At 45.1% G+C, this 65353-nt stretch overlaps 2 protein-coding genes across 3 annotated transcripts; both read left to right on the top strand.

Annotated features, from left to right (window-relative positions):
* The first annotated feature begins 23748 nt into the window (after window positions 1-23748).
* On the top strand, window positions 23749-27695 carry LOC101549605 (serum amyloid A-3 protein-like). Its single transcript, XM_055142354.1, has 4 exons — window positions 23749-23774; window positions 24608-24702; window positions 26988-27126; window positions 27484-27695. Exons 2-4 carry the CDS (start codon window positions 24612-24614, stop codon window positions 27644-27646), a joined length of 393 nt encoding a protein of 130 aa, XP_054998329.1. The 5' UTR covers window positions 23749-23774; window positions 24608-24611; the 3' UTR covers window positions 27647-27695.
* A 3530-nt stretch (window positions 27696-31225) lies between these two features.
* On the top strand, window positions 31226-57988 carry SAAL1 (serum amyloid A like 1). 2 transcript variants are annotated; one of them, XM_055143943.1, is made up of 12 exons: window positions 31226-31365; window positions 33279-33392; window positions 36450-36533; window positions 39233-39312; window positions 41560-41619; window positions 41937-42052; window positions 45544-45724; window positions 47895-47977; window positions 48065-48253; window positions 51627-51820; window positions 53714-53806; window positions 56242-57988. In XM_055143943.1, the coding sequence occupies exons 1-12, from the start codon at window positions 31243-31245 to the stop codon at window positions 56332-56334; spliced, it is 1410 nt and encodes a 469-aa protein (XP_054999918.1). In that variant the 5' UTR covers window positions 31226-31242; the 3' UTR covers window positions 56335-57988. The 2 variants fall into 2 exon arrangements, with proteins under 2 accessions (XP_054999918.1, XP_004621717.2); XM_004621660.2 differs by having other exon boundaries at window positions 51624-51820.
* The last annotated feature ends 7365 nt before the right edge of the window (window positions 57989-65353 follow it).

Below are 65353 nucleotides of genomic sequence, written 5' to 3'. Positions count from 1 at the left end.
ACCTGTAAAGACTAGTAATAACTGGAAAAGAGAGAGAGATCATATTCTGGCTTATACTTCCTTTTCAAGGCTAAGTTAGAACAGTGGCAGTTGACCCCCAAAAAATTTTTAAAAGAGAACAGAGTTCCTTCATTAATGGGGTTAACACTCACAACAGAGCAGTTGGGATTTTCAAGGTTGGAGGGGCTTCCTTAATCTACCTACCTACTTCGTATTCCCCTAGAGATTCCACCACCTTTAATCCTTAAAGGGAAAATGGTCGAAGTTCTGTCCTCTGGAGCTGCTTCATGCTGACAGAGGGGCGCTGGCCCTGCCTGCACAAGGGGTGAAACCTCAGGCTACCTTAGTTTAGTGGGCCCCAGGCAATGAATTTGTTGGGTTCCTCAAGTTATCTGAAAGAAAAGTTCAGATCAATTAGACTGAGGGATGGCACTTAGACCCTGGAGATGTGGAAGTTCCTTTCTGACCTAGTAACAACAAAATAGTTTGCTATCTTAGAAAACATAAGAGTTAAAGTAACAGAAACCAAAGCAACGTAATGCCATACCCATTTCTATCCTAAAAGCAATGGAAAGGAATAACTGCTTTACCCATGGTTGATAGAAAATGACTTCTTATGTCCAGATTTTTCTAGTAACATAGAAACACCAAGCTACTTGTCAGATAGGAAAAGCTATCCATCCACTGAAACTATCAGTTGGAGCCAGTAGATATTTATACCTTGAATATAAGCGTTTGATCATTTGCATGTCAAGCTGCCAATCCTCTCCTTGATAAGTTCCTTGAAGTTACAAGTGTTAGGAAAGGAGGCCCAGAATTCATTAACGAAACAGAAAGCACAGTTCTGAGTTCCTTTCCATGAAAGATGGCTTTCAATAGTGTTGGAAGCTTAGTGTAACCCTTTATCTATCAATTTCCTTTTGAAAACATTGTTCCAATGCCTATTGTCCCTCTTTTGCAGAGTATTTTAGATGAGTATTCTCTGGATGGGGTATTAATCCCATGATGGAACGAGAATTAAGAGCTGTTAAAATTCTAGTTCTCTCCAAATGACTGTGTTCATAGAACTAAAAGTGAATACTTAGACATCCACTCTTGGCACTGTAGCCAATTGACAGGTTGGGGGAAAGTAATTAATTCTGCACTTTGAGCTGAGGTTCCCCCACTAAAGCTCTGGCTTCCAATACCCTGGTCTGACTAGTGACAGCATCTTCAACATTGAGTCCCAAAGACTAGGCTGCTTACTTTACAGTCAGCAAAACACATTGTACTGAATGACTCAAAAGGGATACCTTTTAGATCAAGATTAGAATACATTTACTAGATCACTCTGTAGAATTTGAATCTGATTCTTTAAAAAGCAAGTTACAAAAACATGGTTTCTCTCCACCTTCATTTTAAAATTTGCCTGATGGCTTAACAAATCTGACTTGTTCTTTTGCATAAACACAGCAAGATTGGAGAACTCTCCATTTGGGGTACCCCATTACTTACTGAGAAGTCCTGGGGGACTTTAGCCATTGGTATGGCTAAAGACAGGAGGCATACCAATAGCGGCATTAATCTTATGTGGCACGTCAGAGTTACCCAGGCCTGGCCATAAATGTCCCACGATAAACTGGATGGCTTCAGGTCTTCAGGTTGAACTGGAGGTGACCTTGAGCCTCATTTGCTATAGAGGCATCCTGGCAGAAAGGAGTCCCTCCCCTCCCTTCTTCAGGGCTGGGAGAGATCCTAGTTTCCAGGGTTTTTCTTGATGCTGAGAGTAAGCCAGGCCGTGTCAGTCACATAGATTTCTGGATTCCTCATTCTCCATAGCAGTGATGATTTCCATTCTTTCCTTGAGCCGGCCTGCCTCTAGGGTCTCCCTGAGGTTTGTAGGGTACTTGAAACAGTACCTGTTAAAGACATGCTCCTGTCATTTAGACCAATCCCTTGCTGTTTCCCTGGAAGAGGGTTTTGGGGTCCCATAACTGATTTTCCTGTCTGCATGAGGGGTAGACCCTATTACAGAGAGGAAAGACTTTTATCTGAATTTATGCAAACCAACACAGTGCCATGAAACATCAAAAACATACTGAAGGTACAAAAGAAGAGAAAAGCAAACATTTCATTTTACTCACAGTAAGATGCAACACACCCATTTGTTGTGGGTCCTAGTCAAAGGAGCTAAAATCTGTAGAGGAAAAGTGTACAATTTAACATCGTATTTAACCCATTCAATCCTATGTTGAAAACCTTGACTTCCCATTAATAAAAGCACTGTACTGGGAGTACTAGAACAAGTCTGCATGTGATTTAAAGAGTTTCTTAAAGCAGTGATCAATTTCTTTCCTTCAAACACAACTTCAAACCTTCTACACATTCCTTTATATTCATTCTGTCCTGTAACTTTCCTTCAACCCATTTCAAAATCAACTTCACTGTAACAGGATTCCTTGCCTTTTTCCAACTGATGATATCTGCATCCATTATCTTTCTGACTTAAGACATACATCTATATTCCTTATAGTCATCCCACAAGTTTAAACTCTTATTTTACTGAACTTAGTACAACATAACCTCCCAAATTTGGACACTAGTTACCAATCATCTCATTTAACATGACAAAATTACTTGCAGTGCTATTTCAAAAGCATTAGGTCAATTCTATGGATATTCAGAAAACTTTAAAGAGGCTCACAACTAAAGTTCTTACAACATATTCATTGGGCAAGGGTTCACTTCACATTAGAAATTAACAGGGAGACATCTTAGAATTCCGATTTCTAGGAAAACACAAATATAAAGATTAAAACACTCATAGATTACCATAAAACATTAAGGGTCTCACACTTGGCATACAAAGTTCTCTGAGGTTCAGGATAAAGTTGGTACCGTGAATGCCAGACTAAGTCCTCAGGCCAATTTGGCCTGTCCTTTCTTCCTCAGATTTCCCTGTGATTTCCAGCTGAGATCTGTTTGAGGTGGTTTGGGGTCTTTATCAGGAAAATGAAGTTTACTCCAGATGAAGGCAAGCCATAGCAGGAGCCAGAACATTAGTAGGTGTTATCTGTTAAAATATAAGCATAGACTTTTCCTCCTACAAGGGGGTTTCACACTATTTCTTTTTTGTGTGTTCTTAAGGCGTCAAACTAGGGACAAGAGTTGGTCCTGTCTGCACGTGTCTCCTGCCTGAAGGACACTGCTAGTTCTTCATCCTCCACTCCCTCTGGTGCTTCCCAACTACGGTTCTATTTCTATTGGGTCCAATATGCATACCCCTCTCCTCAACCTTCTCTCACTATTATGCTCCATTCTCATTGCCTTTTTATTCTTATTTTTTCTTTTGTTCACACCCTGTGGTTCTCAGGGCTCACCCTGACTCTGCACTCAGGAATTACTCCTGGTGATGCACAGGAGACTATAGGGGTTGCCGGGGATTGAGCTGGTTTGGCCTCAGGAAAGTCAAGTGTCCCACCTGCTGTCCCATCTCTCCAGCCAGCTGTCTCCCTTTAAAATCATCTCTGATCTTGCTTCTCCAACAAAAGAGCATCGATATTGCCAATAATCAGTAGAGTCAGAGGTATCAACCTGACCTTACAAATAGGAGCTCTTTTCCATACAAGTCCTTTACCTCCTTAGTTAAGGTGACTCCGAGGTACTTGATATTTTGAGGTCCAATTGTGAATGGGATTGGTTTTATCATGTCACTTCTTCTCTCTCATAATTTGCGTATAGGAAAGCTATGGACTTTTGGGTATTGATTTTATTTATTTATTTATTTATTTATTTATTTATTTTTGCTTTTTGGGTCACACCCAGCAATACACAGGGGTCACTTCTGGCTCATGCACTCAGGAATCACCCCTGGCGGTGCTCAGGGGACCATATGGGATGCTGGGATTTGAACCCGGGTCAGCCGCTTGCAAGGCAAATGCCCTACCCGCTGTGCTATCACTCCAGCCCCAGGGTATTGATTTTATAGCCTGCAACTTTGCTATCCGAGTCTATCGAGAAGAAGCAACCGGGTATAGTAGAAATGACATCTGCATTTGTATGTTCATTGCAGCACTGTTTACAATAGCCAAAATCTAGAAAAAACCAGAGTGCCCAAAAGAGATGACTGGTTAAAAAACTTTGGTATATCTACACAATGGAATACTATGCTGCTGTTAGAAAAGATGAAGTCATGGAATTTGCATATAAGTGGACAACATGGATATTATCATTTAAGTGAAATGAGTCAAAAAGAGAGAGACAGACATATAAAGTTCGCACACATATGTGGAATATAAAGTAGTAGAATGGGACTCTAACACCCGAGAGTAGTAGAGTAAGAACCAGAAGATTTGCCCCACAGCTTGGTAACTGGCCTCCCATGCTGGGGAAAAAGGCAGCTGAGATACAGAAAGGAACACTTAGTAGAGAATGTTGGGAGGATTCGCTCAGGTTGAAAGCTGTGTGCCAAAAGTAGGCTATAGACTGAATATGATGGCCATTCCATACCTCTATTGCAAACTACAATATCCAACAGGAGAGAGAACAAAAGGGAATGCCCTGCCGCAGAGACTGGGTGTACTGGTGGGGTTGGGGTGGGGGTGGTAGAAGGGATACCGGGAACATTGGTGGAGGAGATTGGGCACTGGTGGAGGGATGTAAGCAAAATGCAAACAGGAAAGTTCTTAAGTTTGTAACTGTTCCTCATGGTGATTCACCAGTAAGAATTGTAAAAATAAAAAAAAAATAAAATAAAATCGGACCCCTGTTCATTGCTCGCCTAATTTGAACTTGAGGTCCATGACAAATGCCAATGTAGCACCAGAAACAAAATGGTGGTGATGATGATGATGTTGATGATGATGATGATGATGGTGTTGGTGGTGGTGATGGTGATGTTAATAGGCATTTATCTGGCCCTGGGTGGTCCTCAGCTATTTTGAACTGTTCAAACTGCCCAAGGAGGGACTGGAGTGATAGCACAGCGGGTAGGGCATTTGCCTTGCATGTAGGCATAAAAAGCTGGGTTCATTTCCCAGCATCCCATATGGTCCTCCCCGTACACCGCCAAGTGTAATTCCTCAGTGCATGAGCAGGATTAAGTAACCCCTTTGCATTATCGGGTGTGACCGGGTAAAAAAAACTGTCCGAGGAGATTTGAAAACAAGAATTCTCTTTCTGTTCGGTTCAGTAATATCAGAGGAAGAATAAAACAAGTTTAAAATAGTTTGATTAAAAAAAAAACAAAAAGGTGAATCTGGAGATTTTCAGTCCTGCTGCCTGCCAGGGCACAGGCAGCCCATGCGGCTCATGGGCTCTCAGCAGCGGCCAGTGGACGGCCCGAAGCGGAGGGCAGCCAGCACACAGATGACCCCAAAGTGATCCTGCATAAGAAGAGTCGTCACGGAGAACACCCCATGAAGTCTCCTTACACCAAAGGTGCATTTGGTAATTGACGATATCTCGCGGTGGGAGACAGGGAAGCTATATCAGGATTCATAATTGAGGGGGCCCCAGAGGATTATGAGAACATGGAAACGTGAGTACTGGTACCAGGGGTCAACTCACAAAGCCCACTGCTAATGACTGAGTAAGGAGAGAGAGAATCACAAAAATAACTAACCCTCACCTGAAGGAGCACTAGAGCTCATTGGGGCCCTGGTCCAGCAGATTCAGCCCGGACATTTTCCCCTTCCACAACAATCTTGAAGTTCCTATGCAAATGGTTGCATGAGGAGGCCAGGAGAGAAGGGTCCCACACTCTCCACTGACAAAAACAATCAAGGGATAGAGGGAATATGATGGAATCCCCCATAGTGCATGTGTGCGCAGCATCATACAAGCTTTGCAGAGTGACAATGATTGCAAACGCCCTTGTGAAACCATTCACTCCCCTTCAGTGGACTGTTTTCCTCTCAACTGTGAGAGCCTTGGAGGGAACAGGGAGTCACAGTGCCCTGTTTACCTAGAAACAGCTTTTTTTTGGGTGGAGCAGTGGCAGAGGCTACTTGTTTGACAGTGGCCCTTCCTGTCACACTCTACATCCAACGAGGACATCTGGTCACAAAGCTTACCACAGCAGAATCCCTAAAGCTATCCTGGCAAACGAGGCATAGCTGAAAATTGAGAGGAATTTGCATCCCCCTTTCCATACTGGAGATGCAGTGAATACTCTAGAGCTTACATCAAAGGTTCCCAAAACACAGGGTCTGAAAATTCTACAGCCTGGTTCTTAGCTTTCCCCTGCTGTGTAAGATCTGGATCCTGTCCTGGGTAAGTCAAGCTTAAGATAAGGTTACAAAAGCTGCCAGTGTGCAGTCAAGCAAGAAACATCTCCTGCTTGGAAAGCTGAGACTTAATGGGGGTCTCAGACATTTCTTTAGCAGAACAGGACCAGAGTGATAGTACAGCGGCTAAGGCACTTAACCCTGCACACAGCCAACCTGGGTTCAATCCACAGCACCCCACAGGCTAAGTGTGCGGGCTGACTGCATATCCAACATATGGCCCCCAACTCCTCAGCTGTGCATCTCTTACCCTTGTCCTACCAATATGAACTGACATAAAGAATTGTATGTGTGGGGGGCTGGAGTTATAGCACAGCGGGTAGGGCATTTGTCTTGCATCCGGCCTATCTGGGTTCAAATCCCAGCATCCCGTATGGTCCCCTGAGCACCGCCAGGAGTAATTCCTGAGTGCAGAATCAGGAGTAACCTCTGTGCATCGCCGGGTGTGACCCAAAAAGAAAAAAAAAGAATTGTGTGTGTGATACAATTAGGAGTATGGTGCTTGTACTTTAGAAAGGCTGGCATTTTGGCAGCTGCCACCTCTGGGTATCCAGCCTACACACTGTCATCTATACCCGGCACACATCGGACAGTTCTATCAAAATGCCAATCAAGGATTGCTTTGTTTGGGGACTTAAAGACATGTGTGTATGGCTGCACTCCTATGTATTCAATGCCTTGGGCTATTCTGTGCCAAATGTCTCTAATCGTTCTGGTTTATTATGTCAGGAAATGTCTCACTCAGCAAGAAATGACAATGGCATGCCTTGTAGAACAGGTGGGGTAACCTCAGTCCCGTGAAGCTAATACACCGAGATACCATTAAAACTTGCTCTCCTAGGAATTGGAATGTTGATCCTTTTGATATATTGCAGCACCAAGATGCTGTTGAGGATTTGGAGCTGGTGTCACTACCCCTAAACCTGACAGGACCACTCCCAGATACCAGCACCATCTTCTGTGAATGAAAAATGTGCCAGAAGAGGCAAGTTCTGCTCATTCATTTTTTTAAAGCAAGGGCCGAGATGAGGGAGATGACCCACTAATATGGATCCCGAGATCTGGGTGGTCTTCTGGATAAAACAATTTTAGACAAGTTGAGAGGTTGTGGCTGTAAACCAAGGAGGAAGGACATAACCTACTAGGACATAACATGGTGTTCTCAGAACAAAGTTTTTCAATTTGTATAATTGCATTGAAACTCAGAAGTGAGCAGGATTTTGGTGGAAAGGGGTCATCCGTGAGCACATTACATTTACCATGTACAACTACCTCCATTTTTCATTTGACTAATAAAGGTATTTACAGTTCAAAAAAATGTGGGGCTAGAGCGAAAGCACAGCGGGTATTGTGTTGGCCTAGCATGCAGTAACCCCAGGTTTGATTCCCAGCATCTCACACTGTCCCCCAAGCACCACCCAGAGTAATTCCTGAGTGCATCGCCAGGTGTGACCCAAAGAGAAAAAACAAAAAAACAAGGGTCTGGAGAGATAGCACAGTGGGTAGGGCATTTACGTTGCAGGTGGCCCACCTGGGTTCATTTCCAGCATTCCACATGGTCTCCTGAGCACCACCAGGGGTAATTCCTGAGTGCAGAGCCAAGAGCCACCCCTGGGCATCTTCGGGTGTGACCCAAAAAGATAAAAAAATATGAAAAGGTTGGGGATAGTAGAGGAGTTGAGGGTTGTCTTGCATGCAGCTGAGCCTGGTTTGGTCTCTGGCACTATCTCTTCTCTTGAACACCTCCAGGAGCAATCGCTGAGCACAGTGTAGAGAGTAGCCCATTAGTACCACTGAGTGTACACTAAACACCCTCCCCCCCAAGAAATAGGAGAGCAGTCATTCAGCAGAGAGGACATCTACAGTGGCTGACATTTAAAAAGATACAGGTGCAAGAGACTCAAGGACATAAAGGAAGGAGCCAAAGCTCAGATCTGTGACCTCCAGGAGAAGGTAAATAATAGCATCAATATATATGAGTGAAAATAAAAATAGATTTTCAATGGAGAGATGGGCTGTAGAGATTCCAGGGATTAAAACTCGATCCTTGTTTGTGCTGACTCCAGTTAGATCCCCAGCATCTCACAGGGTCCTTTGATAGCCACCAGGAGTGATTCCTGAGCACAGAGCAAGGAGTGAGGCCTGAGCGCCTCCAGGTGTGGCCAAACCCAACTCCCCTTCAAAATGAACAGAGCTTAAGAGATCTACTGGACTACTGGACAGCAATAAGTGGAAGGACATCATCATATTTTCAACCCAGGGATTGAACTTTGGTCAGTGTGTGCAATCCAAGTGCACCACCTGCTATCTAATTGCTCAGGCTCAAAAGAAGAATTCTTCCCGGAATATTTGTAGTCTAGATTTTCACCAATGTGTAAGGAATGACCTTTACAGTGATTGAGGAGGCCCCATGAGTTCCAACAAAACATGAAAAGAACCCATATTTCTCCCCCCTTCGAGAAGATCGCGTTCTCTCTTGAATGCATCTATCTGTCTCTCTCTCCCTCTCTCTGTCTCTCTCACTTCCTCGCTCTCTTTTCCTCCACACCTTCAAGATCCTCCAAATTCTAACTGTTTTACTTCACTGCTTGTCTACTCCTGAAATTCCTTTTTGCAAGTGAGACAAGAGACCAGTAGCCCTGGGTCCTGTGTGGCAGAGGCAGATCAGGAGAAAGAGACCGTCCCACACCTCCCCACTCCAAATGAGCCACTCGTGGCGTCCACCGACTTTAGTACTTGGTGAGGTCTCCCCCGGTGAGAGCAGATCTCCTTTGCACACTAATTCCTTGCTTACAAAGCCCTGTCAAACCATGCTGCCCAACCACCTACCTGCAAAAGCTCCCAGCCATGACCTTCACAAACCTTTCCAGAAAGGCTCGAGCAGATTTACAAGAACTTCAGAAATTGGCAGCAGAACTCCATCTTGCACACATGGGACATCTCCCAATTTGTGCAATCAGGTAATGTGTGCTCTGCACACAAGGGATTTCCCCAAATGCACTGTTTTGCCTCAACCCTCTCTTCCCATGTGCTCTGTGAACAAGTGTCTGTATATATAGCAGAGACACCTTCCCCAGCAGATAGCACAGACTGCTGGGCCGCACCAGGAGACTCAGCAGGAAGAGACAGCAAAGGTGAGGTTCTAGAACATTCCAAGTTTCCTTCTGTATGTGGGGGTGGGGGGCAATCCTCTTCCTCAGCAGCGTTCTTGGGCTGCATCCTTCCTGACTGAACTTTCTGACCATTGGGTCTCCTCATATGGGCTACTCGTTTTGGCATTGTTGTTGCTGGACCTCCCAGCACTATTCAGGCTTCTGGGGACAGCTCCCAGTGCTCTGTGACTCTGCTCAGAAATTGTGTTCGTGTCAGCAGGGTCACTTTGACAGTGTACAGATAACCCCCTCTCCCAGCCCAAGTTCAAAATGCTGGAGCACCTGCGGGAGCAAAGCTGGTGCCCCAGCCCTTTTAGGTAACTCCCCAGCCCCCCCGAATACATTTCAGTCTCGAAAATCATTAGAAATTATGTTGTTTGTGCCTGCGATGGTCAGTCAGTGGTGGCTAGAGGAGACACACCACAAATATTGGTGGAGTTTTAAACTCAGGGGCTATTTCAGAGGTAGGATCCTCCCATGGATCCAGGAAAACCTGCTATGCAGTTAGATCTCAGAGCTGAGGAGGGATGCTAGGAATGGACAACGGTTTACACTGAAAGACCAGTGTAATTGCTGTGAGTATCAAGCCTCTAGTAAATCCTAGAAAAGCATTAGGATTCTGAAGAAACTAGTAGAAACAAAGAATAAATATTCTAAATGTATCTTAGATGATCAGGACATATCTCTCCACATCTATTATCTCTGTACATGCCAATCCATGCATGTAAGTGGAAGTTCTTTGCAGAATGTGAGCCTGGGTCAATCTTACAGAGCAACAGCCTGAATTGCCTCATTGTTGCTTGTGTACCTACAGCAAGATGCAATTGTCCACAGCCGTCATTTTCTGCTCTTTGTTTCTCTGCGTCAGCAGCCAAAGTTGGTTCTCATTCATGAGGGATTTTGGTGAAGGTAAGGCCCCGGGGATATTGGGGGTCAGGGTCTGTAATGAGGCTGTCCCCTGTAGTTTCCATAGCAGAGGACACGGTCCCCCAGTGGATAGACAGGAAGTTCTGATTTTTTTTTTTGCCGGGTTGGGTTGGGAGGGTTTACACCAAAGGCTTATCATGGGTTACTCCTAGCTCTGCACTCAGAAATTAATCCTGGTGATGCGGGGACGGGGCGGGGGAGGGGCCCATATGGGATACTGGAAACCTAACCGGGTTTTGCCACATGCAAGGTGAGTGCCTTCCCCACAGAACTATCACTCAACCCTGAGGAAGGATTTTACCCCAGCATTTTACCAGTTTTTTTTCCTCTTCTGTGGATACCTGTAGACCCCAGGGCACATAAAGTTGGTCGCCCAGGTTTTAACAGGATTGAGGATGAGAGTTGGAATTCAGAGATGCTTGTTCCTTAAATCACTGTCACTACCATTTTGATGCTCATCGATTTGCTCGAGCAGGGACCAGTAACATCTCCATTGTGAGACTTGGTACTACTTTTGGCACATCAAATACGCCAAGGGTAGCTTGCCAAGATCTGCCTTGTGGGGGAAATGCTTTTGGTAGCTTGCCGGGCTCTCTGAGAGGGGTGCAGGAATTGAACCCAGATTGGCCACGTGCAAGGCAAATGCCCTACCCTCTGGGCTCTTGCTGAGAGGTTCCTTAAATAATGCAAAGAAGGACCTACTGCTCCCTAATCGAGGTTCGAGCTAAGCATTTTGATGCTCTCTGAAGTGACTTTGTCAAACCTAGGAATTAGGTTTCCAATTCTTTAGCTCTTAAAGTTTATGGTAATGGGGTGGGGCCACACCTGAGTGTGCTCAGGGCTTCCTCCTGGCTCTATGCTCAGGTGTCAGTCCTAGTGAAACTTGGGGAGAATCTCTGTTGTAGTGCTCATCAAACCAGGTCAGCTGCGTGCAGGGCATGTGCCTCTCCTACTTCTCTGGCTGGAGCCTCAGTAGTACAGTCAAAATAATAGAATTTTTAATAAGGCGAAGCCATTTTAGAGTTTTCAAATGCAAATGAGTCATTTAGTAGTTTTCAAGTGCGAAAAAGCTCATTATTATCTTCATGTCGTAATCCTTGGATCCTTTGAGGTAGGCATCTCTCTCTTCTATTTATTTATTCATTTATTTATTTTTTGCTTTTTGGACCACACTGGGCAATGCACAGGAGTTACTCCTAGCTCTGCACTCAGGAATTACTCCTGGCGGTGCTCAGGGGACCATATGGGATGCTGGGAATAAAACATGTGTCAGCCGAGTAAAAGGCAAAGGCCCTATCCGCTGTGCTATTGCTCCATCCCTGATGCAGGCATCTCTTAACAGAGAAACTGAGGCACAAGGGGGTAACAGAGCATAGTCCAAAGAGAGATGGGAGATAGTACAAGGGTTGGGGTGTATACTCCACACACAGCCATCGTCAAAGCAGCAACAGGGGTCAGAGGGGGACACACAGAATCAGTCTTGTATTGAGTTTCTCAATGGTAACCAGAGGGAGGGGAAAGGGACCTTCATTTCAAAGCCCATCTGCTTCCAGGTGCTTTGTCCCAAGCTCTTGAAATCTGGGCAGGAGCATTTTAAATGTAATTCCCCGCATCGTGATCTTCTGCGTTTCATCACTTTCTTTTAGTTCCAGAGGCCATGGTGGGACCCTACCGAGCCCACAAATTCATGCAAGAGGTCGAGAACGAAAATTTAGGCAGATTGATCCTTGCCCTAATGAACTATGTTGCTGCACCAAGGGGCCCGGGCGGTGTCTCAGCAGACAAAGTGACCAGGTAAGGGTGCAGGGGTGGGTGAGAAGGGTCAGAAAATTCTAACTGTGTTCAGCAGGGTGTCGGTGGAGGGAGTGGTCTTCCCCTCTGCCACTCTCCTCTGTGCCCAAGGTGAGATGGGAGTGTCTGAGAGAGTGAGAATAAGGCCAGGGGGAGGGCGAGTCCCACCCACAGCTCAGGGCTGTTCTCCCAGCACACAGGGGTCAGTGTGGGCAGAGCTGGGCAATGCCCCCGCAGGGCCAATCCTACAGCTTCTCTCTTCTTGGCTCCCTGGAAAGGGAGAGAGATGCGAAGGTGGGAATATTGCTCTTCTACCCCTGGTTTATCTTTTTCTCCTGCACTCTGTTCCAGTGATTCAGAGAGACTTACCCAAGAAGCACAGACTTTAAACCATGGAGACAGTGGCCACAGACAGCAAGATTCCATGGATGACCAATTTGCCAATGAATGGGACTGGATTGATGAAGACGTCAATATCTTCCGGCATTGAGGCCTGTCTAGGAAGTACTGAGTTTCATCCTCACCTGCTCTCAGGAGACCCGGCTGTGAGCCTCAGCGGGGCAGGACAGCTCCTGACCTAAATTCGAGTATTGAACCTACATTGAATACTAATTTTTAGCAGTTGATACTTGATAAAGAGAGCAGCAAGTGTTTAATAAAGGTTTGTGAAATCCAAGTTGTTGTTGGTGTCTGGGTATAAAATAGTAGGGGACATTTCCTGAGTACATGAGCCTATTTGTACTATAGGGATATTCCATGAGCATCCCAGAAAATTCTAATAACCAAATTAAAACAGGAATATGTGGGGATTGGGGCATCTGGTTGTGCTCAGGCCCTACTCCTTGCTTAGTGCTCAGGAATCACTCCTGACTGGTCTCAGGGAACCATAGAGAGTTTTAGGAACCGAACGTGGATTGGCAGTGTGTACCACAAGTGCCTTGCCAGCTGTACTATGACTCCAGTCCCCATGTCAGCAAATGAATCTTGGAATAGAGCAGCAGGTCGCAGAGGTGCCTCCAACCCCAAACTATTTTAGAATTCCACGAGCAACATCTCATACTCTTCATTCTAAGCATTTTCAAAATAAGTAATTTAGCATCTGCTAGGGGGAGGCTTGGGTGGTGGTGTGTGTGGGGGGGGAAATCCAAAATAATGGTGGTGGGAAGGTGTCATGGTCGTGGGATTGGTCTTGAAATACGGAATGGGAACAAGTCTCTGAAAACACGATAAAATACTCATTCAAAAAAATTAATAAAGTGAGAAAATATCCTGAAAAAAAAAAATAGTTCCCCAGACCTGGAACCTAGGGGCGAGTCCCATAGTAGACACAGAGCGCTGCTAAAGCCGCACGACCCGCGGGCGGCAGGGGGCGCTGTGGCGGGAGGCGGACGAGGCCTGGGGAACTGCGTAGGGGACAGGTGCACAGCAAGCACTGGCTCTTCTGCGTGCTCTAGCTACACAGTCCTCCAAGCAATGATCTGACAGTAGCCCAGAGCAGTCCTGGGGCGGACAGAAAATGCAGAAGAGTTTTCTTAGTACCGAATAGCTAGTTATCTCAGTCCCACTTTTTGTATTTTGTGGTTGGTAAAATACTGATACCAAAATCACCGTCTTACCCATTGTTAAGTATTGTAAAGTATATTCACATGATTAAAATTACACAGCCAGTTTCTAATATTTACATCTTGCAGAACTAAACTTTTCTTTCCCTTTTCAGTCACACCCGGCAATGCTCAGGGGCTACTCCTGGCTCTACACTCAGGAATTACTCCTGGTGGTGCTCAAGGACCATATCAGATGCCGTAAATCAAACCAGCCATACCCACTGGACTATCACTCCAGTCTCTGAAACTTTGAATTTCTTTATATCTCTTCAACAAACTGGAGCTTCATACCCATTCAGCAATAATTTTTAGTTATCTCCTCCAAATAGCCCCCTAAGAATCACAGTTCTACTGATATGGGATTCTAGGGATTCAACCCTGGTCAGCCACTTAGAAGGCAAGCTCCCCACCCAATGTGCCATCTGTTTTGACCCTTATTTGTTTTTGGTCAGATGAGTTCGTTATATATCCTGGGTACAGAATATAAGACAGAAGTCCTTTCCTATAGGATACCTTTTCACTATATTGATTATATTTTTTGTCTTTGGTACCAAACCTGTTGATACCTAGGGGTTACTCCTAGATCCTCACTCAGCATTTACTTCTGTCAGTGTTTTAGGACCGTGTGGTATGGGATCAAACTCAGGTTGGCTGCATGCGGGGTGAACGCTTTACTTGATATATTATAATTATAGCCCGTAGCTCTTTCTTTCTTTCTTTCTTTCTTTCTTTCTTTCTTTCTTTCTTTCTTTCTTTCTTTCTTTCTTTCTTTCTTTCTTTCTCTCTCTCTTTCTTTCTTTCTCTCTCTCTTTCTTTCTTTCTCTCTTTCTTTCTCTCTCTTTCTTTCTCTCTCTTTCTTTCTCCCTCTTTCTCTCTTCTTTCTTTCTTTCTTTCTTTCTTTCTTTCTTTCTTTCTTTCTTTCTTTCTTTCTTTCTTTCTTTCTCTCTCTCTCTCTTTCTTTCTCTCTCTCTTTCTTTCTTTCTCTCTCTCTTTCTTTCTTTCTCTCTTTCTTTCTCTCTCTTTCTTTCTCTCTTCTCTCTTTCTTTCTCTCTCTTTCTTTCTCCCTCTTTCTCTCTTCTTTCTTTCTTTCTTTCTTTCTTTCTTTCTTTCTTTCTTTCTTTCTTTCTTTCTTTCTTTCTTTCTTTCTTTCTTACTTTCTTTCTTACTTTCTTTCTTTCTTTCTTAAGTTTTCAGCAACACCTGGCTTTTCTCAGGACTTACTCCTGGCCCTGTGCTCAAAGGTCATTCCTGGCAGCTCAGATAGAGAAGGGAACATCAAGTAGAGGATGTTGAGAGGGCCCATTTGGGTTGCAAGATTCGAGCTGAAAGTAGGCTATACACCGAATATGAAGACCACTCAATACCTCTACTGCAAACTACAACACCCAAAAAAGAGTGAGAACAAAAGGGAATACGCATCTGAAGAGGTTTAGGTTGGGGTGGTGGATGTTTGGGTAGGGATGGTGAGAGGGATACTGAGATCATTGGTGGAGGTGATTGGTCACTAGTGGAGGGATGTGTAAACGATCGCTGTATGAGTGAAATGCAGACACAAAAGTTCATAACCTAGTAACTGTACATCACAGTGATTCACTAAAAAAATTTTAAAAAAGAGTCATTCCTGGCAGGTTTGGGGGAAGTATGTAGGGAGCTTGGAATAGAACCCGGGGTGGTATTGTGCAAGGCCAGGGCCCTGACCTTTGTAATATCTTGCCATTGATTGCATTTTTTAAACGCACAGAATCAGTAGCTTTTTCAATTCCTCATAGGCTTTTAGTTTGTTTGGTTTTCTTTGTGCAGGAGGGCCTGCCAAGCAGTGGTGTGAGGCCACCAGGACTAAGCCCAGCCTTGCCTGGCCTTCTGTGGTACTGGGGGTCAAACTTGATGGACAAGCACTCCTGCCCTTAGAGCTATCTTCCATCTCCGTATGTTAAGGTTTTTGGAAACGTGAAAATGAGAAGTAATGTGCCTGTTTCTTTCCTTTGCGATTTCAGAGCCTTGGTACAAAGCATGCTTGAGAAATGTGATCAGTTTCTCTGGTCTCAGCAGGCCTGGGTGGAAGAAGATTCAGCAATCCACATTGTATGTTGGGAGATCATGAACCCAGCGCCTGAACCTGCTGATTGTGTTTGTTAAAGGGCAGGACCAGCCTACCTCCTTTGGGGAGTACTTTTTTTAGTAACCCTCTGCCATCTGACTCTCTCTGGGACTGCCCATATTTCTCCATCAAAGATGAGTTGTAGCACTGTATCGCTGTCCTCTTGTTGTTCATCGATTTGCTCGAGCGGGCACCAGTAATATCTCCATTCTGAAACTTGTTATTGTTTTGCGCATATCGAATAAACAACAGGTAGCTTTTCAGGCTCTGCCCTGTGGGCGGGATGCTCTCAGTAGCTTGATGGGCTCTTCAAGAGGGACTGAGCAATTAATCTTTCATGTCAGCCGAGTGCAAGGCAAACTCCCTACCTGCTGTGGTTCAGTAATGGTTGAAAATTCACTGCTGAAGAGAGTACTCTGGAATCCAATTCTGAATGGTCACAGTGCCACCACCCATGTCTCAACTACAGTATTACTTGCCCCTTTCCGCTGGAGTGGAACAATTCTCGGCCACCAGGAAGCAGAAGTACCTTGTCCTGGGCACATGAATACAAAGTATAATTTATAGGAGTTGATCTTTACAGGTTACATGAGAATATTGCAAAACTTCTGAGATAGGACCTGGTGTCATGGGATTGACACACAGAATTTATGAAATAATGAAGATACAAAGGAGATGATTTAAGTCAAATTGCTTCTTATGAGCTCATGTTTAGTACTTACCCAGTATTTGTTCTCTTCTACTTTGAACCTCTGTACAGCTAACTTATTCCTAACTATGTTTTATCTCGAATCTTTCCTAAACAAAATCGCCAAAAAGAAAAAAACAGGCTGCTCAGAGCCTGAGTTTCCCAGCTTCTAGTGGGGGAAGAGGCCTGACCTGCCGAGGAATTCTCAAGTTCAAGCAGGTGACTATCTTACTTTCCCATGCCAAGAGCCGGCAAATCCTCAAAGTACTGGGACAGCTCCTGAGATCTGTTTCTATCTCGGGCCAGTGAGTCCAAGTGACATGGCAGTGTGGATTCCTAGAGCATCCTTGGCGTGTGTTAATAGTTCTCACCTGTACTCAGTTACAAGGGCAGGATTCACACTAGACCAACCTGGACAAATTAACCTGAAACTAGACACCATTGTCTGCAAGCAGTGTCAGCAAACCCTATTCAGAAGCTCTCTTTGAATAAACCTATTGGGAAAGAATAAAAAAAAGAGAAAGGAAGGGGGGAGGGGAAAAGAAAGAAGGGTCAGGGCCAGAGATATGTTACAGCGGGTAGGGCATTTGTCTTGCATGCAGCTGACCTTTCGTGCAGTGTTTCATCCCTGGCAACCTTTATGGTCTCCCAATTCCTCCAGGAGTAAGCCCTGAGTCCTGACAGATGTGTCAAAGAATTTTAAAAAGGACTGGACAGCCTTTGGACAGATGATCATGCTTCATGTAATGTCCTGAGGGGAACTGTATGCTGTTCTCGACTCATATTCATGTTCGCTATAGGCAGGAGTTGGATGACCCCAACTGGCCGGAACAAGGATTTCTGGCTTAGAATAAAGGTTGTGCTATCTCAGTTGGGGGTCACTGGAGGCGAATTCATAGTACAATGGGTAGGGCATTTGTTTTGTATGAGATCCAAGCTGGTTTCAGTCCCTGGAATCCCATATGGTCCCCGGACCACCGCCAGGAGTGATTCCTGAGTGCAGAGTAGGAATAAACCCAGAGTGTCACCAGGTGTGATCCTAAAAGGAAAAAAAGAGAGAAAGAAACCTCCGTGAGGGGTAAGAGTAATATAGTACAGAAGGTAGAGCACTTGCTTTGCATGCAACCAACCTGTCTTCCATTCCTGGCATCCCATAGAATCCCCTGAGCACTGCCAGGTATGATCCCTGAGTGCAGAACCAGAGGAAACAAATCTGAGCAACGCTGGTGAAGCCAAAAGAAAAAAAACACTGACCTTAGTGATGTGAATCTTGTGGATTTTCTCTCTGCTATAAAGCTCTTCATACACCTGGCACATCTTACCACACAGTCTAAGGCAGAAGCTCCAGTCCTTGAGAGTACTCAAGGGTCCACGGGTCCTAGGGGTGGTTCGTGATGCCACACTGAGAGGGTCTTGGGGATTGTTCCTGGCAGTGCTCAGGGGAGCAATGTGGTGTTGGTCACGGAACTGCAGTTTGAGTTTGCAAGGCAAGCACCTTAACCCCTGTGCTATCTGTTAGGCACAGAGGAGGAAAATTTTCTTTTGTTTTATTTTAAGGAAACTGCAATCTAATTCAGAAAGAGGGAACTGAGTAAGCTGAGTTATGTCGATCACTTTCGGGAGCAGCCCCTCCCTGATTTCCAGTGGAGCTGCTGGTCCCTCTGGCCCGGGAGATCTACTGCCCCGCCAGTGCTCCTTCCTACAGGCGTCATGGGGAGAGAAGAAAGGGCAGGTGTGGAGCCCCGGAAAGTCCCTGCAAACCATAATTCTGGAAAATTGCACAGGAAAACTACTCAGACATCAGTGGTTTCTTCATCCTCAGGTTATGGTCCTGGTTGTGTAAACCTGAGCACACAGGGCTGTTTGCTGTTTGCCTGTGACCTGGGCCAGGAGTCCAGCTGTGCTGTGAGGGGCAGCCTGGCTGAGAGGGCACCTGAGGTCATGGTGCATATTGGAGCACCTGGATTCGGGCATCTAGGCTGCTGGACTGTGGGGTTTGGGAGGACAGGGACTCCATCTCGAAGGCTTGAAGTCGTTTTTTCAGGATGATCCCTGCTGGTGTATCTGGCAGTTGTCAGAAATGAAATCCAAGGGCCATAGACATAGTCTGGCAGGGAAGGTGTTTGCCTGCAGGTGGCCAACTCAGGTTCGATACCCAGCATTCTATATGGTACCCTGAGCAATGCCAGGAGTAATTCCTGAATGCAGAGTAAAAAGTAATCCCTGTGCACTACTGGGTGGGCCAAAATCGAACAAACAAAGTGAAATCTAAGAGGAAGTGGGGCCAAGATGGCAGGAAAGGGAGTTGAGGGAGAGAACTCTCTGGGTAGCTGAACAATGAAACAGAATTAGAGACAGAATTTTGTGTAGCGCCTTGTCCATAAAATTCAGAAAGATCAACCACCACATCTCATGAAAACAAAAGGGTGTCAGACACAGGGACTATTATTGAGGAACCAGAGAGTACATCGAGTTGGGCATTTGCCATGCACAAAGCTGATCTGGGTTTGAACCCTGTAACCATGTGACTCCTGAACACCCCCTGCCAGCAAAAGGATCCCTGAGGACAGAGGCAGAAATAAACCCTCAATACCTAAAAGTGTGTCCCTCTCACCCTACCCATTATTATTTCTGTATAGCAAAGTCATGGCCTTTTGGGTATTGATTTTATGGCCTGCAACTTTGCTATACGAGTCTATTGCAAAGAGGCAAATGGCTATATTAGAAATGACATCTGCATTTGTATGTTCACTGCAGCACTGTTTACAATAGCCAAAATCTGGAAAAAACCGGAGTGCCCCACAAGAGTTGACTGGTTCAAAAAAACCTTGGTATATCTACACAATGGAATACTATGCAGCTGTTAGAAAAAATGAAATCATAAAATTTGCATAAAAGTGGATCAATATGGAATGATCATGTTCAGTGAAATGAGTCAGAAAGAGAGAGACAGACATAGAAAATTGCACTCATTGGGAGACTAATACCCAAGAACTGTAGAAATAAGTACCAGGAGGTTGACCCCATGGCTTCGAGGCTGGCCTCACGTTCCGGGGAAAGGGCAACTCAGAGAAGCGATCACCAACTACATTGTAGTCGAAGGCCATGTGGGGGAAGGGAGTTGCGGTCTGAATGAAGGCTAGAGACTGAGCACAGCGGCCACTCAACACCTTTATTGCAAACCACAACAGCTAATTAGAGAGAGAGAACAGAAGGGAATGCCCTGCCACAGTGGCAGGGTGGGGTGGGGGGAAGATGGGATTGGGGAGGGTGGGAGGGACGCTGGGTTTACGGGTGGTGGAGAATGGGCACTGGTGAAGGGATGGGTTCCCGAACTTTGTATGAGGGAAGTATAAGCACAAAAGTGTATAAATCTGTAACTGTACCCTCACGGTGATTCTCTAATTAAAAATAAATAAATTATAAAAAAAATATAGACCATTCTTGCTAGTATGAGGTGATACCTCATTGTTGTTTTGATTTTCACTTTTCTGAGAGTGATAATAAATGCTTTTTTAATAAAAAAAAAAAGAAAATTGCACTCATTTGTGGAATATAAAGTAGCAGAATTCGAGACTAATACCCAAGAGTAGTAGAGATAAGAACCATAAGGTTTGCCCTACAGCTTGGAAACTGGCCTCACATGCTGGGAGAAAAGGCAGCTGAGATAGAGAAAGGAACACTTAGTAGAGAATGTTGGGAGGATCCACTCAGATTGAAAGCTGTGTGCTGAAAGTAGACTATAGACCAAACATTATGGCCATTAGATACCTCTATTGCAAACTACATCATCCAACAGGAGTGAGAACAAAAGGGAATGCGCTGCCTCAGAGGTTGGGTGGCTTGGTGGGGCTGGGTTGGGGGTGGTGGGAGGGATAATGGGAACATTGGTGGAGGAGAATGGGCACTGGTCCAGGGATGTAAACGAAATGCAAACATGAAAGCTCATAAGTTTTAAATATCCCTCATGGTGATTCAATAATACAATTCTTAAAAAATCTAAAAAAATTATATATATATATATGTATAAAATAGGAGCCCTTGTTCATTGCTGGGCTAATTTGAAATGAGGTCCATGACAAATCCTAATGTAGCACCAGGAACAAAATGTGGCAGTGATGATGATGGCGTTGGTGGCGGTGATGGTGATGATAATCGGCATTTATCTGGCCCTGGAAATTCCTCAGCTATTTTGAACTGTTAAAATTGCCGAGTAGGGGCCAGAGTGATAGCACAGCGGGTAGAGCATTTGCCTTGCATGTGGGTGGCAGACCTGGGTTTGTTTCCCAGCATCCCATATGGTCCTTCTCGTACACCGCCAAGAGTAATTCCTCAGTTCATAAGCCAGGAGTAAATAACCCCTTTGCATTGCCCTGTGTGACCCAAAAAGAAAAAAAACTGTCTGAAGAAGATTTGAAAACAAGAGTTCTCTTAGTGTTCGGTTCAATAATATCAGAGGAAGAATAAAACAAGTTCAAAAATAGTTTGATTAAAAAAATAAAAAGGTGGGGCTGGAGCTTTTCAGTCCCGCTGCCTGCCAGGGCACAGCCGGCCTGGGCAGCCCACAGCTCTCGGGGCCGGCGGCCAGTGGATGCCCCGGAGCGGAGGGCAGCCAACCACACAGATGACCCCGACGTGATCCTGCATAAGAAAAGTCAACACGGAGAACACCCATGAAATCTCCTTACACCATAGGTGCATTCGATAATTGGCAATGTCTCGCGGAATGAGACAGCGAAGCTATATCAGGGTTCATAATTGAGGGGACCCAGAGGATGATGAGAACATGAAAAAGTGAGTACAAATACCAGGGATCAACTCACAAAGCCCACTGCTAATGACTGAGTAAGGAGAGAGAGAATCACAAAAATAACTAACCCTCCCCTGAAGGAGTATTCGAGCTCACTGGGGCCCTGGTCCGGCAGATTCAGCCTGGACATTTCCTCTCCCACAATAATCTTCATTTGTCAATGTGGTTTGGCACAAGCCTCAGGCAACCACAAGCTGAGGTCGAGTTCAAAAAACTGTGCAGAGATGTGATAAAAGAAGACCTCAAAGAGAGAAGAATAGCAGTGTTGGCCGATGTGGCAGAAGCTGGAAAAAATATTCGCAACGCTCGCCTATTCTTCGCCAACTACATGACCAAAATGACTGCCCTCCAACATCCTGGAGACCTCTATTTTTAATTTAACTAATAAAGGTATTTATTTATTTATTTATTTATTTATTTATTTTGCTTTTGGGGTCACACCCAGCGATGCTCAGGGGTTACTCCTGGCTTTGCATTCAGGAATTACTCCTGGCGGTGCTTGGGGGACCATATGGGATGCTGGGGATCGAACCTGGGTCGGCCGCGTGCAAGGCAAACGCCCTACTCGCTGTGCTATCGATCCGGCCCCTAATAAAGGTATTTAATGTTAAAAAAAAGTGGAGCAGGAGCGAAAGCACAGCGAGTAGGGTGTTGACCATGCGTGCAGCCAACCCTGGTTCGATTCCCAGCATCCCACATGGTCCCCCAAGCACCACCATAACAAATTCTTGAGTACATCAACAATGTAACCGAAAAGGCAAAAAAACCAAAAAAACAAAAACTAGAGTCTGGAAAGATGGCACAGTGGGTAGGGCATTTACTTTGCAGGTGGCCCACCTGGGTTCATTTCCAGCATCCCATATGGTCTCCTGCGCACTGCCAGGGTAAATTCCTGAGTGCAGAGCCAAGAGTGACCCCTGGGCATCATCGGGTGTGACCCTAAAAGATAAAAAAAAAATTAAAAGGTTCGGGATAGTAGAGGAGTTGAGGATTGTCTTCATGCAGCTGAGCATGGTTTGGTCCCTGGCACTACCTGCTTCTCTTGAGCACCTTAGAAGCAAGCGGTGAGCATAGATTTGAGAGTATCCCATGAGCACCATTAAGTGTAGACTAAACACCCTCCCAAGCAAAAGGAGAGCAGTCATTCAGCAGAGAGGAAATCAACAGTGGCTGACCTTTAAAAAGATAAAGGTACAAGGGACTCAAGGACATAAAGGAAGGAGCCAAAGCTCAGTTCTGTGACCTCCAGGAGAAGGAAAACAAGAGCATCAATACATATGAGCGAAAATAAAAATAGACTTTCAATGGAGAGATGGGCTGTAGAGATTCCAGGGATTAAGACTCGATCCTTGTTTGTGCTGACTCCAGTTAGATCCCCAGCATCTCACAGGGACCTCTGATCGCCATCAGGAGTGATTCCTGAGAACAGAGCAAGGAGTGAGGCCTGAGCACCTCCAGGTGTGGCCAAACCCAACTCTCCTTCAAAAGGTACAGAGCTTAAGAGATCTATGGGACAACAATAAGAGGAAAGAACTCATCATTGTTTCAACCCAGGGGTGGAACTCAGGTCAGTTGTGTGCAAACCAAGTGCACCACCCCCTATCTTATTGCTCAGGCTTGAAATAGAATTCTTAGCAGAAAAATTGTAGTCTATATTTTCCCCAATGTGTGAGGGATGATCTTTACACTGAGCCAGGAGGCCCAAGGAGTTCCAACAAAACAAACCCAAACAGAACACATGGCTCTCTGCCCTTGGAGAAGCCTGTGTTCTCTCTTGAATGCATCTCTCTCTCTTTCTCTTTCTCTCTCCCTCTCTCTCTCTCTCACTCTCTCTCAATCTTTCCCTCCACACCTTCAAAAACCTCCAAATATAATCTATTTTACTTCACTGCTTGTCTACCCCGGAAATTCCTTTCTGCCAGTGAGATAAGAACCCAGTAAAGCTGGGTCCCAGGTGGCAGAGGCAGATCAGTAGAAAGTGTCTGTCCTACACCTCCGCACTCCAAATGAGCACCTCGAGGGGTCCAATGACTTCAGTCCTTGGCGAGGTCTCTCCTGGTGAGAGCTGGTCTACTTTGTCCACCAGTTCCTTGCTTACAGAGGCTGTCAAACCATGCTGCCCAGCCACCTACCTGCAAAAGCTCCCAGCCATGACCTTCACAGACCTTTCCAGAAAGGCTCGAGCAGATTTACAAGAATTCCAGAAATTGGCAGCGGAACTCCATCTTGCACACAAGGGACATCTCCCAATTTGTGCAATCAGGGAATGTGTGCTCTGCACACAAGGGATTTCCCCAAACGCACTGTTTTGCCTCAACCCTCTCTTCCCATGTGCTCTGGGAACAAGTGTCTGTATATATAGCAGAGACACCTTCCCCAGCAGATAGCGCAGACTGCTGGGCCGCACCAGGAGACTCAGCAGGAAGAGGCAGCCAAAGGTGAGATTCTAGAACATTCCAAGTTTCCTTCTGTAGGTGGGGGTGGGGGGCAATCCTCTTCCTCAGCAGCGTTCTTGGGCTGCATCCTTCCTGACTGAACTTTCTGACCATTGGGTCTCCTCAGATGTGCTTCTCATTTTGGCATTGTTGTTGCTGGACCTCCCAGCACTATTCAGGCTTCTGGGGACCGCTCCCAGTGCTCTGTGACTCTGCTCAGAAATTGTGTTTGAGTCACCAGGGTCACTCTGACAGTGCCTAGAAGCCGCCCCCGTTCCAGCCAGCCCAAGTTCAAAATGCTGGGGCACCTGTGGAAGCAAAGCAGGTGCTCCAGCCCTTTGAGTTAACTCCCAGCCCCATGAATACTTTTCAGTCTGGCAAATCATTAGAAATTATGTTGTTTGTGCCTGCGATGGGCAGTCAGTGGTGGCTAGAGGAGACACACCACAAATATTGGTGGAGTTTTAAACTCAGGGGCTATTTCAGAGGTAGGATCCTCCCGTGGATCCAGGAAAACCTGCGAGGCAGTAGATCTCAGAGCTGAGGAGGAATGCTAGGAATAGACAACGGTTTACACTGAAAGCCCAGTGTAATTACTGTGAGTATCAAGCCTCTAGTAAATCCTAGAAAAGTGCTAGGATTCTGAAGAAACAATAGAAACGGAAAATAAATATTCTAAATGTGTCTTCGATGATCAGAATGTATCTCTCCACATCTATTATCTATCTACATGCCAATCTATGCATGTAAGTGGAAGTTCTTTGCAGAATGTGAGCCTGGGTCAATCTTACAGAGCAACAGCCTGAATTGCCTCATTGTTGCTTGTGTACCTGCAGCAAGATGAAACTGTCCACGGCTGTCATTTTCTGCTCTTTGTTTCTCTGCGTCAGCAGCCAAAGTTGGTTGTCGTTCATAAAGGAAGCTGGTCAAGGTAAGGCCCCAGGGATATTGGGGGTCAGGGTCTGTAACGAGGCTGTCCCCTGTAGTTACCCTAGCAGAGGACACGGTACCTCCCTGGATAGACAAGGAGTTCTGATTTTTTTTTTTTTGCAGGGGCCGGGGAGTTTACACCCAGTGATTATCAGGGGTTACTCCTGGCTCTGCACTCAGAAATCAATTCTGGTGGTGCAGGGACGGGGGTGAGGGGCCCATATGGGATACTGGAAACCTAACCAGGTTGGCCACATGCAAGGCGAGCACCCTTTCCACAGAACTATCACTCAGCCCTCAGTAAGGATTTTATCCCAGCATTTTACCAGTTTTTTTCCCTCTTTTATGGATACCTGTAGGTCCCAGGGCACATAAAGTTCGGTCCCCAGCTTTTAACAGGTTTGAGAATGAGAGTTGGAATTCAGAGGTGCTTGTTCCTTAAATTACTGTCACTGCCATCCTGTTGCCCGTCGATTTGCTCGAGCGGGCAGCAGTAACATCTCCATTGTGAGACTTGTTACTATTTTTGGCACATTGAATATAAGAAGGGTAGCTTGTCAGGCTCTGCCTTGAGTAAGAGCTAAGGAATTGGAAACCCAACTCCCAGGTTTGACAGTCACCAGAGCAGCATCAACATGCTTAGCTCGAACGTCCATTAGGGGGCAGTAGGTTCCCTACTTGTATTATGTATTTTTTTTTTTTTTTTTTTTTTAGAAAGCAAAGATGTTTATTACAGGAACATTCTGAAGCCACACTGGAAAAGATGTTCATGAGGTGTATCTGTTGGAGACGACCTTGGAGTAGATATTCTTTGCGTACTCCGGGGTCTCTCTTGAGGCACCCCTTGCCTGCCTTATCACCTGAGACCTGGTGCATCCTTCCCATCAGGTCTTCAGGCTACAGAGACTCTCATGAAGGAAGGTCTCCCTTTGGCCACGGCCCCTAGCTTTTACAGCAAGGACAGTCACTACTCTAAACAGATTCCCAACCCTCACCCTTGATGTAATGCACATCTTCTCAGCAGCCAGGTTCCTCAGTCATGAAACGCCCATAGACAGGCACAGGGAGGGGTCCTAGGTGAGGATGTCCTGGGCCTGGTGCTCCACCAGCATCTCCATGCTCTTCACATCGGTGCACCAGAACTCTAGGTGGTCCTTCATCCCCTTGATCTGTTGCAGATCCAACACGCGGGGCTGCACCCAGGTCATGTGAACCATGTGGGCATGGTGCTCTCAGTGGCTTGCTGTGCTCTCTGAGAGGGTTGGAGGAATTGAACCCAGCTCAGTCACGTGTAAGGCAAATATCCTACTAGCTGTGCTACCCCTGAGAGGTTCCTTACATAATACAAGTAGGGACCTACTGCCCCCTAATGGACGTTGGAGCTAAGCATGTTGATGCTGCTCTGGTGACTGTCAAAGCTGGGAGTTGGGTTTCCAATTCCTTAGCTCTTACTCAAAGTTTTTGGTGATGGCGTGGGGCCACACCTGACTGTGCTCAGGGCTTCCTCCTGGCTCTATGCCCAGGGATCAGTCCTGGTGAAATTTGGGGTCTCTCTGTTGTCCTGGCGATCAAACCAGGTCAGCTGCGTGCAGGGCAAGTGCCTCTCCTACCCCCCTGACCCCAGCCTCAGTAGTACAGTCAAACTATTGGAATTTTTAATAAGACAAAGCCTTTTTAAAGTTCTCAAATGCAAATAAGCCATTTAGTAGTTTTCAAATGAGTTTATTTTTATGTTCATGTTCTAATCCTTTGATCCTTTGAGGTAGGTATCTTTATTATTATTATTATTTTGCTTTTTGTGTCACACTGACCAATGCACAGGGGTTACTCCTTCCTCTGCACTGAGGAATTACTCCTGGTGGTGCTCAGGGGACCATATGGGATGCTGGGAAATGAACCTGGGTTGGCCGTGTGCAAGCAAACGCCCTATCCACTGTGCTATTGGTCCAGCCCTGATGCACACATCTCTTAACAGAGAAACTGAGGCACAAAGAGCTAAGAGAGCATAGTCCAAGGGGAGATGGGAGATAGTCCAAGGGTTGGGGTGTATACCCCCCACACAGCCATCGTCAAAGCAGCATCAGGGGTCAGAGGGGAGCACAGAGAATCAGTCTTGTACTGCGTCTCTCAATGGTAACCAGAGGGAGGGGAAAGGGACCTTCATTTCAAAGCCCATCAGCTTTCCAGGAGCTTTGTCCCAAGCTCTTGAAATCTGGGCAGGAGCATTTTAAATGTATTTCCCCGCATCGTTATCGTCTGTATTTCATCACTTTCTTTTCCTTCCAGGGACCAGAGACATGTGGAGAGCCTACAGAGACATGCGAGAGGCCAATTACAAAAATTCAGACAAATACTTCCACGCCCGGGGGAACTATGATGCTGCGCGAAGGGGCCCTGGCGGGGCCTGGGCGGCCAAAGTGATCAGGTGAGGGGCCTTAGGGGTGCAGGGGTGGGTGAGAAGGGCCATAAAATTCTAACTGTGGTGAGCAGGGAGTCAGTGGAGGGAGTGGTCTTCCCCTCTGCCACTCTCCTCTGTGCCCAAGGAGATGGGAGTGCCTGAGAGAGTCAGAATAAGGCCAGTGGGGAGGGCGAGTCCCACCCACAGCTCAGGGCTGTTCTCCCAGCACACAGGGGTCAGTGTGGGCAGAGCAGGGCAATGCCCCTGCAGGGCCAGTCCTACAGCTTCTCTCTTCTTTGCTCCCTGGAAAGGGAGAGAGATGCGAGGGTGGGACTATTGCTCTTCTGCCCGTTGTTTACCTTTTGCTCCTTCACTCTGCTCCAGTGATGCCAGAGAGGCTTATCCGAGAATCACAGACTTTTTTCTGCATGGAGACAGTGGCCACGGACTGGAAGACTCCAGGGCTGACCAATTTGCCAATGAATGGGGCAGGAGTGGCAAAGACCCCAATCACTTCCGGCCTAGAGGCCTGCCTGAGAAGTACTGAGTTTCATCCTCACCTGCACTCTGGAGACCCGACTGTGAGCCTCAGCGGGGCAAGGCAGCTGCAGACCCAATTTCAAATATTGAATCTAACTTAAATACTAAATGTCTAGTACTTGACACTTGATAAAGAGAGCAGCAATCGTTTAATAAACGTTTGTGAAATCCAAGTTGTTGTTGGTGTCTGGGTATAAAATAGTAGGGGACATTTTCCTGAGTACATGAGCCTATTTTGTACTATAGGGATCATCCATAAGTATCCCAGAAAATTCTACTGAGTTAAAAAAGGATTATGTGAGCACTGGGCCATCCGGCTGTGCTCAGGCCTTACTCCTTGATTAGTGCTCAGGAATCATTCCTGACTACTCTCAAGGGACCATTATAGAGTTCCGGGAATAGAATCTGGGTCTGTAGTGTGTAACACAAGTGATTTATTTGCTGTGCTATGACCCCAGTCCCCAAATCACCATGGATAAAGAGAATTAACATTTCTATTTTTGTTATAGAAAATAATCTTCCATTGTCATATAAAGAGAGGACTGAATAGAGCTCAGTAAAGATACATTTTTTAAGAGCTCGTAAATAAGCAGGGTGCAGAGGATGTGACATTGTGCTGATATGTAGACTAAGAAAACATGATGGCCTCTCAGTATCTGTATTGCAAACCATAGTGCCCCGAACTAGCTAGAGACAGAGTAAGAATAAAAGTGTCTACCATAGAAAGGTGAGGGGCTTGGTGGGGGGCGGAGGTCCTGGCAGGTCCTGGGGACATTGGGATGGGAAATGTACACTAGTGAAGGGATGGATATTTTAACATTGCATGACTAAAACTCTGTTATGAAAGCTTTGTAACTGTAGCTTGTAAAAAATATCTGGGAGGAGGCGACCGGGGGAAGAGCCCTGGCAGCTCTCCCCCCGTTGGCCACCCCCCCTGGGTTTGGGCAGACGGAGGAAGAAATGAGGGCCAAGCCGGTTGCTTGATCAGTTGCCGTTTATTCCATTGTCCTGTCTCTCTGCTTCTCTCCCAGCTCTGGATCTCTCTCTCAGATCTTGCCCACTCTCACAGCCTAGTTAAATTCCCCCAGCATGAGGGGGTTGGGGCTTACTCATAGGTATGGTCACCATCAATAGGGGTAAAGTTCTTCCCCTCAGGGGATGCTGCTTCCAGGACAGGGCAGAGTCCCATGAGTGTGTTTCTCCTCTCCTCGTCCAGCAAACATATAAGCATTCATAATATTAATCATTTTGTATGGACACAATAAGAGATGCATTAAGCTTATAGAATTACTCTCCTGGGGCCGTCTCGATCTCAGACTACAGTGCTCAGGCCAGATTAGTCTTCCCTATCCCTAGCAGGGTCCTAGTCTCGTCGTTACTTTTGGATCATGACAGCATTTGTCCATGATCAAGCTCTTAACTTATAGTTAAGAATTAGGCACTTTGGCCAGGCCCATCTCGATGCCAGGGTAGCACATAACTCACCGCTTGCCCTGGATTCGTCCCTTCCCTCGTCAGGACCCTGCTTTTGGGGTGCTAGGAACTGAGGGCAACTGAGGCTTATGTGGAGAAAGCAGATGCCCCGGAATGAATAGTATTCGAAGCCAATTAAATCCCAAGTTACAAAAGCATAATATTGTCTTCTTGTGTCTATACAAAAGGGACATTGCTTTAAAGTAAACTATTCAAAAGACACAAGGAGAGGAAAAAGGCAATATTAACTTAAATTATAAGTTCAGTGTCCTAGAAAGGTCTGACCTTACAAATTAACAGAGTCATATTAGGGGGAAAAGCTGATTAGCCTGTTTAGGGGAAGAGAGCATAAGAGAGGTGGCTACAAATAAACAAAGAAATAGAAGTGACTTGGGAGCACCTTGATGGGTGTGACCGGGATAATCCTAAACTCCTTGTGGAAAGGGGAGGAAAGGACAAAGCAATGTCAACCTATGATAGCTCATGGTGATTCAGTTGAAAAATTAGGAAAGGGGCTGGAGCAATAGCACAGCGGGTAGGGCATTTGCCTTGCACGTGGCCAACCCTCCGGGTTCGATTCCCAGCATCCCATATGGTCCCCTGAGCACCGCCAGGAGTAATTCCTGAGTGCAGAGCCAGGAGTAACCCCTGTGCATCGCCGGGTGTGACCCAAAAAGAAAAAAAAAATAGGAAAAAAAAACCGTGGTGTATGGTGACACCAGCAGGTCAAGCAAGGCGAGTGCATCAGTAGTTGATGGTGCCTTCAGGCTTCCTGACACCCCAAAATTGCTGTTGGGCCTTTGGCCAGACCCCAACAACTTGGCCAAGTTTCACAAGAAATTTAATGGCCAAAAGTTAGGTATGTGGGAGACACACCCATAAACCACCTCTGGCTCAGCTAAACAAGCTAATTTATTGGCCTGGTTTTAGAGAAATGTGTAAATAAATCTCAAAAGAAATTAAAATCAGGGCTATTCAGCACATTAACGACCATGATTCAGAGACTCACAAATGAATCTTGGAATAGAGCAGCAGGCCACAGAGATGCCTCCAGACCCCAAGCAATTTTAGAATTCCAGGAGCGACATATCATATTCTTCATTAAACTGTATCACTGTCACCCCGCTGTCTGTCCATTTACTTGAGTTGGCACAAGTAACATCTCTATTCCTCCCAGCCCTGAAATTTTAGCAGCCTCTTCTCACTTATCTTTCTCAAGGATTGAAGGCTCTTTCAGGTCAGGGGAATGAGACCTATTGTTACAGTTTTTGGCATATTGAATACGCCACAGGTAGCTTGCCAGGCTCTGCCCATGTGGGTAGGGGTGGGATACTCTCGGTAGCTTGACAGACTCTCTGAGATATACATACATACATACATATATATATATATCTCACTGTCACTGTCATTCTGTTGCTCATCGATTTGCTTGAGCGGGCACCAGTAACATCTTCACGTGAGACTTGTTGTTACTGGTTTTTGGCATATCGAATTTGCATGATTTGTTGCCTACTGTCTGAACTCCATCAAATATGGTGTGGTAGTTATGGAAAATGGGTAGGAAGTGTCTTACAATGTTTCACAGCCTGGAAGCAACCATGAGCGGGGCAGTTTTTGGGTAGTGGAGGTCGGCTTCCAGGGTTGGGTCCCTTGGAGAGGGGAGGGTTCTCACTCACCCCCCTCTGGGGCGCCCCGAGTGAAAATAGCCCTGTGTGGAGCAATACAAGCAATACAAAATAAATAATTTAGCATCTGCCTAGAGAGCAGGCTTGGGTGCTGGTGGTGGGAAAATCCAAAATAATGGTGGTGGGATTGGTGTTGAAATATTGAATGGAAACAACTATTGGGAAAAAGTCTCTGAAAACAAAATTTAAAAATTTAACTATAAATAAATAAACAAATAAATAAATAAATAAATAACATATCCTGCAAAAAAAAAAAAATCGTTCCCTGGTCCTGGGACCTAGGGGCAAGTCCCATAGCCTACACACTGCGCTGCCAAAGCCTCACAGCCCTTGGGCGGCAGAGGGCGCTGTGGCGGGAGCTGCGCCCAGCGCGCCGGACTCTCTGCCGCCGCCCGGCCTGTCTCGCCTGCTCCGGCGACTTCCGGCGCGGCCGTGGCGGCAAAGCATGGACCGAAACCCATCCCCGCCGCCGCCCAGTCGCGAGGAGGACGAGGCCTCCGGGGACTGCATAGGGGGCACAGTGTACAGCAAGCACTGGCTCTTCGGCGTGCTCAGCGGACTCATCCAGGTGACCCCGCCCCGCCCAGCCCCCACGCTGCTTTTGCACATTTCCCCAGGCTGGAACGTGCGGGGAGCCGCGCGCGCTTCCCGCTGCCTTTGCCCAGCGCGCGACCGAGTGTGTCCGTTCCCGGGAAAAATGCTGATTAAACTGAGCTAAAGACCTGTTCCATAGGAGTCATCGGTAGCTGGGTTTTAGCCATATACTGTTCTAGCTAGCACCCGTGTCAACTTCTCTCCGCTAGTGTTCCTCTACTCCCTCCCTCCCTCCCTCCCCACACCTTTGCACCTTGCAAAGTTCTCTGGTTGCACCTTAGATCCCATGTTTTCAGTGCCTTTGAGCCTGTGCTTTGGATGTATCGCTAGCTACACACTGCCCCATGTCCTGGGTATAGCCGAGGGTCCCAGCTTGTGTTCCCCCATTCCTTCCCTTTCTCTTCTTCCTTGCCACCTTGATTTCTTTCCTGCTTTGACCGTCTCCTATAACTTCGGGGTGAAGATTGATCTAATCTTCCTTGCCCCCCACCCCCCTTTACTACATTACATTTCCTTGCCTTGGGCTTTTGTGGTAGTGGAAGAAATTATTTTGGAATCATGCAGTATGTGGCTTTTGAGACTTTCGAAGCAGGTCATCCCGCTGTTGCTTGGAGCCTAGATTTCTTTCATAATTTCTGTAAAGTGTGTGTGTGTGTGTGTGTGTGTGTGTGTGTGTGTGTGTGTGTGTGTGTGTGATGGGCGGGTGGGGACACAGGAACTATGACTATGTATAGGGCTATTATGTATGTTAAATAAGATATCCCTGGGGTGCTTACCCCTGGCACACAGGAGACACAATAAGTAGGACTTGCCCATGTTTCTAATTGATTTCCCAGTTTTCAGTCTCTGCCCCAGACAGCCTATCTTCTACATAGCTGCTACAATAGTTCTCTAAGATTAAAAGAAGAAATAAAGGGTGTCCTTGGGAACTTCTTGTAGTTCCCTTTCCCTAGAGGAGAAAATACAATTTCTTAGTTTGGAATTCAGGATCCAGGGCGCTTTGTATGTTCCTTTGCTCTTCATTCCTGAAATGTACTTAACCCATTGGGAGCTCTGATGCCATGTTCTGGAGTCTTTCCTTTACCCGACACACTCCTTAGCTTACATGTCTTCCAAGAGAATTTCCTGAACTTCTCCAAGACTTCAAGATTATTGGTCCCTCACTCTTTGCCCTCAATTCGAATGAATTAGCTTCCTCTGCTGTGGTTAGCAGCTTACCAGTTTTCCTTTATTGATCCCAAACTGCTTGAAAGCAAGGAATTTCATATTACTTTTTTCTGTTTGTTTGTTTGGCTTGGGGACCCGAATAGCAGTGTTCAGGGCTTCTTCCTGGCAGGGTTCAGTCCTGGCAGGTATTGGGACCATACGTGGTGCTAGGAACCAAACCAGGGTTGGCCACATGCAAGGAAAGCATTGTACTATTTCTCCAGCTTCCATCTACCACAGCTCATAGTAACATTACTCCATGTGTGTTGAGTGAATGACTCTACCCAGGGTACTATATTTTTAAACGACTTTTGCAAGAGAAGCTTTGAGGTGACTCTGTTGCTTACTATCTTTGTAGCACTGTCGTCGCGTTGTTCATGGATTTGCTCGAGCAGGCACCAGTAATCGTCTTCATGTTATTGTTTTTGGCATATCGAATACGCCATGGGTAGCTTGCCAGGCTCTGCCGTGTGGGCGGGATATTCTCAGTAGCTTGCTGGGCTCTCCAAGAGGGACGGAGGAATCGAACTCGGGTCGGCCACATGCAGGGCAAATGCCCTACCCGCTGTGCTGTTCTCCAGTCCACTATCTTTGTGATTTCCAAAAATGATCATTTAATTGAGTACTATGGACAGTTTTGTTCCATTTATTCATTTCTTTTCTTCCTTTGTGTTTCCGAAGCTTGTTAGCCCCAAAGACACCAAAACTAGCTCAGATGATGAGGACCAGCAGAAGGAGCTGGATGAAGAAATGGAGAATGAAATTTGCCGAGTATGGGATATGTCGATGGATGAGGTAAGTAAAGGTTTGGATTGAAACTGAAAAAAAAACCTTGTAAGGTAAAAGATGGTGTTTTTTTTTTTTTTTGTCACACCTGCTCAGGGGTTATTGCTGGCTCTGTACTCAGGAGTTCTTCCTCTCAGTGCTCAGGGGACCATGTGGGATATTGGGATTGAATTCGAGTCAACCTCGTGCAAGGCAAATGCCCTACCTGTTGTACTATTGTTCTGGCCCCCAGAGGTGGTGAATTTTTTTTTAACATTGTTACTTTATTTTATTTATTTTTGCTTTTTGGATCACACCTGGCTCTGCACTCAGGAATTACCCCAGGCGGTGCTCAAGGATGCTGGGAATCAAACCCAGGTTGGCCGCGTGCAAGGCAAACACCCTACCTGCTGTGCTATTGCTCCAGCCCCCTGTTATTTTATTTTTATTTATTGTTTTGTGGGGTTGGGGTTTGAGCCATACGCAACAGTGCTTAGGAGCTATTTGAGGCATTGAATAGGGGCTGGTGGCTTGTAAGCAAGACAGCTCCTTAACCCTTCTATCGTCTCTTGGATCCTGTTTTCTATTTTATTGTTTTGTTTGCCACCCCTCGAGGTGCTTGGCAGCCTGGAGCCATTCCCTGAGGTGCTAAGGAGCAACCCTCAGAAATCGCACAGTGAAGCTTGTGCCCTACCATTTGAGCCACCTCTCTGACCCTATTTATATTCTTATCTTAGATTCTTTTATATTCTTGTATGCTATTAGAAATGGTATTTAAAAACTCTTATGAGCTCTCACGGAAACCGTTGTACAACGCACTGTTATCCAGTCTCTGTTCTCAGATTGATTTTAATTCTTTCTTATATATGTGCATATATATATATAATTTTATTTTATTTGCTTTTTGGGTCACACCGGCGATGCACAGGGGTTACTCCTGTCTTTGCATTTAAGAATTACTCCTGGTGGTGCTCAGGGGACGATATGGGATACTGGGAATCGAACACGGATCTGCCGCATGCAAGGCAAATGCCCTCCCTGCTGTACTATCACTCCAGCCCCTTAATCCTTTCTTAATGTCACCCCTTCAGAGTTGCTTCTCTGATAAATCTAAAGGCGCAGCAGTAGTTTGGCATCTAGCTCATGCTTTGTTCTGTTTGGTTTTAATTTGGAGCCCCACCCGCTGGTGCTCACAGCTTACTCCTGGCCCCGCACTCAGGGATCACCCCTGGGAAGGTGCAGGGGACCCTGTGTGGTATATCCCGTGTCTGCGTGTGCGAGGCAGGGCCCTTCCTGCTGTGCTGTCCCTGGCCCCGGTGCATGCCTCTCTTAGCACTCACGCAGCTCACCTTGTCTGAGTGGATTCTGCTTCTCCTCTCTTTGAAGTCCCTTCTTGGGCTCCTTGAGTGCATTACCGTTTTAAGTTTCACGCCAAGCTCTCACAGATACACCTCAAGCAAGCTTGGTGAAAAATCTGAGGCAACAGATAGCCAGAAACTTAATTTTATATAAGCTTATAGAAGTTTATTTAGTTTTATTCAAGATTTGACACAAATCTCCATGGCTGAGTCAGTTTGGGGACCCACGTTCGAATGCATTTGGGCCACCACTCTACTCCAGGGCCACTGGCCTGTGCAGTGTCCCCCTAGGAGCTGTACAGGGCATCTCTAGGAAGGAGCTGGGCAACTGGCACAGTTATGTGTGTTCAGAATTTTTTCCTGTTGAGGAATTTGGAAACACAGACTCTGAGCCTGGAAAGATAGTACAGTGGGGGGTGGGGCACTCGCCTTGTACACTGCAGGCCCGGGTTTGATTCCCCAGCACAGCATACGATCCCCTGAGCACTGCTAGGACTGATCCCTGTGCACACAGTCGGCAGTAAGCCCTGAGCACTGCCAAGAGTGGCCCCCAAACCAAGAAAAGAAGCCACCGGTTCTGACTTGGGGTACGACCCAGTCGGAGTACCCTTATTTCCTGTTCCTGCTTTCATCTGTAGAATAGCGTTGTCCGCCTCTTCGTATCTGCAGACGGGCTGTCTGCATTTCTGGCCATGGGACCCATGTTGATAACCAAGGTGGTAGACATTGGCTTTTGGCCTCTCGACACCTGCAGATTGGGGGCGGGGGTGAAGACACCATCCTAGAAGACAGGAATGCCATGTTTTCGCCTTTTCCTCAGCTATTTTATTCCAGTTTCTGGCATAATACCTGGGAAACAGCAAATGTGTTTGAGTGAATTGATAAGAGTTTTCAGTCGGTGGATCACTAAGGTAGGTAACCAGGCCAGTAAGGGAGGACAAGTCTTTGTAACATGACAAGTTTAGATTGACTTCTGGAACTGTTTCATCGCCTGGGACCATTCCAGAGGCTCTAAGACTGCTTTTGTCTATGACACATTTCCTCGCCCCATTTAATTTTTTTTTTGTTTTTTAAATATTTGGTCTCAAACAAGGAGATAGAGAGGCTGGAGAGAGAGTACAGTGGGTAGGCCACTTGCCTTGCGTGTCGCCAGTCTGGCTTCAATCCCGAGCATTCCCTGGCACTCTGTGTGGCCCCCTGTGCCCTGCTAGAAATGATGCTTGCGGCAGAGCCAGGAGTAGGTCCTGGGTACTATTGGGAGTAGCCCCAAACAGACAAAAAAGGGGAGGTATATATGGAATTAATTTTTCTCCCCTGGGGCCTAGGGGTCTGTGTGGCTAGCTCATTCCACAGTGCTCAGGGGCTACTTTCAGGGGTTGCTCCTGGTGGTATTCTGTAACCGTGCTGTGCTGGGAAGGCCAACCCAGGCCTCCCACATACAAAGTATGTGCCTCAGCCCTTTGAGCTATTTTCCTGGCCCTGGAATTAAAATTTGTGTGGTTGCTGAGCCTGCAGAATTTAAAGGGGACAGAGTAATAATGCAGCGGATAAGGCAAGTGCATGCGACTGACCCAGGTCTGATCCCTAGCACGGCACCTGGTCCCCTGAGCTTGCTGAGAGTGAGCCCTGAGTGCAGAACCAGGAGACAGCCCAGAACACAGCTGGGTGTAGCCCAAAAGGGGAGAGGGGACTATTCAGCATTCATGTGAATTGTGATTTTTATTTTCAGGATGTCGCTCTATTTCTCCAAGAATTTAATGCCCCTGACATATTTATGGGCGTATTGGCCAAATCCAGGTGTCCTCGATTAAGGGTAAGTCGGTCCTTTTCTGTTCTCTTCAGCGGTAACAGTTCAGGCGGGAGGGTCTTTCATTTTTTCTGTCATCGTCTTACTGGCTTTAACCCAGTACCTCTTGCACAGTTCCAGATAAAGGGCTGTCTGACATGCCAGTCATAGAAGTATAGTCTTGGGATGAAACAGGAGACCAACACTCATTGGAAACCAGATCAGCACGGCCAGCTCTGTGGTTAATGTGTGGCAGAACAGGAAAAGGCTCCCCGTTCTGTTGATTATCTGTGACTTAAAAGCTTTCGTTGTAAACACAGCCTGTTGCTAAAGACTTCTCATAATCTGGGGCCAGAGCGATAGTCCAGTGGAAGGGTGTTTATCTTGCATGTGGCTGCTGACCTGGCTTACATCCCAGCATCCCATATGGTCTCCCGAGCACCGCCACGAGTGATTCCTGAGGACAGAGCCAGAGGAAGCCCTGAACATTGCTGGGCAAAGCAAAAAGTAAAAAGACTTCTCATAGTCTGAATCTAAACTGTCTTCCAGCATAAGACCTAACCCTCCAGATGCTCCTTATTTTTAACCAGACCTGTCTGCTTCTCATCTCAGAAATGCACATTTTTATCCCGACCGCTTCCCTACTTCCATTCTATCGCCTTTGTTCCGGTCCAGTATTTGATCCGACTCCTTAACGCATAGCTCCACAGTGGCCACTGCTGATGGTCACCGCGCCCAGCAACTCTCTTTCCTTCCATCCAGTCTTGTTCTGCCCAGTGTCTGTGCTTTAGTGCCGTATCGGTGGCCACGTGCTGTGTGTGATGTCGGCGACCCGTAGATACCTGTTAAGAGATTCTAGTGATGAACTCCTGGTATTGACCACGTATTTGATTTATTGTTTGTCCGAGATAGGCATTTATTTCCACTGTATAAAATCAAAGATCTAAATCTCTGATTAAAAAATTCGTAGGTGGGGCTGGAGCAGTAGCACAGCGGGTAGGGCGTTTGCCTTGCATGCAGCTGATCTGGGTTTGATTCCCAGCATCCCATATGGTCCCCCGAGCACTGCTAGGAGTAATTCCTGAGTGCAGAGCCACAGAGTAACCCCTGTGCATCGCCGGGTGTGACCTGGAAAGCAAAAGGAAAAAAAAAAATTGTAGGTGGGTGTACACCTGGGAAAGAATGGAGCTGGGAGATGAACCCGTCTGACTGCAGTATAATCAGTTGAACTACATGGCTTCTCTTTCTGGGAACTTGAGGGTGAGGGCCCAAGGAGGACTGGTTCGTGGCTGGAGGCGTGCCCCAAGTGGGGTGGCGGGGAGAGCAGTTAGGACAGAGAAGAGGCCATGATGGCAGTGATCGTTGGAAATGATCATGCTGAACGAGAACTGAGTGCTGGAAGGAGGTAGAGGGATGTCCATGATACCCTTTCAGTACTTTATTCCTAGTCATGGTGCCTAAAAAGTATATATTATAGGGGAGGGAGGAAGGGAAGGAGGTGGAGGGGTGTGGGGAGAGGAGAGAGAGAGTCCATTACAGTGAAGTAGGTGGCTCCCACGGGTGGCTTATGTGAGGCAGAGAGGAGAGAGACAGTCACTTTCTCCTGATCTGCCTCTGCCACCCCAAGATCCTGCTCGGAAGACGAGGACTGATGAAGTCTGCAGTAAGTCCCAGTGCATGGGCCAGAACCCCGCCAGGTGGCCATCAAGCTACACCCGAGGTCCCGCTTGGTCTTCTCAGCACAGGAGTTGATCCCCACCACCCAATTTCTCGGGCAGCCACCGACTCGGGCTGGAGCAAGGAATTGCTCTTTGCAGGAAGGGAAAGTCAGTCTCAGGCCTTACCCAGGTCAGGGTCTTGCCTCGCAGAGAATTTCAGGAGGAGACGAGCAGTGAAATAAAACACTATATTTGGAGGGTTTTAGGAAGGGGAAGGAGGGAGAGAAAGTGAGAGAGGGTAATGCACACAGGAGAGAAGGCCGGCTTCTCCAGAGGCGAGGGGAACCCCTGCACACATCCCTGAGTTAGATAGGAGAGTATAAAGTACACCTCTCAAGAGGGGAGATTCGGGTGACACGCATGCTTGGGCGCCACACGTGCTCGGCCACATGGGCATAAGCAACACCTGCGAGCCCTTCCTTTGTTCAAGGTGGCTGTTGTAGGGTTTCTCCAATCTGCCCCCTCTGGTGCTTTATGAAAGTCCGTTGCTAGGCTTGTTGCCAAGGAGGGTAGATTGGAAGTGGGTCTTCTTTAAAACTCCTTTTTTTTGACCTTTGCTCTTACCTAGATCTTTTGGAGAGTGGGTCCAGCTTTCTCTCTCTGGTCTGGGCTAACCTATGGGGCAAATCAGATTAAAGGGGGAAATTGAGGGTTCTCAAGGAGTTTTTCGGGCCCTTTCTGTAGGGAGGGGTCCACTCTCGGGGTCTGCTACTGGGGAAGGTCTTATCAGGTCTTGCTTTCTGTATCCATTAGGTGGATGAGACTTAGGAATGACTAGTGGCTTTATTCCTTCCCAGGAATTTCATTGCCATGATGTGGGGCCCCCCTCCCCTAATCTACATGCTTACATCATTTTCACAGTTAGGGTTCCAAGTAATTTAGTTACTATACTTAGTACCGTTTTTTTCTCACCCAAGTTTAGCTCAGTTAATTTTTTTTTCCCCAAGTTCTTATTTTATATGTCTTTTGCTTAAGCGCCATTGTGACCTGTGAAATTTGCTTTGGCAGGAAATCTGTGTGGGAATTTTAGGTAATATGGCCTGTTTCCCGGAGATATGTGTGTCCATCAGCAATAATAAAAATCTAGGGTAAGTTTTGCTGCATAATAGTTGTGTTTTTAAAAAAATGAATTCACATTTCATATCACTAAGGAAATCCTGATGAAATGTATATCAGGATAAAATATATATCATAGGGTGGGGGATATGGTTCAGTGCCACAGTCCTTACTTTGTATGAGTTTGGTCCCTAGCACTGCAAAAGTGATTATATCCAAAATAATTCTCTGTTATGGACGCAGGTTATGAACATGACTCTGATTTAAGCCTGTTTTCTTCTTTGGTGGCAAAGTGACCTGAATTTTTCAGCAGACGATAAACCAAATAGGAATAAGAATTAGTGGGACAAAGCTAGAATTTACAGGTACCTGCCAGAGTCCAAAACCATTTAGTCTCTGGGATTCTTAGGGGCGGAGAGGCAGAATAGAGAAAAGTAGATTTGTTGGTCAGGTTTATTCTGCAACTCCTGACTTTCAGATCCAAGGGCCTTGAACTTGCCAACAGACAGAAGATTCAGGGTTACCTCTGTGACTCAAAGGCTTTTATACTTCTCTTTGGAGTCTAATGAAAACTTTGATAGAGGGACTTGTTTGTTTTTGTTTTTTGTTTCGGGGGCCATCCCTGCTATGCTCAGAACTTACTCCTGGCTGTGTTCAGAGATCACTCCTGGCAAGGCATGGGAGAACCATATGTGGTGCTGGGGAGTTCGTTGTGTTGTGTTCAGAGGATGGGAGTGCATTTTGCAGCAGTGAATCAAAGAACAGCAAAAGGAACAACATGGCTCGATCTGTGTCCACTGTGTGCTCGGCAAGTCCTGTACTCGCCATACTGTCTCGCTGGCCCCTACTGGGCTTTGTAAAGATGAAAAACCCGGTGGCTATGGTTTGGGCCCTGGGAGTGTGCGCTAAAAATTGAGTGCATACATTTTCTGGGATTTATGGCTGTTTGAAGAAATGTGTTCACAATAGGTTATGAAAACTGTACTTAGAAAAAAATTTCAAAAGCTGTTCTGAGTCTGGATAAAATAGGGGCTTAAGCCCTTGACACACATGCAACTGACTGTGGTTCAATTCCCAGCACCCCATACATTCTCCGAGCACTGCCAGGAGTGCTCCTTGAGCATAGAGCTAGGAATAAGCCCTGAGCACTTCTGGGTGTGGCACAGTTTCCCCAATTTTATCACACCCCAAAAAGGAAAGTCTCTTAGGAAGTTATCATCACAAGATTCAAGACCTGGGTTTCCTATTTAGAAGTGATGGACTCTTCTAGGTAAGATAGTACTACTTTAAGGGCTTTATTTCTTGTTTTTATTTCTTGCCTTTATTTCTAATTTTGCAGTTATTCCTGAAGTAAATAACACAGGATTATTTTGGTTTTTAGTGGTCTCTGTCAAAAATCTGAGAATGAGTCATGTTCGCGTACTTTGCAAATTCAATTAAATCTTTATTTTAAAATAATACAGGACAATTTACATTGCGGTTGGGATAGAAATTTGTTTAACCCCTTTGGAACAAGAGGGTGTTTAGTCAAGTTGGAAAATAGACCTCTGCCGTGTCCCAGAAAAGCCCTTTGCAAGCGTATGGTAAAGAAAAAGCAGGCATGCGTTGGGACAGTCATAGAAAAATTCCTTAGGCCATTGCTTAAAATCATGGAGTCAATCCCAGTGGCCGTCAGTGCCCTGCTGGAGAAGTTTGTTGTGTTGTATTCAGAGGACGAGAGTGTATTTTGCAGCAGTGAATCAAAGAACAGCAAAAGGAACAACATGGCTCGATCTTAATCGGTTGAGCAAAATCAAGACTCGATAGAATATATTCAACGTGAATGAGGCTTGAAACAAAAATGTCGCACCGGGGCGCCAGCTCCGTGGGTTGGGGCACGCGCCCTGTGTGCCGAAGTCCTCGGCTTCCTTTCCAGCACTGGAGCTGGAGTAACGCCCAGCACTGCCGCGTGCGCTCCAGAGCATAATGAAGTGTATAACATGACAAGGGCAAGCCAAGAAAAAGATTGCTGAAAACGTTTAGGGTAGGCAGTAGCCGTTTCTGGGTGGGATGGAGAGTTGTGATATGGACGGGTACCCGTGGGACCACGGAGCCGTAGGCTGTCCTGTTTCTTGGAGACATGTTTGGGTGTTTTTGCTTATTTACAATAGATTTGTGCATTACGGGCTTGCCATGCATAGATGCCAAATTTCACTTCTTAAAATGCTAAAGGAGTGAAACAAATGCTCCTTTGATATTTTGAAAGGAGAGACGTGACATGTTGACTTTTGTGTTTGTAGCCAGGTATTACTGCACTGTTTGTACGACTCGGATCCCCCGACCCTGCTCGAAACAAGCAGGTACGCTTGCCTGCTTTTTATTCTGTTTGCTCATTCGTGAGGGATGCTGGGAGGGAACATTAATTCTTTATTCTTGAATTCCCGTTACTGCTTATGAAATACAACTTTTCTTTTTTTTTGCTTTTGGGTCACACGCAGCGATGCTCAGGGATTACTCCTGGCTCTGCACTCAGGAACTGCTCCTGGCGGTGCTCGGGGGACTGCATGGGATCCTGGGAATTGAACCGGGTTGGCCAAGTGCAAGGCAAATACCTTACCTGCTGTGCTATCGCTCCAGCCCCTGAAATACAACTTTTAAGCTCACTTTTATCGTGCAGGTTGTTGCTTACTTGCCTTTCCCAGACGGAAGTGGCCAACATCTGGGTTGAAAGAATCCGGGAGCATCCAGCTATTTTTGATAGTATTTGCTTCATCTTGTCAAGTTCAACAAATGGTAAGTCACTATGTAATCTCGAAACACAATTTTTATCTAATTTTTAGGGAACCAGATAAGTTTTAGGGGATCACTATTTGTTTTATTATTAGTAGTATTATTTTTTATTGAACCACAGTGAGATATACAGTTACAAAGCTGTTCATGATTGGGTTTCAGTCATAGAATGTTCCAGCAGCTGGGGATCACTTTGTTTTTTTTTATTTTTATTTTTTTTGCTTTTTAAATCTTTATTTCAACATAACTATACTTACAGAAATACACTCATACTGGTTAATGCAATTTATTTATTTATTTTTTTTTAAAGGCTTTTTAAATCTTTATTTCAACCTAACTATGCTTACAGAAATACACTCATACTGGTTAATAGAATGCAATTTAAGTTTAACTTATCCTACACAATTTGGACCAAATCCTTGGTACATGGTTTAAGCTTTTTAAACAAGGATTTCCAATCAGATTTTTATCTATTACAAATGTATATAAAAGATCCTCCATCATATGCTGCCAAAGCCAGCAGCAATAACCTTGAGAAATTAACCTTTGATTTGTTTCTGAAAAGTAACATGTATTGCACTGTAAAAGTTTATAAAATTGGTGCAACAAAACATTGCTGTAATGTTTCAATGCCAGTGTACAAAGTTCATTAGCTAATGGGTGTTGAGAGGGTGGGGAGAGCCGATGTACATTACGGTACTGTAAAAGCTATCTCATTCAGTTAATATTGCATGTAGATCACAAATCTACACAAACCAAGATTCAGGTAATCCTTGAATCTGAATTAATACTGTCAGCTCAGTTCATCTGCTGAGGTCAACAGGGGAACTTCACACTTTTTTCCTAGTTTATACAAAAAAGCAAATTTTCTTCCCTAGCTTTTCAGCCCAGAACTGATATACTACAGGCAAGGTATTTATTCCTTCCATTGTCAACATTCATGGGGTAACATCTGATGAGGTCTACTTGGGTTTAAATTTGTATTAGAATACATATGCAAAGGAGTCCCCAAAGGTAAAGACCACGTGACTTTTCTAAAAAATAAAATGGTCCTTTCTTGGAAGACTAGAGCAAAACATCCAGCCAGTTACAAAGAAGCCCGATCAAAGAGACTTAGCCACTTATAAATTACACCTCAATTTTTAAAACCCCCCAAAAGCAGCTCTGAAAAGAGGAAAAATATAACTTAAAATATCTTGAAAATCAATGTGAGGGGCTGGAGTGATAGCACAGCGGGTAGGGCGTTTGCCTTGCATGCGGCTGACTCAGGTTCGATTCCCAGCATCCCATATGGTCCCCTGAGCACTGCCAGGGGTAATTCCTGAGTGCAGAGCCAGAAGTGACCCCTGTGCGTTGTCAGGTGCGACCCAAAAAGCAAAAAAAAAAAAAAAAGAAAAAGAAAGAAAACCAATGTGAATATAGGTTCAAAAGATAGTTAAGAGAAACATTTCAATAAGACTATCTAAGATTAGGCTTGGGCTGGAGCAATAGCACAGTGGTAGGGCTTTTGCCTTGCATGCGGTTGGCCCAGGTTGATTCCTTCATCCCTCTCGGAGAGCCCGGCAAGCTACCGAGAGTATCCGACCCGCATGGCAGAGCCTGGCAAGCTACCTGCAGCGTATTCGATATGCAAAAAAAAAACAGTAACAAGTCTCAAGATGGAGACGTTACTGGTTCCCGCTCGAACAAATCGGTGAACAACGGAATGACAGTGACAGTGAAGATTAGGCTTATAATGTATTCTACTATTTCAGGTTTATCTCTATTTACTAAACATCAATTTACAAATAGCATGTTTGCTCTTTATTCTTATATCAAAAGGGAAAATGCTAATTTTTATTAGAGGAGAAACCAAGGAAACAAAAATATTCAAAAGGTTCCATGCAAATATCACATTTTTCAAATGGAAGAACTCCCAATTAGACCAGAAGTTCATACTAATATGCTTTTCATTGAAACAATTTTTAATAAGTACAAATACATTGCATTGAGGTTCAGAACCTAATATAGGCCTGACAAGTCCTTGTTTTCTGGAAGAAAGGCCTCAAGTCTCACTCAGTTTCCAGTAACAATCTTTTTTCACAGATCAATTTCATAACAAGGGATTCTTAGTTCCCTTCATATTATTTTAGCATTCTAGTCTTAAAAATTAGATATGCAATCAGCCCAATTTCCTACAACTTATTTTTTCTGTAGTATGAAAGAATCCGCTTTTCTTTCTTTTCCCTAAACTGATTCCCAATATTCAATCTGTATTGACATGAATCTTTTTATATTTAATGTAAAAGGTAACTTACATAAACTGTACCATGAATATTAAGACTAGCTGTTAGAAAGACTTAACTAGCTTTACAACTTAAGTTTTACAACATAAATATTTGCAGCACGATCTTCTGTTGACAGTGATTGTTCGAGCCAAGAATTTACCTAAAATTCAACATCATCTACAAATTCTCATTCATGCAAACAAAACACACACCATCAACACACAACTTACTCCTCACATCTAGAATCTTCTTTACATCTTTGGCCTCCCAGTCAATTCCAAGTTTGTATGTCTTTTAACACAAACTTCACCAGTTACCTAACCACACTTCATCACTGCTTTTCCTAATCTCCCCTGTCTCGATGCCCAAAAAGGAAACCTGCCTCAAAGAGATCACCAAATCAAAGAAAAAAAAAATAAAATACAAAAAGTGGTTTCTTCAAAACAGCTCATGAGACAGAATTGTTCATGATCTCCTACTGGGATCAAACCGTACTTGACTGCAACGCTTAAGTATTATAGCTGGGGATCACTTTAAATGAAAGCTGGGGGGCCTCGAGAGATAGTAAGACTCTTGCCTGGCAGGTGGTTGACCTGGGTCCATCTTCTGTACCCTATATGGTCAGAGCCTGCCAGAAGCGATCCCTGAGTACAGAGCGAGGAGTAAGTCCTGAGCACAGCCGAGTGCGCCCCAAAACTAAAAACAACAAACAAACGCTGGGCCGGGGAGATGGCCCAGCGGACTGGAGCATTTGTTTTGCAGGAGCCCTGACTTTGATCCTAGGCCCACAGGACCTCCACAAACTGCTGGGTATGGCCCCAAGACAAAATAAGCAAAGCTAAGTGTAAGACAAAGGGCTTTTTAGGGGTTTGTTTGTTTTGTTTTTAGAACACAGCTGGCAGCACTCAGGGCTTATTCCTGGCCGTGCCCGGGACCGTATGGGGTACTGGGGATCAAACCCAGGTTGGTGGTGTGCGAGGCAAGTGCCCTACCTGCTGTACTATCTCTCTCGCCCCAATGCAGAATTTCTAAACTATCAGACTACTGATATATCTTCCATTTTTAAAAGAGAAGGGAAAAGCACAGTTAAACAGAGGAGGTAGACATATGGTTCTTGGGGTAAATGCTTGGCAGGAACTGACTTTCTTGCAGTAGCTTTAGGAATATGGATTAACTGCTCTAAAACTTGCCTTTCTTATCTCAACACCCCATTTTTATTTTCTGCAGTTGACTTGCTGGGGAAAGTGGGGGAAGTTGTGGACAAGCTCTTTGATTTGGATGAGAAGCTGATGTTGGAATGGATTAGAAAGGGGGCTGTGCAGCCTCCAGACCCGCCCCGGGAAGATTCTGAAGAGCAGCCAGTGTTTAAAATTGTGCCCTGTGTGCTTGAAGCTGCCAAGCAAGTACGGTAGGTGGACTCCTCACGAGAGAGATGCTAGGGAAGTCCAGTCGCCACAGGTCTTTGAAGGGATAAAATAGTATTCTTGGGGCCGGAGTGATAATATAGTGGGAAAGGCGCTTGCCTTGCATGTGACTGGCCCAGGTGTGATCTCCAGCATCCTGTATGGTCCTCAAGCACTACCAGGAGTGATCCCTGAGTGCAGAGCCAGGAGTAACCTCTGAGCACCGCCGGGTATAACCCCTGAACAAACAAAAACCATTAGATAGTTTTCTTTTGATGGGTGAGTGGCCTACAACCAGTCTTGGTTTGTTTCACCCCAATATTTTATAGTGACATTGCATTTGTTCTTTGCAAGATTTGTAATGATTGAAAAAACTTGTTCTAATATTTTGTAGCTATAGAGTACTCAGCAGTAATTATGGTTACTGACTTAAAATCTTTGGCATTTTTGATGAGATCAGATAAGCAAAAATCTTGTGCTTTATTCTCTCTAGGACATTTGACTCAGTTGATGTCAGACATTTTGTTTCTTTGCTCCTTGTATGTTTGTGCATCTGTGGGAAGTGACTGCTGGATTATATCTCTTGGGGGATTACTAGGTTAACAAAACCATTGGTAGTCACTAGGAAATTAGTTTATGAATTAGTCTGCTTGATGGTCTGTTTTGCATTCTTAGTATTTAAAATTCAAAATTGAAACTCATTGATTTGATGATCTTTATTTCAGAGAAAGCTTTATCTTTATCTTTATCTATGTTAAACTCTTCCTCTTTTCCCCAAACCTACATCTTTACTCTTTTTGCGGGGCAGGGTGTGTGGGGGCACACACCCTTGTGGTGCTCAGTGCTTAACTTCTGGCTCTGTGCTCAGGGATCACTCCTGGTGGGGTTCAGGGCACCATATGGGATGCTGGGGATCGAACTCAGGTCAGCCGTGTGCAAGGCAGGCACTCTACCCACTGCATTATTGCTCTGGCCCCAACGTTATTTCTTTTAAGAGATCTTCCCTGACTCTCCAAATTAAATGGAGCATGCTTTTATGTCATTTCTGGCACCGTGGACTTGGATAGTGTTGCATTCATTGTGTGTGTGTGTGTGTGTGTGTGTGTGTGTGTGTGTGTGTGTGTGCGCGCGCGCGTGTGTGTGCGCATGCGCACACAGTAAGAGCCTTTTATGAACATATATTCTACCACTCTACCACTGAGCCACATACCCAGCTCAGTCATATCACTATATTTTAATTACTTACCCTTTTATTTATCTTTTTTACTTTTAGATGATAAGCTTTACGGATGTAAAGAATGTCCTTTTTTTTTTAAACTTTTTTGTTGAATCACTGTGAGATAGACCTTTACAAAGCTGTTCATGATTGGGTTTCAGTCATATAGTATTCCAGTACCCATCCCTCCACCGATGTACGTTTCCCCGCACCATTGTCCCCGGTCACCCACCAACCCCCTGCCTGCCTCTGTGGCAGACGCTTTTCTTCTCTCCCCACCACAATGCCCTGCCCTCTCTAATTTTCCTTTTTTCCTTTCAGGCAGTGTGGTTTGCAAAACTGTTAGGAAAAGAGTATCATGCATATATATATCACTTTATCTCCTTTCAGCACCCCATTCTGTGCATAGTGATCATTTGCTAAACCACTTTTAAATTGTTCACTATCTTTTCTCTTAACGGTTGGTCGAAGAACTTAGATTGTGAGTCTCTGTGAAACGCTGGTATTGAGTTTTTGTGAAGACTGTTGATCACAAAACTGATGGTTTTAGTACTCTCATCTAGGGAGTTGGGAGGATCCTGTGAGCCTCAGGAACAACATTATCTTCTGTGCTTAACGTCTGTGCCTTGCGTTCACGCTCTAGAAGTTTCAGTCGTTGTTTTGTTCTGATTATTCAGCTGCGTCTGAATGAGCTTCTGGGTTACCTTAGTGAGAAGGATGAAAAAGAATTTTTTTACTTCTTGCCTTGAGATTGTTGATCATAATAGTTGGTTGGCTTTTGATGGATTCCCCCAGTAGAATATAGCTCCGGTGAGCACGGACACTGGGTTGTAGTTTGCTCCCCAGCGTGTAGAGCAGTGAGTAGGGCACAGTGATAGTTTGGCTGAGTGAGGGAGTGGCCACACTGCCCTGGACAGTAAGTTCAGTGTTGTTGTTGATTCATTATTCTTTGCGTTCAGTTCGGAGCATCCCGAAGGACTCGATGTTTACATGCGCATCTTACAGCTGCTTACCACGGTGGACGAAGGGATCCAAGCAATTGGTAAGATGTTATGTGGGGAGCATGGTGTTGACTCACTGACTTGCTTTTCCTTTTAAAGTTACTACTTTCAAAATTATCTTTTTTAAGTACAGTGCCCCGACACCGGGAAAGACACTTGGAGTTTACTTTTTGACCTGGTCTGCCATGAATTCTGCCAGACTGATGATCCCCCCATCGTCCTGCAGGAGCAGAAAACCGTGCTGGCCTCGATTTTCTCAGTGTTGTCTGCCGTCTACGCCTCCCAGGCGGAGCAGGAGTATCTCAAGAGAGAAAAAGGTAGGCACCGGTTCAGCTCAATGAATTAAAATCTGTTCTGTCAGACTGTAAAACCTCGCCTTTTTTTTCTTCTTTGACTTGTTTTGGGGGCACCGTATCTGACTGTGCTTAGGACTTATCCTGGCTTTGTGCTCAGGGATCACTCCTGGTGGGTGCAGATGACCATGTGGTGCTGGGGGTAGTTTCTGGGTCAGCCATGTGCGAGGCAAGCACCCTGCTTGTTGTACTGTTTCTTTGGGCCCTTTTGTTTCTTTCACACACACACACATGCACACGCACGCACACACACGCACACGCACTCGCACACACACGCACACACACGCACTTTTGTGTGTGTGTGTGGAAGCAAGGTTGGTCATGTGTGTGGCAAGCAAGTGCCTTAACTCCCATGCTATTTCTCTGGCCCTCTTTATCTTTTCTTAAAAAGTTTTCTTCTGGGGGGCTGGAGCGATAGCACAGCGGGTAGGGCGTTTGCCTTGCACGCGGCCGACCCGGGTTCGATCCTCGGCATCCCATATGGTCCCCCAAGCACCGCCAGGAGTAATTCCTGAGTGCAGAGCCAGGAGTAACCCCTGAGCATCACTGGGTGTGACCCAAAAAGCAAAAAAAAAAAAAAAAAAAATTTTCTTCTGGGCGTAAACGACAGTACAGTTGGGAGGGCGTTTGCCTTGCATATGGCTGACCTGGGTTTGATACCCGGCATCCCATATAGTACCCCCAGCACCGCCAGGAATAGCTCCTGAGTACAAAGCCAGGAAAAACCCCTGAGCATCACCGAGTGTGACCCCCCCCCCAAAAAAATGAATGAATGAATGAATGAATGAATAAATAAATAAATTAAATAAATAAATAAAAAGGTTTTTTCTTTTTTCTTTCCTTTTCTGGGCCATTCCTGGCCAGGGGCTACTGCTGTCAGTGGTGTTCAGGGATGCTGTGCCTAGGATTGAACATGGGGCTCTCATATGCAAAGCATGCACTGCAGACCTTTTATTTTATTTTTTCAATTTAATCTAAGTTTTATTAAGTTCACAATAATTCATTACATTTAATATTCGAACACCAATCCCACCATCATTGCACCTTCCCACCACCATATTTCGAATATTTCCACCCCAAATCCTAAACCATGCCCCAAAAGCAGAACCAAAATAATTTATTTTGTATTGATTGTAATGAATAATCTGCTAAAAATGATCCAAAAAGTTTTAGTGGAAAGTGTGTGAAGACTGTTGTATTTCACTCTGGAGCCGTTAAGCATTTGTATGAGAGATTACTAACATGTTTATTAAAGGTTGAGCCTTGTGTGCTTTTATACATACACATATGTGCATGTGTGCATGTGTGTGTGTGTACATGCCCCGCTCCTGAGATTGGTTACCTCCTATTTTAAACCCCATCAAATATGGTGTGCTATTCTTGGTACATCAGTGATATAGAGTATGAGATATCCTGTGGCCGCAGAGCTCCAGAAATTCTAAAATTTAAAATACAGCAGGTTCACTCATGGGTGAGGCTCTTCCCAGCCTGTGGAGATTGGCTGTGAGCATGGTGGTTATTCAGTCCTGGAGCTTTTTTGCTGCCAGGGCTCATTGAGACGGGGCAGGGAATTCACCTGCCCCCATCCCACCTCCGGGTTGCCCCAGATGAGACAGCCTGGTGTGAGGTCCACTCCAGGCCGTTTAGCCCCCTCACCGGCCCAGTTGTTTCCATCAGTGTGTTTTATGGAGTTGGGTCTAACATTTAAGTCTTTAATCCATTTGGGGATTAGCTTTTGTATATGGTTTAAGATAGTGATTCAATTTCATCCTTTCTCATATTGCTAACTAATTTTTTCAGCACAATTTGTTGAAGAGACTTTTCTTTCCCCACTTACTGCTTTTGGCTCTTATAAGCTAACTTCATGTATGTAAGGATTGAGTTTGGACTGTCATGTTCCTTTTGCCTGAATATGTGCTTTTACAATTCTAATACCACACTGTTCTGATTACTGTAGTTCTACAGTGTAGTTTAAGGTCAGATAACACAATACCTGTAATCTGTTTTTTTCTCAGCATTGCTTTTACTCCTGGGGGTTTCTTTAGTTTGTTGCAAATTTTAGTAGTACCTCCCTTCTGTCCTTGAACAAAGCCACTAGGGTTTTTGAGAGATTGCATTGAATCTATATAAAGTTTTGCATAAGGTGTCCTTTAAACTATTGTTTCAGGGTGCTTGCCTTGCCTGTGGTTCAATCCTAGTATCCCATATAGTCCCCTAAGCCTTTTCAAGAGTAATTCCTGAGTGCAGAGCCAGGAGTGACCCCTGATCATGCTGGGTGTGGTCTCCCCCGACTACTCCCTACTTCTTCCTCCCCCCAAAAAAAAAGTCCAAAGCTGATAAACTGTTTTTTTAAATCTATGAACAGAGAATATTTTTCCACCTTGTGTCTTCTGGACTGGAGCACAGCGGGTGGGCATTTGCCTTGCACGCGGCTGATCCGGATTCAATTCCTACGTCCCTCTCGGAGAGCCCAGCAAGCTACTGAGAGTATCTGGCCTGCACGGCAGAGCCTGGCCAGCTCCCCGTGACATATTCAATATGCCAGAAACAGTAACAAGTCTCATCGTGGAGACGTTACTGATGCCCTCTCCAGCAAACGATAAACAATGGGACAACAGTGCTACAGTGCAGTGCTTGTGTCTTTTATTTCTCTAACAATAGTAACTTACTGTTTTTTATGTATATCTTTCACCTTTGTTAATTTGATTCCTAGATATTTGATTCTTTTGATATAATTGTAAAATTTTTTTTAGGTTGTTGTTTGCATTTAGAATTGAACAAATTTGGGGGCTAGAGAGAGAGTATAGTGGGTAGTGCTTTTGCTTTGTATGTAGCAGATCCAGATTCTATTCCCAGCACCAGATACGGACCCCTGAACGATCAGGGGTGATCCCTGAGTGCAGAAGTAGGAGTAGACCCTGAGTGTTGCTCTTTCTGTCCATATGCTTGAGGGAAAAACATTTATGCACCTGAGAGTATGTTTGTATCCAACAACACTTTTGAAATAGCCCTTATAAAAGAGAAAGAGTTTCAAGGCAATGTGGGCACGTGTGTGTGTGTGTGTGTGTGTGTGTGTGTGCGCGCGCGCACGCGCGCATTCTCTGGCTATCCTTTTTCAGACTGAGTGTAACTTCAGAAATGGGATCACTAGGTTCAGCCTTACGGGCAAGAAGGTGGCTGCAGCATAATGCCATATTGCCAACATGCTTTTGACATGTGAAAGGGCTGGTTTCCCCTTGATCTTTATTCCTAAATATTATAGCTTTTCTATTTAGTTATAATTGTGCCTTGGAGAAACCAAAATCAACTGATTCCTTGCCTCCTGTATGTACAGTAGATCTCCCGCTAATTGACAGCTTGATTCGTGTTTTACAAAATATGGAACATTGTCAGAAGAAGCCAGAGAACTCAACAGAGTCTGACACAGAAGAAACCAAAAATTCTGATTCAAGCCAAGATGATTTCCACCTGAAAATCTTAAAGGATATCTCGTGTGAATTTCTGTCTAATATTTTACAGGTATTAACAAAGGTAAGAAAGAAATATTAATTGTTTATTTAACAAAAAAAAAGTATAGACTGCATAATGTTCCAACTAGTATCAGTAGTTTCTTTTTCTTTTTTTTTTTTACTTTTTGGGTCACACCCAGTGATGCACAGGGGTTACTCCTGCACTCAGGAATTACTCCTGGTGGTGCTCTGGGGACCATATGGGATGCTGGGAATCGAACCCCAGTCAGCCGCGTGCAATGCAAACGCCCTACCCACTGTGCTATCGCTCCAGCCCCCTTAAGCTATAAAATAGTAGAACTGTATTATAAATTTGGATAAATAGAGGCAGGAAAGACTTGACCACTTCTAGTTTAATACTCTTAAACAAGAGTTTTGTTGTTTTATTTTTTGTTTTATGTTTATCAAATGCTCACAACTCAGTATATATGGCTTTCATGTTCAGCTCTTTGCATTTGACTTTTTGTTTTTTGAGCCACACTTCGCACTGCTCAAGGGTTACACCTGGCTCAGTTCTCAGGAATTACTGATGGCGGGCTCGGGGGACCATATGGGTTGCCAGTGATCGACCCCGGATCGGCTGTGTGCAAGACAAGTGCCCTCCCTGCTGTGCTATCGCTTTGGCCTCTCACTTCACTTTTTGCTATAAACATTTTGCATTCCAGATCATTTTGCTGAAAGATTTTTTTCCTTAGAGCCTACTTAATATCCTTTGCAAAATAACACAACTCTAGAAATTTATTCTAAGTTTGTTTTAGGGAGTATTCCTCTAGAATATGTTCACTGTTATTAGAATGTTCCTGTTTTGGGGGAGAGAGGTGGGTGGCCACATCCAGCAGTGTTTTGGGGCTACTCTTGGCCTAGTGCTCTGAGTCAGTTGATCCGCTCAGGGCTTACTCCTGGCACCGCACTTGGGAATGACTCCTTGAGGTGCTTGTGGGACCATATGGGATTCTGGGGATTGAATCTGGGTGGATCATGTGCAAGGGAAGCATCCTACCCGCTATGCTTTCTCTCCCTCTCCACCTCACATACATGTTCATTTGTCCCCTTCTTTCTCCTTCCTTCCTTCCTTCTTTCCTTCCTTCCTTCCTTCCTTCCTTCCTTCCTTCCTTCCTTCCTTCCTTCCTTCCTTCCTTCCTTCCTTCCTTCCTTCCTGTCTTCTTCTTTCTTTCTTTCCTTCTCTCTTTCTCTCTCTCTTTCTCGGGGACTCCATCTGCTATGTTCAAAGCTTACTCTTGGCCCAGTGCTCAGAGATCACTCTTGGCAGGACTTGGGGAACCAAATGTGCTGGAGGTCGAATCTGGGTCCCTCACATCTTTCTGAGTAAATTTTGTTCAACAAAAAAAAACTGTCTTGCATCACCAAGCAAAACAAAACAAACGTTAGTTATATACTGAATGTCATAGTTGTATAACTGAAGTCAGATTCTTTCTGGATTGTATTTCTTATGGTTCTTTCTGTATTGATAAACTTTCCTGGGGGAGGGGTGTCTCCTGAGTGGTGCTCAGCTTGCTGGACCAGCTTGTGAGTATCCGATGCTGCCTGGGCCCGAGGGTGGAGGATTTTCTGGGCCACTTGGTGGTGCTAGTGCTGATCCAGTGATGCTGGGAGGCCACGAGGTGCTGGGCTGCGGGCAAATCCTGTATCCCCTGTGCTAGCTCTTCCAAATCTGTGGCCCTTCTGATGAATTGCTGATACGGTCCGTAAGGGGGTAGAGACAGCGACAGAGGAGGGGAGACGACTTGGCTGTTGGAGTCACTAAACAGAATTGCTGGTAGGTTCCATGTCAAACGCTGGAAATACCTGCAGGACCAGTTAAGGATAATTTATACGGCTTGTATTTACATGCAAGTGGCGTATGAGAAAGTTTCCTTATTCTTCCCTACATCTTTTTTGCCTTGTCCCGCTTTAGGAGATGGCGGCGCAGGGGCTGAAAGAAGGCCAGCTAAGCAAAGAGAAGTGTTCCTGTGCCTTCCGACACCTCCTTCCTCTCTACAGCCCAGTGGTGAGTCGGGGTACATGCATCCATGATGGAGGCTTAGGGGATTACCCAATGATAGTGTCTTAAATAACACGCTGGTCCCCGAGGCCACAGTGGGAAATGACGGTGGGTGTAACTCCCAGGACATGGCAGCTTTGCCGACAAGGTGACTGAGGCGTCAGTCACTCGCCAGACAGTCTAAGTTACAGTATTTGTTTGTTTCTGGGCCATTCCCAGCAGTACTCAGAAGCTAATCTGGACCCGACGCTCAGGAGTTACTCCTGATGGGGCTTGGAAGACCCGGTGCTGGGGCCGGGACGCAAGGCTCCCACATGCGGAGCAGATGCTCGGCCCTTTGAGTCTCTCCAGCCCCACAGTTTAAATGGTCAGGGATGAATCAACACTGAGTTCCTCAGCACTCATTCTCTCATGAAACTGTATTTGAAACAAGAGTAAGACTCTACAGGGTTAGTAAATAGGTGTTTTATTTTGTTATTTTGTTTGTTTTTCAACCATATTCAGCTATGATCAGATCTTACTCCTGACTTTGCACTTGGAGTTACTCCTGTCGGTGCTCAGGGGACCATTTAGGATGCCTGGGGTTGATCTTGGGTCAGCCACATGCAAGGCAAGTGCCCTATCCTCTCTCCCTCCCTCCCTCCCTCCCTCCCTCCCTCCCTCCCTCCCTCCCTCTCTCCCTTCCTTCCTACCTTCCTTCCCTTTTTGGATTACTCCTGGCAGTGTTCAGGAACTATTTCTGGCTCTGTACTTAGGAGTGATCCTTCACGGTGCTCTGGAGACCATATGTGGTGCCAGGGATTCAAACCAGTAACATCCACATGCAAGGCAAGGCCCTTATCTCCTATACTATTTCTTGGACCCAGTAAGTACGTTTTTAGGGTTCCTACAATTCTGTCATACTTGCTACCAAAAGACGCACTTTGAAAGTAGGAGCTTTTTTTATTTTATTTTTTATTTTATGTTACTTCACAATATTTGATTATATTTAATATTCAAAGACCATCCCACCACCATCACACCTTTCCACCACCAAATTCGGGATGTTTCCATCTCAGACCCCAATCCCTGTCCCAAAACATAACCGAAATGATATCTTTCATATTGTCTGTTATGAAGAACTGCTGAACATGCTTGCCAAACAGTGTTCATATAGGAAACAATGTGAAGATTGTTCTATTTTGGCATGGGCCATTAAGACATTCTATAGGATATCACTAACATGTTGTTAAAAATTTGGGTAATGTGAGCTTTAGTATATATACATATATATCTGAAAATATGTATATATGCATACACACACACATATTTCCCTCTGATTTTTCACCTCCTATCTGAACCCCATCAAATGTGGTGTGGTAATTATGGAGAATGGGTAGGGAGTGTCTTAGGATGTGGTGCGGTCCAGGAATATGTTTACTCGGTGAGGCTCAGTCGGAGCGTGTGGGGAGCGGCCTTGAGCGCACGTGCCGGCTGTCGGGTTGTAGAGTCTTTTGGCTGCCGGGGCTGGGTCCCTTGGGGCAGGGAGGGCTCTCACCCTCGATCCTCTGGGGCGCCCCAGGTGAAACAGCCTGGCTCAGAGTATGGGGGCTTCGTGTTTATGCTCCCGTGCGGTAGAAGCAGCCGTGGGATCTGGTGGTGGCCAGTGATGAGATCATCTGGCGCCAGCAGTGGGTGGCTTCTGGGTGTGACCCCTGGGTCGCTGGGGACTGGAGGAAGCAGGCAGAGGATCTCTGCTCTTGGTCCCATTGAGCCCAGAGTCCAAGGTCACAAAGTTCTGCATTACCTGGCTTCCACCTGGATTCCGGGAGACTTGACTCATGCGTGAGGCTCAACCCGAGTGTGTGGGGAGTGGCCTTGAGCACAGCGGCAGTTGGGTTGTGGAGGTTTTTGGCTGCCAGAGCTGGGTCCCTTGGGGGGTGCGGGGAGGGCGCTCACTTGCCCCCCTCTGGGACATTCCGTGTGAAACAGCCTGGCTCGGAGCCAGTGGCATGGTTATGCTTTTTTAGGAAAATAAATTAAGGTATGTGGGAGTGAGGGGGCGTGTCTCATGGGGGACAGTAATAGCTCAGTTATAGCTTAATGGGAAGCACTGTGGGGAGAAACACGAGTGCAAGAGTGAAAAGAACGGGGGCTGGAGCGATAGCACAGCGGGTAGGGCGTTTGCCTTGCACTCGGCCGACCCGGTTCAATTCCCAGCACCCCATATGGTCCCCTGAGCACCGCCAGGAGTAATTCCTGAGTGCAGAGCGAGGAGTAACCCCTGTGCATTGCCAGGTGTGAAAAGAAGGGGGCGGCTAGTTGCTTCCTGGGCTGGTTGGGATGTGCAGAAAGTGCACTTGTTACCTGCAGATCCCGCACTGTTCCTTTCGCAGTGGCCCGTTGGCAGTCCCTGATGGAGAATTCACCATGTGTGTTTGTGTTTTCTCTCTGACTGACAGGTGGAAGACTTTCTCGGAACCCTCCGGGAAGTGGATAAGACCTTGGCTGGCCACCTGGAGGAAAGCTTTCCTAGCTTGAAGGTTCAAACCTGAGGGCTAAAAACTGAAGTGGAGTTTCTTCTTCCCAAGAAATAAGCTTTATGTTCCTCGCTGTTGAAATGGACCCAGAGGAAATACGGAAAAGACTTATATCAGACCAGGAGTGTCTTGGTAGCTCGTGCCCTTGATCCTCTCCCAGCCTTACCTGACTTTGTTTAGCATTTGGGTCTGGAGTGGTCACCACACTCAAACATCCCCCTTTAGTTTTCGTCATCATGTGGTTTTTTTTGACATCTGCAGGTAAAAAAAAAAAAATACAAGTTTTGAGGTTCTTTTTAGAATATTTAAGTGGTTAGGTTATGAGAATTTTCTTGATAATTCTTAATTTGATTCTGATGTGAGAATTTTATATTTGTATCTACTGCAAGCACATTCATTGGTATGTGAATGTGCTTGCAGTAGATACAAGCACATTCTATCTTAAACTCTTAAGGCAATAGGGTTTTTTTGTTTTGTTTTGTTGGGTTTTTGGGCCGCACCTTGCGGTGCTCAGGGGTTACCCCTGGCTCTGCATTCAGGAATTACTCTTGGTGGGCTCGGGGGACCATCCGGCTCAGGGTGCTGGGAATCGAGCCTGGGTTGGCCACGTGCAAGGCAAGCACCCTACCCGCTGTACTATTGCTCTGGCCCCTAGCACAGTAGCTTTCATGTATCTTATGCAATGAGAAGTCTAGAAGTGTTTGACCCAGATCCACTAAGGTGGCTCAGGGACCCTGACTTCTTTTACCTCTACCATTAGAACCTTTTTTTCTGTTTTTTATTGTTTCTACACCAAATTGGTTTTGTTGTTGTTTCGGGGTCACATCTGGCAATGCGTAAGGCTTAGTCCTGGCTCTTTACTGAGGAATTACTCCTGGTAGTGGTTGGGGGACCAAATGGGATGCCAGGATTTGAACTCCAGTCAGCAAGCACCCTACCTGCTGTACTATCTCTCTGGCCCCTCTATGCCAAATTGTTAGTAACTTAAAAACAGTTATTAATAGTATAGATTCATTACAGTTCAGTTTATTTTTTAATGCATTGTGCATGAAGCTATTATCTAGCATTTTGACAAAAGTGAATCAAACAAGATTTTCTGTTTCTGAATAAATTTTAAGTTTTTTTTCACCTCTTATTGTTCATAAACTGTGCAGGGCATGATTTCCTTCAATTCTGTCATTTGTATAGTGCTTCCAAAAGAAATATATTCCTTTTTTTTAAATTATTATGTTTAAGAAATATATTCTTAACTAGGTATACTTTTGGAAGTACCCAGTTTGCATTATTTCATATACTAATAGATTTAAGTTTTTAACAGATTTTAGGAATATCTATTTTAATATTTTAACAGAATTTAGGAATTCTTAATAGATCTTAGGGATATTCAGTTATGAACAGCAACAGCAGATTTTAAAATCTCTTTTACAGAAAAATAAATGACCTTTTTATGGCAAAATTTCTTCCCAATTTACTGTAGAATATTTTTCCCTTTAAAGCATTGGTCTTCCATACTTTGTATTCTTTCCTTGGATGACTTTTGCTGATAAAATACTGGGTTACTATTTCTGGTAAATAACAAATTTCCTGTTTGGAGGTAGTTTGTTGTATCAAGTGTTCTTGCCGAAAAGAATGGAACTATAAAATTAAAATCTTACTGATTAAACTTTTACTTTGTGCATTGTATGTGTTTAGTGATAGCCTTATCCATAGGCTGAATATAACTGTATTTAACAGAAGATTCCAAGGCATTGTTGAAATAATTCCTACATAATTTTAGCTGAAACTAAAAATTTTGTTCTTGTCATTTTTTGAAGTTTAAAGCTGATATGCGGATTGCTCTATCAAAGTGGTATTCTAAGTTACATTGTGATGTTTGCTTCTGTGCAGTTTGGATTTCACCTTTTGTGTTTCCCTAGGAGCACATTTTAATTAAACAATTAATTTTTTATTGAATCACTGTGAGCTACAATGACAAAACTTTCATGTTTGAGTTTCAGTCATGCAATAATTGAACATCCATCCCTCCACCAGTGTACATTTTCCACCACCAGTGTCCCCAGTATCCCTTCCCCAGTACCCCCCTGCCTCTATGGCAGACAATTTCCCTCTTACTCTCTCTCTACTTGTGGGCATTATAGGACATTATATTCTCACAGATGGTGAGAGGCCATCATGTTTGGTCCTTTATCTTCTTTCAGCACACATCCCCCGGGCTGAGTGATCCCTCACCATCATTGACCAAGTGATCACTTCTCTAACTCATCTGGCCCCAGCTCACGAGGGCCAACTTCCAACCATGGAGCAGTCTTCCTGGCCCTGTCTCTACTGTCCCTGGGTGTTAGTCTCGTATTACGATATTTTATATTCCAAAAGTGAGTGCAGTCATTCTATGTCTGTCCAAGAGTACGTTTTGGAAACTGGGGGAAAGAGGTACGTCTAGCCTTAGGTGTCTGAGGGAATGTATACCTGTTGCTCAGGAAGATCAGGGATATCACGTTCTTTTCTGTTTCCCATGTTTGCCTTGGACCTATTTACTTGTTACTTCTTTTTTTTTTTTCTTTGCTTTTTGCTTTTTGGGTGGGCTGGAGCAATAGCACAACGGCAGGGCGTTTGCCTTGCACGCGACTGACCTGGGTTCGATTCCTCCACCCCTCTCAGAGAGCCCAGCAAGCTACCAAGAGTATCTCACCTCCATGGCAGAGCCTGGCAAGCTACCCATAGTGTATTTGATATGCCAAAAACAGTAACAACAAGTCTCAAAATGGAGATGTTACACTGGTGCCTGCTCAAGCAAATCAAAGCAGTGGGATGACAGTGACAGTGACAGTGCTTTTTGGGTCACACCTGGCAATGCACAGGGGTTACCTCCTGGCTTTGCACTCAGGAATTACTCCTGGTGGTGCTCAGGGGACCATATGGGATGCTGGGAATCGAACCCGGGTCGGTTATTATAAAAACCCGGGTCTATAAATTATAATAGGTTTTTTTTTTGGTTTATTTTGCTTTGGGGCCACACCTGGCTGTGCTCCGGGCCTATTTACTCCTGGAGTGGCACTCAGAGATTGCTCCTGTCAGGACTCAGGACCATATGTTGTGCAGGGGATTGAGCTCGGGTTGGCCATATGCAAGGCAAGTGCCTTACCTGCTCTGCTATTGGCCGGGCCTCAAAGCTTAAAATAGGGGCCTGAGCGATAGTATGTTAGATAGGGCGTTTGCCTTGCACATGTCCAACTGGATTTGCTCTCTGAGCACTGCTAGGAGTGATCCCTAAGGTAGAGTGAGGAGTAAGCCCTAAACACAGCCAAGTATGACCCAAAAACAGAACAAAGCAAAAAAAAAAACAAAAAAAACACCAGGAAAACAGGGAAAAAAACCTTTAAAATTCTATACAACTTGGAAGTGTTCACTAGAAAAGTTAGTGCTTGCTTCAGTTGCAGTGGTATTTTGATGACACTTTTTTTTTCAGCAGTAGTAAATGTGAAATTTGAAATTCTAGGGATAGATGACATTGTGGATCTTTTTTCTTCCCTTTCACGGGGAATCCCTGGACAGTGAGGCTGTCAGGATCACCTCAGCACACATGACCCGGGGATTCAGCTGGGCAGGGGCTTGAAGCCTGAATCCTCTGCTGGACTCAGGATTCAACATCTTTTTCTCACATGTTGAATAGAGGAGGAGGGAAACGACTACAAGAAGAACTTGACTTGGTACTTGTGAATATTGGCTTTGATTTTTGAAGACTTTCAGTTACTTAAGACAATACAGAAGACATGTTCTGTGTCCCACCTTTTATTTTAGTTTTTGTTCTTTTTTTTTTTTTTTGGCCACACCCAGTAGTGCTCTGGGATCACTCCTGGTGGGCTCAGGGGAATATTTGGGATGTTGAGGTTCAAACCCTGCTTGGCCATTTGCAATTGCTAATTGCAAATGCTTTCCTTGTGAAATGTTTTTAAATTAACATTTAAACACTAGCGTCCTGTGTTTCACTACCAAGGCTACCACATATATTTATAAAAACTCTTCTGCTCACTGGGACACTCATTAATTGCATCCTGAGCTGTGTCAATAGTGGTCTTGTTGACCAGTAGGCTATTTAGAAGCTAGAAACCTCACCGGACCATCTGCCAAGTCTGTCATTGGCAATGCTTTTCTCTGTGCCTGTAATGAAATCACTAAAATCATTTCCTGTGTCCGGTCCTTGTTCAGTTCTTCTATCTATTGTCAATAAGAGGATATTAAAATACTCAGGAAAGTCCACATGTCCTTTTCATCCTGGCTCACAGTAGAGCACATGGCTTTGTGTTTTAGTGTTAGAAATAATAAATAATGACGTCAAGCCTCTTGTAATAAAAGGCAGCTGCTTATTAAACTCTTCTCCAGCTGTTTTTCCTCTGACATCACAGGATCTGTGTTTAATAACTTCTGTGGTCCCACCACCCTCCCACAATTCAGGGTTAATATGATTGTGTGAGAAATTAAAATGTTTGGGGGTTATTTCTTCGTAGAACTGGCATTTTCCTGCTCCATCAAGCCTATAGAGAGTGTAGATGCCAACAGTGGGAATGAGGGAGTAAGGTCCAGAGACTTCTTCCCTTTTGGAAGGGTTGGGCTCCCGGGTACAAGGGCTTTCTTCCTGGTAGGAACGTATAAATGCTGGAAGCAAGGTGGGTATCTGTCTTGGTCCACAATTCTGAAAAACACTTATGTATGACTTTGTTATAAAAGTCATTTATCCAGTCAATGGAGGATCTTGTAGTTCTGAATGGTGGCTGTGGACCCCATAATGAGGGATTTGACGTTTCTGGAGATTCTGGGAACTGTATTTGGGAAGGCTGATGAATATTGCAGATCCACAAGTCTGCTTTCTTCAAATCCAGTTGGTACCGGACTTTTAACAAATTGTTTCTTTCTTTGGGTCATACCCACTGATACTCAGGGTTTACTCCTGGCTCTGCACTCAGGAATTATTTCTGGCTGAGCACAGAGGGTCCATACGGGATGCTGGAGATCAAACCCTGGTTGGCCACGTGCAAGGCAAATGCCCTCCCCACTGTACTATTACTCCAGCCCAGGTATCAGACTCTGTTATTTATACCTGCAAGCAAGCCTTCTCTTGGCCAATCAGCAGCTCACCTCCTGGAGGTCATTAACTTCCCATCATGAAGAAGTCTGTACTCTGTTGCGTAAAGAGGAAAGAAAACCTTGTGTGTTTTTTTTTTAATTTTTTTATTTTATTGAATCACCATGTGGAAAATTTCAATGCTTTCAGGTTTAAGTCTCAGTTATACAATGCTGAAACAACCATCCCTTCAGCAGTGCCCATATTCCACCACTAAAAAAAAAAAACAAAAAAACCCAGTATACCTCCCATTCCGCCCACCCCCCAAACTGATAAATTTCACTTTACTTTCTCTTTACTTTGGTTACATTCAATATTTCAACAAAAACCTCACTATTATTGTTAGGAGTTCCCCACGAGAGTCAGACCTGTTGTGAAGAGATATGAAGTCACGCGGCCATGATCGCGGCAGCACGGTTTTGGATTTCTGTATTTTAGCAACTAAATCCAGGGAAATTTCTTCCAGATATTGGATCATTGCAAGCTTGAAACTCTCATCTGTGGTCCTCATAATATGGCGGTCGCCACGCCCTTCACCCCCTGCAAGGAAAAAGGCGAGAGAGAGAAATACCTTTCCCCTCCTGGGCAGGCATGGGGCCGAGGCTTAGTTCTAAGTCTGGAGACATTCTGCAAGGAGCTGCCCTTACCAAAAGTAGTTTAGCTGGCCTCTGGAGTCATGCTCGTGCAGCTGCAGAGAGGCCGCACATGTGCGACCCCCAGGATCACATCTCGTCGGCAAGTGGGGCCGGTGCCGCCCACCAGAAAACCTCGTGTTGTTGACCCTTGAACAAGGTTCCTAAACTTTTTTTTTTTTAATTTTTCATGCTCGTGTTAGGTTTGGACAAAGCAAATAACTGTCCTGTCTGCCCTAATAACTTTTAGAAGCTTTTTCAATTTCTTAAAATGATAGCATTCAGGGGCTGGAGCTATAGTACAGTGGGTAGGGTGTTTGCCTTGCACATGGCGGACCTGGGTTTGATTCCCAGCATCCCATATGGTCCCCTGAGCACCACCAGAGGTAATTCCTGAGTGCTAAAGCCAGGAGTAACCCCTGTTCTATCACCAGGTGTGACCCAAAAAGCCAAATAAATAAATAAATAAAGACTCCCTTTACTCAGTGCCCACATTGCTTGCTTTCTGAATGGTCTTCAAAGAGTCCACTTTCACATTCTCAGATGTTTTCTGAGTGATCCAAAAATCTTACTTTTTCTTTTTTATTCTATTGAGACCCATTTTTATGCGGGTTGGCTGTTTAAACAATTACAGGAAAACGTAATTTTCTAGAACAGCTCTTGAAGCACTCCAGGATTATTTTGTCTTTCTAGTAGTTTCCCCAGTGGATTCTGTGCGTTTATGTCCCTGGAGGAAACCCGGAGCATCAGAGCTGCAGGAATCTTTGGAGGAACCTGCCAGCTGCCCTGTAACCATGACGTGGCTTTCCTTTGATGGAGAGATTAGGAGTGTCCATAATCATATCCTGGTCCTTCTGGGCCACAGTGACCTCAGACTTGAATGGAAATTAATTGAAAAATGGAAATAAATGCGTTCCCTCCTGTACCCCCTCTTCAAGCCTCTCATCTGGAGAAGTGATGAGAGAGATTCAAGGATCTTGCCGTGGGAGTGGAAAGACTTTTTTTAAAAAATTGCAAGTCTGGATATCAAGAAGTAGGGGGAAAAAAAAAGAAATCAGAGCGTTAGGAGAAGTTAGGAAGAGGGGTACAGTTCTGTCTGAATAATTCCAAACAAGCGCTGGACAGCTGGACAGTGGACAGTGGGATATTGGGATGCTGGAAGTGTCTGGTCTTGAAAATAAATGTAGAGGAGGCCAAAGGGGTCTTTAAAGTGGGCGTGGTTATTACTGGGTGGTTTGGATTGGCCTAAAGATTTCTGCCTGTCTCTGTTCCCACAGAGGAACTGTCATGAGTTTATTTGCCACAACCTGGAGTTTTGGGAAAACATTAAAATCTGTTTATTTCTGACTCTTGAGATTTGGGCTGAAAAATTGCTTTTCTTTACCTTGTATAAATACTACGGTTTGCAAAGTTGTTCTTAATAGGTTGTTTCAGGCATTTAGTGTTCCAACAGGCTGGAGCGATAGGGTGTTCCCCTTTCACACAGCCGACCCGTGTTCGATTCCTCCGCCCCTCTCAGAGAGCCCAGCAAGCTACCGAGAGTATCTCGCCCGCGCGGCAGAGCCTGGCAAGCTACCCATGGCGTATCGGATATGCCAAAAACAGTAACAGTAAGTCTCACAATGAGAGACTTTACTGGTGCCCGCTTGAACAAATAGATGAGCAATGGGATCACAGTGACAGTGACAGTGTTCCAGCAACAACCCCACCCCCAGTCTGACTTTCTCTTCATTGTCCCAAATTTCCGACCCACCCCCCAAGCTTGCCCCCTTAGTAGGCACAAAATGATTCATTTTATATTGCTTATTACAACTAAATGGCTAATGAAATTATCAAAAAATACTTCAGTAAAAAACAAATTTGTAAAATTTGACATATTTTCACCAAGGGTTCATTTCATGAAGTCCTTGTCTGAGGGTTTACTAAGCTGTTTGTTGCTAGTTGAGCCTTCTGTGTTACTGTTTTTTTGTTGTTGTTTGTTTGTTTTTTTATTGAGCTTACTTGACTTCTGTTACTTTCCGATCTAATTTGCTGTGTTCCTATTGGGATACCAGTATTATGCCAGGACACCTTCAAGTTCCACAGTACTGACATTCCAAGCTTAAGTTAGTGGAGAATTGTTAAGCTCCTACCTACCATCATTCAATCAGTTCTCTCACCCTGTCTGCCAGATCTGATTTCCATAACATTGATGTGGGTGTATGAGGATTTAATTGGCGGAGCATTTGTTCCTCCATGGGAGAATCGGCAGGATATTAGACCATGGATCTTGTCATATCGTCAATCAGAGATAAACGCCCCAGATGTGATCAGTAAGTGCTTTGTTGAACTTGACTGAGCCAGTAAGAGAGAAACTGTATTGTCGGTGAATACCTCTCGGTGAACACCTCTCATTTGTTCATGCCACTGTGTGTGTATGATTGACCTTGAAATGTGTTAAGTACTAGGCTTAGGGGGATTAAGAAGCTGGCAAATAAAACTGACTTGTATTCAGAATTCAAGGGCCAGAGAGTACAGCGAGTAGGGCACTTACCTTGTATCTGGCTCATCTTGGTTCAATTCCTGGCACCCTAGGTGGTTCCCTGAGCACTGCCAGGAGTGATCCCTGAGCGCAACCAAGTGTGGCCCCAAACCAAACCAACAGAACTCACAGAAACCATCTAATAGGTATGGTAGAGCCATGAGGCATCTTTATCTTAGAGTAAACCTCGCGTTCTTGTAAAATATGACACAATTAAAGGAAAAGATAAACTGGGAAAAGATAAAGGATAAAAACACCAGATGTTGTCTGTAACCAGTCTCCACAGAAGAGGAGACTGCCTGACTAATGCTCTTTATACACTCAGCGAGTAGCTACATGGTAAGCTACTGATTACCATGATATGTCAGGGCAGTACGAAGTGCTGGGAATACAGCGACTGAATATGGCAGTTCCACAAATGTTAAACGAATGAGTGCATTGGGGAGATAGCTCAGATGGTAGAGCACATGCCAGGCATGTCCAAAATCTGATGCCAGGCTTTGTTTTTCTGATTTCATTGGCATGGGCTGCAAACTATGCATCAGAATGTAAAGTTCCCCAGATGGTTCTAATATAGCAAAGTTTGGGAAACAGGTTTAAGGACCTATCATTTGTTTGGAGGCCCTTCCAAGATCTTAGGATGGTCCCTTGCACTTTTGAGTTCTAATTTTGACCAGGGATGTGGCCAAGTTAGAGCATAGACTTTGCATGTGTGAAGCCCTGGGTTCAACCAACCCTCTTCCCCACCCCCAACACCAGTGC

Source organism: Sorex araneus, chromosome 6 (assembly GCF_027595985.1).
Source record: "Sorex araneus isolate mSorAra2 chromosome 6, mSorAra2.pri, whole genome shotgun sequence".
Taxonomy (NCBI): domain Eukaryota; kingdom Metazoa; phylum Chordata; class Mammalia; order Eulipotyphla; family Soricidae; genus Sorex; species Sorex araneus.
This window is presented reverse-complemented; position numbering and strand designations above follow the sequence as displayed.

Excerpts from the sequence above, each read along its gene's own strand:
- LOC101549605 (XM_055142354.1), top strand. The coding sequence starts at position 24,612 with ATGAAACTGTCCACGGCTGTCATTTTCTGCTCTTTGTTTCTCTGCGTC. Across the intron at positions 24,703-26,987 it reads CATAAAGGAAGCTGGTCAAG|GGACCAGAGACATGTGGAGA; the intron begins GTAAGGCCCCAG and ends TTTTCCTTCCAG. Across the intron at positions 27,127-27,483 it reads TGGGCGGCCAAAGTGATCAG|TGATGCCAGAGAGGCTTATC; the intron begins GTGAGGGGCCTT and ends ACTCTGCTCCAG.
- SAAL1 (XM_004621660.2), top strand. The coding sequence starts at position 31,243 with ATGGACCGAAACCCATCCCCGCCGCCGCCCAGTCGCGAGGAGGACGAG. Across the intron at positions 47,978-48,064 it reads CGAAGGGATCCAAGCAATTG|TACAGTGCCCCGACACCGGG; the intron begins GTAAGATGTTAT and ends ATCTTTTTTAAG. Across the intron at positions 53,807-56,241 it reads TTCCTCTCTACAGCCCAGTG|GTGGAAGACTTTCTCGGAAC; the intron begins GTGAGTCGGGGT and ends TCTGACTGACAG.